The sequence below is a fragment of the Rhopilema esculentum genome, unplaced genomic scaffold, assembly GCF_057945365.1.
Source record: "Rhopilema esculentum isolate cy_ngs unplaced genomic scaffold, ASM5794536v1 HiC_scaffold_23, whole genome shotgun sequence".
Lineage (NCBI taxonomy): Eukaryota > Metazoa > Cnidaria > Scyphozoa > Rhizostomeae > Rhizostomatidae > Rhopilema > Rhopilema esculentum.
Window position 1 is genome coordinate 670,936 of NW_028300834.1, and position 58,589 is coordinate 729,524.

A 58,589-nucleotide genomic window follows, 5' to 3' on the forward strand; every position below is an offset into this window, starting at 1 on the left:
AGCATCTTTTAGACTAAAATTTAGCAAAATACTATTGTGCTAAAAAACTGATTATTGGGAAAAATAGGAAGGGGCATGTCATGCTAAAACTCTAGTGATAGACGTTGGGGAAGAAAAGAAACGTCAACCTTTCGTTTCAGACTGCACATAGTTGTGAATGACAGAGCAATGATGTTTTGATTGGGAGAATTTTATTTCTTGAACAGAAATGTGCAGTTTCTTGTATCGAGAAGGCCACCCAAAATTAAAACATTGCAATGATACAGAAAGTGATTTACTAAATTAATGCAAATAAAAGAAAAATGATAAAAATATACATGAAAAAGTTAGTAATTAGATCAAACAAAATCGGCATCTTAACAGTTTACTCTCTTTTTATTTCATGCACTGTTAAAAATTAATAGAAAAAATGATAAAAAAATTCTTATCTTGACCAAAGTGAGGGCCTTCAGCCCCCTATTCCCCCCAGTGACGCCGTGCCTGTCATGAAAATAATTTACAACTTAAATTAATTTATATGGACTCAACCTTGCCCTCATAAACATATGCATCAATCATTGCATCCATTGGCTATGACTTTCGGTAAGACATGCTTTCGCTTTGCAAATAACGGAGCTTTTCCTTACATACCTGTTTCGTTCTCTGAAATGCAATATCAGGAAGGTAGGTTCATAACAAATATGATGTTTTCATTTCAAAAATTCCTAAACGGCCCTTTACAAACTTTAGAGGTGACATTTCTGCGTGGCAACAAAGCTCTTCTTGGCGCCCTGCGAAATCTTCGATTGCCCTGCGAAATCGACTATTTTTTAATATTGGGGGGTGTCACACCCCCCACACCCCTCCGGTATTTTCGCCCCTGAGCTTGTTTGGTATGAAACGGTTGTAAACCCCAAGGGGGCCACAATTCTTACTTGATTTTGTGCAACCAGTTCTTACTTGATTTTTTTATCAAGCTCATATCATAAATGAATATTTGCAAATCGATATCTACCGGAAAGTACAATACCTTGTGTCTTCAAGATTCTTGTCAAACAAATGTTCATGAATTCTTTCATTGCAACACAAGTTGTGCATAATTGTTTTAAACAAGCGAAACAATCACTAGTTAAAGTTTGGGTAATTTGATTTCATTTTTTTGGTTATGTCGGTCGTCAGAATATAAATATTTTGGTTTCACTTGTAACCGGTTGCCGACGGTGACACATTTACGGCGATTTCCAAACGCTTTGAGGGCGCATTCTATTGTCTGCAGCAGAACAACCGCAACCAGCCAGAGCTCCATTCTTCAACATGCAACGTGGAGGAGACGGATTTCAATTTTTCTCTTAGTAATAATGAAATATAGTTATAATTAGCTAGCATTAGGCCCCCAAGGGGTCTGTAGATAGAAATACATTAAAAGCTGCTATTACAAAGGTAAGAAATCTAAAATAAATGAACAAGATTTGTTGAATTGTAGGCCAATTTTGTTGCCTTTGCTACTAGCGGCACATTCAAGACTGCAACTGAGGAATGCATTCCGGAATTAACGCTGTACGCAAAAAGAAATATCGCTCGGCCCTGTTATGATAGTATGGGCCAAATTCAGCCTGAAATCACCTTGTTTTCAAGCTTGAAGTTACAAACACAGCTTGAGGACTTTTATTGCTCTAATAAATAAGGTTGACAACAACACACGAAAATGGCTGTAATGTTCATCTTCACGACTTTGGTGAAGATTAAGAATTTGTGTGGGAGATACTCACTTAGCATAGTTTTGCATGAAAGCAGAATGCTTTTTTAATTTTATGTAAGTCATTTCTCTGCCAAAGAACATTTGTATTCTTGAGCAAGAGATAGATTATCTGTTTTGTTCGCTCTATGAATCGAGATGGTTTGAAAACATCAGATGGGTGCAACTTTAGTTAGTCTTTGCATGAAAGCAGAATGCTTCTGTTGGGAAAAAAGTCTTAATCTTATTGCGACAGCTCCATTTGCACCATGTGTTCTTGTTGGCCACAGCAGGGGAAAAGACTGTGATCAGACTTTTTGGTTGTTTTTTGTCCTCCTAACGAGTTTACATGACCTACCATTTTGAGAGAATAATCAAGAATTTGTACTTTAATAAGGTGATGAATGATGAAGAAGAATTTTCTGGTTAATGTACTGACTGGGGAGAAAATATCCCACGTTTGCCTTTTTCAAGTTACTTTGCAATGATCTCTGAAAATATCCTGCAGAAAGGAGTATCAAACATTGATCAATATTGCCTGATAAAAGCAAGTGCAAAATATCAGATTTGCATGGGAGTGTAAAGCTCCAAAGAATTTGTCAATTGGAATCATGTAATTTTTTATCATAGTTATACAACATTTTTAGCCAAAGAGGCTATTTGCATGAGAGCAGAATGCTCTATTAACAGGAACTAGAAGTAAAGTTATAAAAATTTAATGCTTGTTTTCAAAAATGTCGATCTAAATCATTGCAGTTCTGTTGTGGAAATGTTGGAAATAATTAAAATTTGGAATGTTTTTTTGGGATAAAGCTGTGAAAAACTTGATTCAAGCAATCTCTAGACAGACCTTAAATCAAAGTTGCATATTTTATCATATTTTATTTGATTGGATTTAATTTCCCTGGATAATTTTTCCTTTTTTCTTCATTTCTTTGAAGATAAAGAACCTTGTTAAAGTCAAATCATTATAAATTATCATTTAAGACACTATATTTTAATTAAAAAACATGAAATTTTTTCGATGATTTGGGAATACATACAAATGTATGAATACTTACAGATGCCTGCAATTGTTTATAGCGCTTAGTGGCTCATATCTAATTCAAATAAAGTTTCCAAGTAACACCAATGTAACATTTCATAAATGTGTCCAATGGAATTGGTTTCCTGTTAGCAGAATAAATGGTTGAGTCAAATTTAATGGTTTTTGACAGCTAGCCTCATTTGTCTCACAAGAGAGTCTACTCAGGATATGTTAATTCTTGAGCTAGGCCCATGATAGATCACCCATCTTTGCAGTTTAGAAGGCATTTAGCCAATGTACACTAAGCAATTTTCAATGGTGGAGAAAAAAGAAAGGGCACAACATTTAAAAACATGACATCAAGAAATTTGAAAATAATTTGCTCTCATGTTTGAAGATTGATAATTTCATTTATTTAGCATTGATTTTGAACACTGCTAATCTTAATCAGTTCTTGAACTAAAAACATTGCCTTCTGGATGGCTTCTTGATGATCCTGGATTTTTCTATAGATCCTGGTCTTTCCAGGATTCACCTAATGTTATTTAACTATCGAACTATCGTGTGAAACAAGTAAGAAAGACGAATCACAATATCTCTTTCTGGATTTTTTGATGATATTGAATGAATAATAAAAGAACATATTAGCCACCAGAAGGAGGCTATGTCTTAATCATAAATTATGCATTGGTTTAAGGGGGGATGACACTTGGTTATACCATGATGATGCTATCCTTCACCAGCCCATTAGAATTCCCTGGTAAATTCAAATAATAATCAATTTTTTAAAAGAGTTCCAAACATCTGATTTTCAACTAAATGCAAATTAAAGATTCTTTATCATGGTAGCAATACCACCAAAAAAGGTACTTTATTTACATGATTAACCTCATTTGACACAAGTTTGTCAGTCACAAGTTGAATCTATCTTACTTTGTTTTCTTTTTAAAAATTTGTGACATGTAACAATTTTATTCTGGTAAGGTACAATGTCAATCATGGTCTCAAAAACTGCATACGCCTGGGCAAGTATCACATACAAAAACTTAAAATCTTAAAAAACAATGAGACCATCTTTGTTGTCAAAATATTGCTAATTTAAATACTTCCTCCACTAAAAATTTTGCTCATACAGATTTTCCAACAAGTTTTCGTGCTTGAATAAACTTTATTTGCTAAAGATGTGAGTTTGATAAAAACTAGCGCCAGTGTCAAGTCATAAGAGTCCATGGCTCTTGTATGCCAATCTCTTTGTTTCAGACAATACATTTATAACGGTTTGCAAGTTCTTGTGGGCTTACAAATAGTATGTGGGCAGAAAAAATGTTCTTAGATTGTATTGCATTGCTTTTCTTGTTGTTTTTACTGTACAAAGTATTGAATTTTTACTAGATTTTTATGTACCATTACTTCATCTTTAGGGAAGATGGTATGCCCATCCACCTATTTTTTAGCCTGTTTATCCAAAATACCAGATTTTTCAGGGAAATCTTTAAACATTTAGGTTTTGCTACATATTGTTTTTAGTATAGGCAACCAAGTTGTTTGGCTTTGAGGCTGAAGGCAGCCCAGGAAGCAAGCAACCTGCTTAGCTGGTCATGAGGCTAAAATTTTTTTTTGGTATAAAGGACCAATGAATTATTTCTAAAAATGGGGTAAAAATTTATATCTATAAGAATATCATATCTCACTAGTATTTGAAAAATTAATAGAGTTAGAATGTTTTTATTTAGATAGGAGATAGGAATAGACCGTTTTAAATCATGTTGAACCCATGAACAACCTTTGAAAAAATAATAATCTCTAAAGGATAAAGGAGTTTTTGGATTGTCCCCACAGCTGGACTAAAGCAACTTGATGGGAACTAGGCTGTTAACGTAACTTGCTTGGCAGCCTGCTAGCAATTTTAGTCTAAAAGTGGCAAAGCTGAAGCAAAAATATTATTACAACACATGAAACCTCAACATACTGGCATCTCATGCAATTACGTGAGTTCAATGCTTCATGCAATTACGGACAACAGTTGCCAATCAGAACAGGTGCCTCACCCCATCAAGCATAAATTTCAGAGGTGCAATTTAAAGGTGTCCTATTCTATGCACTAAACATTGCAGTTCTGCCTATACAGTATAAAAATTGAATGTCAAATTGATTCAAGACATCTCAATAAGTCTTGAAAATATGCAAACATTTATTGGCAAGTTTACAAAAATGTTGATACCTTACATCAATGTCAATGAATTCAGAGCTTGGTCAAGGTGTTGCTAATTGACTCAATTGGTTTTTAAACAAACTTCCTGTAGATATTTAGCTATTTGACTTGAAAAAATTATCTACTGTAATGATTTACCTAAAACCTTATTTCAAGTGTGACATTAACTCTTCCCTTAATAAAATTCTCATGTGAAGGCCTAAATAATGTTAACTGGGTAGGTGGAAAGAAGTAGCCTATGATGTCACTGATTCTCATTGAAATTGTTTTTCTCATACAAGAAGGGGAAAGGAGATAGCAATGGAATCAGCTTCTTTAAATGAAATTAAAGACCAAGGTGTAGACGACACGATTGCTCATGTAGAGGAAAAGATTCAAACTGTGGAACTTGACCATGGTGTTGAAAAAACATCTGAATCAGTTATTGAAAATACAGTAGTTGAACAAGAAAATGTAGATCAGAAAGACAGAATTTCAATTGATGTTGAGAGTAAAATTGAGCTAAGTACCGAGGACAGAAAGCCAGAGCATAAGTTAGTAGAAAAGGCAAAAGAGGAAGATACTGAAGATGCAGTTTCTTCAAAGAAACTAAGCAAAGCTATGGTAATTGGAGATGCAGAAGAAGGAGAGTTAGATTATGAAGAAGAAGTACCAGAGGAAGAGGTAGCTGAAGAAGTTCAAAAAATGCGCCATGATAAAGATCAGTCTTGCCTTGAGGATGGAGAAGTTGTAGAAGAAAAGGAAGGTATTGCTGAAAAGGAAGATGAAGGCTCTGAAGAAGGGGAGATTGTCTCAGATGATGATGACGGTAACAAGGTAATCTTGTGTGGCCATTTTCCAGTTGTTTTGAAACACATTTTTCTGATTAAGCATGTCTTTGAAGTATGCTCTTTCATTTAATGTTTTCCATCTTCAATACTGCTAAGAATAACTTCTTTTATATCTCCACCACTCTGAAACTTTTTTGGTGACATTAGAAATCTAAGAAGTGAACAAAAGAAAGCCTAAATGCCAAATGAACAAAAGAAAGCCTAAAACTGAGTTTGAGGAAATTGTGTGACATAACAAAGGAAACATATTTTAGCTCTTTTTAATACTGTGCCTTCTTTTTTGTTCCATTCATTTCTTTTTGTATATAAAAATAGGTTATCATATTATCATATTTTTGCTAGGTTATAAGCACAAAACAGGACAAAGAAGAAGGGGAAGTGAATGATGTAAGGATCTAGTCTCTTGTTTGTGTTGTTGAAAACTGGTGGTATTGTAAAAAAGCATCTTTCTATCTAAAGATCTAATAGGATGGAATATTTTTAATGTAATGAAAATTTATTGCTATGTGATTTTAACCCCCTGTAATTGAATCCTTTACCAGTTCAGACAAAAGTCAATTTTCTTCAAATCTGTCTCTCACATTAACTGCAATTTGACTTTCAACTACTGATGCCATGATGATTCTGAAGCTAAGCAGTGTATTTTAGATGACATAACCATCTTTGTGTCTTTTCCCAAACACTCTTTTTGGTTTTGTTTCAATGTTTTGTCTCCTTTTGCTGTTTTTCCTTTCCCATTTTGCAACTTAATTTGCTGTATAATGCTATTAATATGTTGTTTGAATCAAGCCACAACAAGCCACACTATTATGTTATATCTTTGTGTTTGTTAAAAGGTCTATTGTGCCTGTTGTGGCAGAAGTAAACATTAGGTCATCAGAATATCAATCATGTAGGGCACATGTAGTTAAACAATTTACTTATGCATGTAAATGAAAATCAAATTTCTGATAGTGTAGATAAAAGTTTGTCTGTGACAACTGGCAGGGCAAAAGAAAATATTTTAGGCCATGCCCATACTATTGTCACAAAAGATCTCTTTTTTCAATAGGGACACCCTGTTTGTCAATTTTTCTTTTGTTTTAGGGGTTTCAGAATCATAGACTCACATCACAAATGATACTTTGCCAAAATAATATCCTTCACCCAACTTTTTCTGATCGAATTTAGACAAGCTACATATATGAATGTGTCCTGTATGTTGCGTCACCATCTGGAGCAAAAAACAATCCTGCTTTGTGTAAATATAAACATAAATATGTGTAAATTAGTGTATAGGTTTATTTCCTGTTTGTTTATTAATTTTCGTTATTGTTTATAATACAAAGATTTCTTTTAGGATGACTTGGAAGAGGGTCAGCTTGATGAAGAGCTTGACAAAGGTAATTTTGCCAACTGTTTGATTTTTTCATATTACAGTGTCATTCAAGCATTTATTAGAAAAAGAGTCACAAGAAAGGCACTGTTAATTTATTTGACACAAAGAAAAAGTTTTTCACAGGAAAGGTTTTTGACGAATAAATTTTCAGTAGCTTATGGAGGTGATATTTATGTTGAAGCTATATGACATTTGGTTTAGTCAATTGTTAATTACTTAGTGCCTGCCATCTTTTCTTGGACATAAGGCTATGAAAATCTTATGCAATGGCTCCAGTCTCAGGCTGCCATCACATCAATCAAACTATTTCTCTCACTTATGTTGTACCTTTTTTGTTTAAGGGCCCAGACCAAGAGTCCTTTGCAAGTACTATGAAGCAGGTAAACAATTTGAATTTCTCGCTGTTGATATGTATTGTTCAGATTATATCCTGTTGTTAGACAAATATCCACTTGTGCTAAATTTAGCATGCCCTCTTTATGTTCATTGCTTCAAACAGCAAGAGTATATATTGACACATATTATTGGCACAGATTTGCAAATATCAGCCCTGATATGTTTATTTATGTGTGTCTGACAATTTACGCTGTAGTTTTAAAACTACACTTTTTTCAGAGGAAGGAAACTAGGAACTGATAAACTTTGTTTGATGCAACCAAAGAAATTCTAAGAATGCTTTGCCTTTGTGACAATATTCCTAAATAGAGGACATATGCCTGTAGCTTCTGCAATGACTGTGTAAGCCACAGTATGTATTGGAATGATGCAATCTTCCTTTGGCACATTTTCTTATCTTGCGTGGATGATGCAAAGTCTTGCAAACCTAGCAAATAGTGCAATTATTGTATGCAAAAATTACTGGGTTGTATAGTCTTCACACAAAAAACCAGTGTAAAACAATACACGCTACTTGAGAACTAACACTGCATAGTATAAGGCACGTTTTCAGGTATGTTACTTAAGTTTCGTGATCATACTTCAGCTCCACTTCTGATTGCTAGGTATTTTATTTAGCAACACTAACCTCCCCAAAAATGTTTCTGCATCATTTTCGTTAATGTGATATTTATTGGACAGATTTGTGTTATGTGACAGTAAGAGCCGTTGTTGACTGTAATCAAATTGCAAGAATATTTTAGGCAATAGTTCCAATATAAAAATATGGTTCAGCTCCTCCTGAACCAGACATTGACGATACTTAATTGACTTTTATTTATAAGAGAGCATTTTCCTTCATAATATATATATTTTTCTACTTTTCAGCGATGCATTTGTTTCATAGGGTAACTGAGTATAATTTAGAGTTGATGACAGAAAGCGGGCTGATAGTAGTTTATTATTTGGTTGGCCATTGATAAACTTTTCGTCTCTTCAAGGTACTTGCAGATGGGGAATAACATGTCGATTTTTGCATCCTGGAATCAACGACAAAGGTTTGCTGTTTTCTCTATTTTTACCTTAAAAAGTTTGTGAAATTGTGAGGGGAGGAATGGATTTAACGTTGAAAAGTTTACGTTTACTCGACAAGAAATCGAGTGAAAAATCGAGTTGTTTGGCCACCTTGTCGAGCAATTCGAATGGCGTCGAGTGATGTCGAGTGAAGTTTGATCTCTAAGTCAAGTGAAAAAGATGTTGTAGAATGAAAATCGAATCGTTTGACCACCTTGTTGAGTGAATCAAGTGAACGCGTGTGCAGTTATCATCTCTTATGCGGGGTAGGGAAGCATACTACCCTGGGGCCCGAGGTCCAGGGGACCTTTTTAAGTGATGAATTCCATTTTAAGAATGGAATTAATCATAAGAAACAAAATTTTGCGTGAAAATAAAAATTTGCTTAAGCGAAATAAGTACTTAATGGCGGTTCCTGCATGAAACGAACGAACAGGATCTTATGTCGCTCGCGTTCGTCAAGAGATTTTAAAAGGATATTTGCACAAAGGATAAACACGGCAGCCGATTTGTGTTTCTTTGCCTTCATTTTGTTTGCGTGAGTGAAAAATCGAGCGAAAGATCGAATCGTTTGGCCACCCATGCTCGACTTCGCTCGATTTTGAGATCAAATGTCGAGAGAAAGATCGAGCGAAAAATTGAATCGTTTGGCCAAGGCTTAACGTGGAGTGGGTTCAACGTAGAAAAGGTGTAAAGCTGGTTTAACGTTTGAAACATATAGCGTTAACAATTTTTTCCGACTTTTTTGTTTTGTATTTCTGATTATCCTTTCTCTGAAATCATAAAACCTAACATAAGAAATTCAGTTGAAATGTGCCAGTCATAACGAAGGATGCACGTGCATCAAGTTTCCACTATAAATGGCACATACAGATGTACTTTGTTTCATTCGAAGAATGAAAAAAAAGATCAGTTAGAGGAAAATACAGGATATATTAGACATATTATAATATTCCACTCATTAGTATAAATCTACATTAGTTTCAGAAGATATAAAACAGAATAATCTTCGTTCTGATCCTTCTGTTCCCTTTTGTTTTCTCCTGTTTCCTAACGCTTCCTTCTGTTCAAGATGAATTGTTCCCCAAAAATCATCTTAGTCATATTTCAGTCTAAATCAGAACTAGCAAAAAATAGGTATGCCACGACTGAAAATTTGAGCATTTTAATTTTCAGGTAATTATGTAATGCATCGTCCTGTTGGAATGTACCCAACTGCTTTCGGAAAGCCACCTCCTCCCAGCGAGCTTGGACCTCTGAACAACATGGTACCACGCGGACCTCCGATACCTATTATGCAGCCAACTGGATTCGGCGATAATGCAGTAAGTTTAAATTTCAAAGTAGAAAAATCAAATCGTTATAATTTGGACAGAAAGAGTTCGTTTTCAACCCTGGGACTCTGCTTGTAAATCGTCTTTTTTGACCACATTTGACCACTTTTAACACAATTCTCTTGACCATCTTTTTAACTCCTTTGATCACAAAGCCTATGTTATTATTTAAAGACTTTTCCCATGGGCTCCGACCCAGGTTGAAAACGGGGGGGACAAGGGAAAATTTAACACCCATAACAAAATATTTTGAATAAAATCTCTAGTGTTTTGCATAAAAGCGAGGGCCATGGCCCAGCAACCCCCCCCCCCTTCATTGGGGGCCCTGTTACCAGCCAATTCTTTTTACCTCGTAAAATTGCTGCTCTAGATATTTTTATAACCGTTTTCAGACTTTTTACATATTTTGCTTTGCAATTTGTTATGACCCTTCCAATTTGTAACCTTTTGCAGAGAGGCTATGATGTTTATGAAAAAAATGACGATATTTTTTTCTTGAAGCATATTCCTGTTGAATTGGAGATCTTGCTACCATCACAGCCAAGAAAAGAAACTGCTTGGGAACGAGGATTGAAGAAAGCAAAGGAGGCAAGTCCATTTCTTCTAGGTGCTCTGGTCGGGGACTTTTTTCTCAGCCACTACAAGATACTATCTGCCATTTCTACTACGGAAATCTGCATAGCCTGTTATGCGAATATCATCTAAATATTTTGCTTTTTCTGTCTTGTTTTTGTAAACATTTTCGTTTACTTTGGTTATATTTACTAGTTTATCATTATGTTTGAATTTTGTTCCATTTCCCTGTTTCCAATTTTGCTGTATCTTTATTAATACTTACAATATTTTCTTTTTCCAAAAGGTAAGCCATAATTTATTAGCAAGTGAGAACCTGCCTTTCCTACCATTTTATAAAAACATCGTATATGAAACGATCAACGTTAAGGGAAAGAGAATGAAAAACTGGCTTCCCTACACACATATTACCAACACATATCGGCAACCAATCATGACAGAATTCCCATATTTTATCATTACATACAGTTTTGTCCTCGGAAACAGCTCAATGCGAATTCAAATTGAATATAATTTCAAACTACATGTAGAACATTGGGATTTTATGTCCGTTGATTTTTCTAAATTAATTGGACACAGAGCATGAGGCATCAAGACGGCCCAGTGAAAAGAACATATGTGATTTACTTAGCTTCTAAATACCCATATCTCAAGAACTACAGCTTCTAAGTGGTCTTAAACTTTTTTCAGATGCTATATAGAAACAGTAATTGATAGATGAAAAGTAAAACATGTGTTTAAGCGGAGCTATCTTACCTATTTACATACCCATGCAAATTTACCCATACGACTGAACACAGGCATGGTTTTCATTGCATTGTCATTGTAGAAGAGAGTTTTTGACAAAATTGATCGTTTCATTAGATAAAGCTAACTTCGATTAAAAGAAAGGAAGAGGACGAAAACTTTGAAGAGAAGCGTATAAATCTAAGCATAAAGGAGAATGATACAGAAAGCGAAAGGCCGGTTGCTGCCAGACGGGAACCATGGAGACATGCCACGGAGAGAGATGGTCAGGCAGGTGCGAGGCCAAGACCAGTGGATCTGAGGCCGGATATAAATGAAAGACGTTTTAGTAGAAACAGAAAGACGCCGCCTAGGCGTTATGTAAGTAGAGACGTTATGTTTCAGTATAAACAGCTATGAAGGGTGTTGAGATATTTGCGTAGAAACATTTTCTTATTTTGTTTCTGAGACAAAATCAATTGTTGACATTAATGATTTGAGATTGTAAACTGAATTCGCAATCCAAGATTTGAGGTTAGGGGCATTCGCGAATGAGATCAAGGGGGCTCTGTTCCCCAATTTTGTCAATAAGTTGTATTGTTACTTACTGATTACTAGAATTTGTGTATTTTATATCAACCCACTTTGAGGTCCCACATTCGTGGCCTCTTTTGTTACGGGTTTCTCATTGTTCTATTTAGGACGGGGATAGAGAAAGGGGAAGTAGATCATATGAAAAAGACAGAGACAAATTTCGCGATATGGATCGTGAACGGTATTTAAGGATGCGAAGAGAGAGAACGCCTCCCTCCCATGAACGGTAAGCATTTGAGATTAAAATAATTTTTACTCGTTATTTCCTACTGTCATGGCCACGATATTATTTAACTTCGTTTTCCAATAGGTGTTTGGAATCTATCTACATCAACACCAAAATCCCTGAACGTGTAGATCCTTAGAATCTTCAATAAAGATAGGGGCAACCGGTTTCTCATTGTTCAAAGACAAGAACACATGCACCACTCCTCCCTTTGCCATTTTTTCTTTCCACATCTGGATATTGATTTTAGCTTACTTTTTCGTTAATTACCCGATGTTATACTCTGAAGACGAAATTTACTTCAGTATGATATGTTTGCACTTTTTCAGATTGTTTTTAGAATTATTTATGATTATGAATTGGTTGTGATTAAATTACTCGGTTAATGGGTGATAAGCTCAGCTTTCCTTATAGTCAACATAAACTTTATTCCTTTGATTAATATCAGATTTTCTTTTTGGAATAGGAGAGGCAGAGAAAGAGAACGTGACAAGCCAGATTTAAGACGGGAAAAGCGAAGCGATGTCAGAGAGAAGATTCCAAAGGGCTCCCAGGAGGAACTGCCGAAGGAACAGGCAAAAGTCAAAACAGAGCAAATCAAAGAGGAACCTAAAAAGGGACCTATTGAAGAAACGGGACAGAATGTTGAAGTGGCTGTATCCCCAAAGATGGACGCTGAACAATGGGTGGATCCGTGGATGAGAAGGCAACCGGCACAGAATCGATCGCCGGAAATCCGATCTCCTGTTACAAAGGGTGATGATTTGAGTTCAATCGGAAGCTCGGAATCAGGAGAGGGTAAATCTACCAACTATCCATGTAGAAATTTTGCTATTGGAACTGGTTTTGTTTTTTCTTTATCATGGTAGAAGACGAATGGAGTTTGACATATGAAAACCTTTTTAACCCAGCTGATAAGCGCTTTAAGCTGGATATTTTAGAATTAGAAACGAGCCATGATTTCTTAAAGGCATTGAGTCATGGTAAATAGGCTTTCTCTATAGGGTGTCATTTGGTTTCGGCGTGATCGCTGCTGTTTCATGTGATATTGGCATCCGTTGTTGACAACTTGCTATTGATGGACATTTTTTTGTCAATCAGTACGAGGTGAGTTCATGTGACCAGTTCAAGGTCAACCAATAGCATCGCAGTCATGGAAATCATGACTCAGCGGATTTTGGCACTTAGGGTATACCCAGTCTATTTATCGTGACTCAATGCCTTTAAGAAATAGAACTTTATAAGATATTTTTAAAATGTCGCACTAATATAATATGCGAATCGTTAACTAAGGTGCTATGCTAATAGTTTCTCCTCAGCTTTCAGCAGGTTTCTCCTCAAGGTTTTGGCTTTTCTTTCCAGCTTATTCTGTGAAAGTGATTTTAAATGTTTTTAAGGTATTGTTTTATTATCGCAAATATTTTATATGTTGTATTTGGTCGTGAATGTGAAGGTCAAAAAATACAGAGAGACATTTAGACAATTGCCATCTGCATCACGTTTTTAAAACGGTGACTTTTTTGTAGATTCAGACAGTGAAGAATCTGATGAATCTGGCTCCGATTCAGATTCAGATTCAGGAGAATCGTCCAATGCTGGAGAAGGAAATGATGCAGTGAAAGAGGTAACCGTTGATTTTCACTGTGTAAGATAAAGTTGTAACCAGTTGTAGATCATCTTTTTAGATGGAACTGAACCTAGAGTTGTGTTTTGAACAGAACGTTTAATTACTCCGTAAAGCAGCCTGCTGATGCTCTTGTCTTCCAATACATGAATATTGTAGGCTATGGATGTCCAGTTGCAGTTTCGCAAGAAATAAGATACCCTGTGAGACAAATTCGCAAGAAATGGCTCACAAGATTGCATATAGATCAGAAATTATCACAATGGAAGATATTTTTTAAATGAGAATTCCAGCTTCTGCATCTGAGAGGTCGCGGTTGCTATGGTTTCGTAGTAGAGACAGAAACTTACATTGGCAGGAATGAGAGGTTTTATCTTAAAAGTGAAAAAGACAGGTTTATCTCGCAACACGATTTAAACAAGTGCCACTTTCGTTGTAAGTACCTGTGATAAAGTTGAGGGTATCTTTTGGAGAGACCAACGAAATTTTCTAATGGGAGAAGCATTGCCGTTCTTATGTTAAAAGAGCATGTGAAATAATAATTCAGTTCAATGAGCATGCTCTTTAACATGTTTCTATCTCCTTGACTAACTTGCTTTAAACCTTTTTTCTTTCCCTTGATCAGCAGGTGGCTGAATCCAAGCCCACTGCAGGGCAAGAGCCAAAAGAAGATGCAGCTGTAACAGGACCAAAAGATCCTCGCATAGCTGCAGCTGCTCCAACTAGTAGCATTACAGCAAAGTCAGACTCTGTTTCGTCTAATGACAGGAGTAGGTCATCAAGCAAACCCTCTCGGTCTGGCAGGGAATATCGAGATCCGATCAGAAAAAGGCATGGAGACTCACATAGGCTACATAGAAGAGGACCCGAAGATGATCGAAGAGATAGAGATCGCAGAGACAGGTGCAAATTATATCGTTATAATACAGCGACGCAAAAATAATATAGGTACATCTCTTAATAACGGCGAGTAACTCTGGTCGAACCTATCTCCGCTCCATGTTTGTTTCGCCAACAGTGATGAATTGCTGAGATTTTGTCTATATAACATGATATATTCAATAAGACATGATTAGAGTTTTAAAATCGAATATTTGAAATATCCATCTGTTTATTAGTACCGCATCTGTGGTTGTTATAGTTTGCTTTTTTTCATTGCGACGGATCAATAAAATTGCTTCTTATTCTGTTTCCAGGTATCCCCCATCTGCTGTACCTCCACATGCTTGGCAAGCTCAGTCATCGATGGAAGGAAGCTGGCCACGAATTGGCTTCAGTCAGCACCCTGGAAATGGATACCGGGGGGATGACAGGCCCCGTAGACCTGATGAAGGCCCGAGGTTTGTTTGCCAATTCATCTCAGTAACGTACTTTGAATCAATCGTTTGATAATAAAAGTACTAAACAATATTAATGATTGAATGAAAGCTAAAACATTGCATTACGTTTGGTTTGGAGCGCCTATGTCTTTCAAGACCATAAAATGCAACAGGTATTTGATTTAAAAGTAGATTTCTTCATGACCCATAAAGGAGAGTTCTTCATGATCCCATTCTAGCGTTGATATTCTTTTCAAAATCGTATGCGATTTTTTTACTGAACATAATTTTACAGGTTAAAATCAGACAAATATCGCGGCGATAGACCACAACCTTCCAGATCACCACGTGACTCGTCCCATTCTCGAAGGCGGGACCCACGTGAAGGCCCGAAAGAGGAAACTGACAGACGGAGAGCGGACGGATACCGAACACAGAGTCCGAAGCAAAGGGTTAGAAACCTTTTTACTGTTTTTTTTTAAGATACTCTTTCCACTAGTCTTTACCCTGCCCCTATTCACAGTTCCTATTTTTTGAAATTCATGAACTAATGCAAAAAAAACATTTTCGATTGCAGTGTAGAATTATTGTTCAAAATTAAAATTTGAAAGGAATTTTTCAATATTTTCTAATGAGTTTCTAAAGAGTCATTATATTAACTAATGAGTTTCAAAAGATAGAGAAAAGCCTTGGCAAAACGACTAAACATTTCACTCAACTTTTGTTTAGCCAAAAGTTTAGTGAAAAGTTTAGTCGTTTTGCCACCCTGTATAGTGTTGTTTAGTAGTGCTGAGTGTTGTTGAGTAATGTTTGATCCTGGTCAAAAATGTTTAGCGTTGTTTAGTATTGTTTAGCAAATGTTTAGTCGTTTTGCCACCAATTAAACTTTTGTTGTGATCGCGCAGGCGCTCTAGCTGTGGAAATCCAAAGGTTTTCGTCGGTTTTCGTTGGTTTTCCTGTCTCTACGTGACCCAAAAAGCCTTTATGAGATATCTGAATATCTCGTTGTACGCCACTGTGTCTTCTTCAACAGTCAATTTTGTTGTCATTGTGCTAAAAAGTCTTTTCTTTCCCCGTCGCTTCATCCATTTCTTATTTTTATCCACTGCTTGTGCATGCAACAAAACAAACCAAAAGCATATTTCTATGCAAGATCCCCTACAACCCAACAGCGTCATAGACAGCTCGCAGTTCGAAAAAGTTGAGTGAAGTTTAGTGAAAGGTTTAGTCACGTTTTGTCACCCTCGCTAAACTTCGCTCAACTTCACTAAACAAAAGTTGAGTGAAATGTTTAGTCGTTTTGCCAGGGCTTAAGAATTAGAAAGGAACTGTGAATAGGGGCGGGGTGAAGACCAGTGGAGTAAAGAACGATCGAATAGAAAGTCTGACAGTCTGTATTTGAAGAACTATCTTCTCGAGAATCTTTCTACTGAATGAATATAAGTCCTTTATCCTTGTATGTATTTCGTTACCAGGATCCTCGGCTGGCAGACACAAACAGACAGCGAAAACGTGACGAGGAGCGCCGCACGAAAGAGGAGAATCCTGCTGACAAGAAAACACCTCTTGAAAGGCGAGATTTTCATTCAGTTGATCTGCACAGAACTGTTAAATCTAAAGTTGTAAAATAGTATCGATTGCAGATTTATTGGTTGTTAATGATGCTATTGTTGTGTTTATGTATTGTTTGAACTTTGATAAATCTAAATGTTTTGATGTGTTCTTCATTACTTCAGTGTAAAGCAACCAGTTCCACGAGCAGATGCTACCGCTGACACCAAAGATGAAAAGACAACTAAAAACAACAGTGAGGCAAGCGAGGACGAATTCCGCTCGCCTAAGTACGGTGCAGGCTCAGGATCCGAAAGCGAATCGGGATCGGAAAGCGGAAGTGAATCTGAAAGTGGGAGCGAGGCTGCTTCGGACAGTGACAGCGGAAGCGCTAGTGGAACTCCGAGCGAAAAGTCCGGAAGTGAATCAGGAGAAGAAGGAAGTGGAAGTGGAGATAATTCCGATTCTTCTGACTCGGATGCATCTACGTCACGAAAAAAGGAGATCGAGAGGAAAAAGAAAGACTTTGAGATGGTCTTGAATCAGGTAGGTTGCGAGTGGGAACCTATTGGTTAGTTAGAATCCAACTAAACTCGGTTGCATGGGATGTGCAACTTTCAAGCGTAAAATGGAAACCCATAGCTGTCACAAATCCCAAACAGGCTACTGGCTCAGTATATGTTTTCTCTCAAATTATTGTGATATGGGTTTTGAAAGCAGCGGCGTAGCTTGACTTTCTAGACTAGGGGGTGGAGGGTGATCATTAGTAAAATTTACCGACGAAAACATAAAAATGAAGAGAAATTTTGGTTCAATTTCAGCTTCTGATATACGACTTTACCGACAAACCAGGGATTTTTTGCACTAACAGAAGGTTAGCCGACAAACTCATGAAAAATTGAGGGTGTCACACCCCCTACACCCCCTACACCCCCTCCACTAACTACGCCCCTGTTTGAAAGTTTAACTTTGCACTGAAATTCGCTATGAATTATATTTAATCAAAGAATTGATCCATCTAGCGGCCTTCTACAACTATCAAGTTATACGCAGTATTTTCAGTGGCTGTTTTAGTGTTTTGCGATATCGCTAAAGCATATCTTTCAGACATATTAGCAGGTGTAGTAAACTTTACTTTTAACTATTTACCTCCGATCCTGTTTAGACGAAAAGTTTATCAAGTTCACAAAAAAGCAGCAAGTCTAGAACAAGTTCAACAAGCAAAGAAACGACGGATCAGCGTCCGCAGGCCGGACAGAAAAGACCTGCGTCCGAACAAGAAAGCTCAACTTCTTCTCCAAAAGCTGCACTAAGTAAGACATCGGCAAGGAAAGATGAATTGTTGAAAGAACTTAAAGCAATAGAAGATGCTATCGCACGCAAACGAGCCAAAATCGAATGATAAACGATTTAATATGATTCATAAAACATTTATTAATGTCATTTCAAAGGATTGCATCCGGCGAAAAGCATTTGACACCCGTAATTATTGCGCAGGGTTTAAAATTCTTGCTCACAGGCTAAACCTGTGTTCTAATTCCTTTTTATCTCAAGAATAAGGTCGTGATAAAAACACAGGCAGTCAGCCAAATACAAATGATTTTAGTCACTATTTTTTGCCAGGTGCTAGATTTTTCGGGTCGAGGTAACATGGCCAAATTCTGGGTTTGTAGTAATGTAGAAATGACAGAAAAATATATTTAACATACATTTAGAAGCTATGAAAAATTATTTGTCAATATTTTCAGTGCCTTTTAGGGTGGTTTAAGCTCTTCGATGTTTTTTCAGTTTGAGAAAATATCGTTATAATATTTGCAGAATTTTTTGCTTTAAATTTTCGTTTATGCACAAATGCACAAAGACACGAGTAATAAGTATCCCTTCTGAATACATAAATGAAGTTTCATCAGTTTATCATACAACCAAAGCTGAATAAAACTCATATAAGGAAAATTTTGGGTTGTCTTGAAAGCAGGCCTTACCTTTTCGTCACTGAGTAAAGTTTCATTTGTCATAAGTTATCCGCATTTTGTAAATCGAAACTGTTAAAAATTATTGATCACTTGTATCAAATGATAAATGTCAGATCGTAAAATAAACATTGCAGCTATTTTTTGTTGTATAGTGCAGGTGAGATTCCTCTTACAGGAAACATGTACATGTATAACAAAATTTAAAAACTTGAAAAGTAAATAATTTGTGAATGTTTCTTTCCTGTGTCCAAGCTAATTCAGTATATTGCAAAGTGATAATGTTTTACTCGCAAAGGTAGATTTTTATGTAAACACCACAGGTATTAGCAAAATTGTTGGAAATGCGAGATCTTCACACGTTTTGTTAGTTTTGGAGCCTGGAAGAAATTTTATAAAGAAAAAGGAATTAACTGTTTGAATAGAAGTAATCTTCGTTCCCGCCAAGGACTTTCATAAGAAGCTGGAACGACAAATGGGCAAGGGGTAGGCTTCAGTAAAAGGACATTTGAAAAAATACCCAGCTTCCCCTAATTATTTTGCAATTGTTCGATGTTGAGTAGGCATTTTCTAAATGGGCTATACGCTGGGATATATGCTGTTATAAGAGATGTTTTCAAAAGTTTTGAGAAACTTTTCCATGAATAAGCCACTACAGTCAGGACTTTATATGAATAACTTTTATGATCACAAAAGGCCGATGGCAAAGGCGCTTTCTAGGAGAAGGTCACTTTGGCCCCCTCCTATGCGGTTGCCCCCCTCACTCGCTTACGTTTTTAAAAGTGATGTGTTTGCGGGATGGCCACCTGCTATTGTGGCATTTATATTAGCCAAGGACGGTGTTTTGCATTTTCCTATTGGTCAGATTGTTGCCCAATACAGAAGCTTATAAATTATTAAAAAGTTTCGCGGCAAAACTTTCTGCGAGCACTACAAAGATGGCTGATGCAAAAGAAGGCCTCAGAAAAAGACAACAAGAAAAATATAAACCACCATGGGCTAAGGGTGGCCCAGAGTACGACCCAGACCTACCATATGGGCCAAACGTGTATCTCGCACGAAAGAAGAAACCAGATGCTTGGTGGGTGAAATATGTTGAGGTGAGTTTTATTTATTTAGGCCAGGCCAAATCTGTCGTCAAGTGCCGACAGTGGAATAATGCAGACCAAATAACCTGTCGAATTTGTTCTCGAATTGTTCAATGTTTACTCGAAGGACTTATTTTGTTCGGCCGATACTTTTTCATCTCTTTCTTTGCTAGTATCTAGTCCAGTATCTAGACAAATTATTGGTTCATATTTATGCCAGAAACCTCTATTGCATCATCACGCAAACCTAATCACCCTTTGTCAAAATAACCTATCAACCAATATCGATTTTTTCAAAAATAAGCAAATGAAATACAAACTTCCAAATATCTTTATTCAACGCATAGAAAAATTTGAAACAGAAAAGCCTTTCCAAACAAATATTGGATTATTTATAAGAATCCAAATTTAGGTATCGTTTCACTCCATCTATGATTATGAATTTCTGCGGAGGCGTGCTTTTTCTTGATCCAAGAAAGAAAGTTGCCAATGAATATTTTATTAATAACACTTTATTTTCTTTTTCTAGGCTGCCATTGTAATTGGTGTCCTCCTGTTTTTTGTTTACATGTACTTCTATGTTGAGCACCTTCATTTCCATGTTACTAAAGCATATGCAAATCTTGGCAGTTCACATGCCCAGCACCACTTAGGACACAAATACCTTCATGGTAAGAGGAGTTTATCAATATCTGAAGTTATCAAGAATCCAAAGTACTAAATGCTTATTAAAATGACTTTAAGTAACATAACAAGCCTGCTGCTAGCACAGTTTATGATGTTGCATAGCTACTTTCAAAACTCCCAATCGAGCTAGAGACTCCCCTGTTTATGGCTTAAAGAAAAAGTAATTAAAACATCAGGACAAGAGAAGCTGTGAATAGGACAATGAATCTCCAGCAATAATTTTTACTGCATTCAAACAATTATTAACTTGGCATGGCATATACAGAATGTGATTTCTTTATAAGAGGATGTGTGAACAATTTGCAATTTGACATATATGTTTTCCTTGAAAAAGCAATATAATTTCATTTTACAGAGGGCTATCAAATAGCTAATACTTTCCTTGACATGATTTCATATACTACAGGCTTCTGAAAGATTGCAAATCACAGTGCAAGTATTTAAAGTATCATGGCAGAGACCATGCAATTATGTTATATTCAGTCTATTTATTCTATTATAAGGAAAAGGAACAGACAGGGATGAAGACCTTGCCATGTATTGGTTTAGGTAAGATATTACTTTTTATGTTAAAGATTTAAAGTCTTTGCAGGATTTGGTACTTTTTAGAAATTCAAAACCTGTCAGGATGATCCTATTACACTCACAAACATATAACACTAATAACAGTTATTGTGATATTTTTCATCCATTAATATTGATGTTGAGGTTTTTTAAAATCTTGGTTTTCTAGTAAGAATAGTGTTGTTAGCATTAGGAAACATAGGGGTTATTTTCTCAATTTTTATTTTAACGTTATCTGTTGGTGTTAGCTGTCATAGATTTAAATATTGCCTCCATTAGAAGATTTAAATAATTCATAACTAATAAAATTCATAAATCATGAGAATTTTTGTTGACCGGTCTGTGCTTGATGTCATTTAAGCAGAGCTGTACATGCTTTGTAGTGTATAAAACAGGGCAGTGTTGTTAAGAACTCATTATTATCTATTATGATCACCACTATATACTTATTGCTAATCACACTGTTTACCATTGTTTTGTTACATTATTCCTATTGTGTAGTTCCGGTCTTGTGACCCTCTTGCTTGCACAGTGATTTATCTACTTTTAGAATTACTCTCAATTACTCCTTCATGTTATGTTAGGATACAAGTTTTGTTTTCTTTACACTGTTATCTTTATAAGTGTTGTAACTCAGAGTTTAATACTTAATGCGATCATCAGGCATCATTCCAATTCACAACTCATACAATTCAAAATGTACTTTGTTTATTTAGAGAATCAGCCAAAAATGGCCATGGACATGGGGCATACAATTTAGTGGCAGGTCACCTCCAGGGATATAATACAGATGTACAGGAACAGTAAGTGGAATATTGGCAAATTTTCTAAGAATAATATTGTCATTTTACTGAACAGCCAGCCATGGTACAGAATAATGTCAACATTTTCTCAGAACATTTTCTTTAATCCATCAGTTTGCTCTAAGATATCTAAGTGTGGTTTGCATGCTCTTTTTTATTCTTATGTATACAGTTTTTTCATTTTTCTAAAACATGTATTATGTATTGTTGATATAACTCTAATTATTTTGTGTTATCATATCCTCAGTGAAATAGAACCACTACTAAAGCAAGCTCAAGAACAAGGGGTGGATGAAGCAGACAATGCATTGAAGGATTTGTTTCCTCATAAATATTGACAAGAAAACCCTGGTCAAGATGTGGTAAGAATCATGAAAAGTAATAAAAGAATTTTAATTCCTTAGTTGATACCTTTTTGTAATATTTGTCCTAGTAGTGATAATTATTCGAGGTTTTACAACATAAATATACATTACAACATACAAATAACAATAAAGTTAATAGAATTACTGCTACAACAACTTGTCAATATTGCTCAGAGGAGTATGATTTGCCAATGGAGAAAAACAGACTCCCTGATCTAAAGTTAGCTTGTAATGTTGTGCCACAAGGAGGAATTCTGAATCCATCTTGCTTAATTTTAGTACCAATGCTATTTGAGACAGTATTTTAACTACATTGTCTATTTGTGGTGAATTAGAAAATTGAAAGTATTTCTGATTACATATCATTCCACTTGAGCTATCTAGGAATTTCTTGTAATGAATGATAAATTAGTTTTTAAAAAAATATGCACCATGGCCTGATATTTGCATAAAGTGTGAAACTACAGGGTTGTAACTTAGAACCATTCACTTTTCAGTTCTATACACCAAGAGCATTATGTATTTGATTTTGTCTTTTAACTTCAACAACTTAAAGCCTATTCTATTTCGGTGCAATCAACATTCATTTATGCTGTTTATATTGTGTTTTGAAAAATACTTCTCTTGTTTACTCAGATTCTGATAGGCTGTATTTTGCAGGTAAAAGTGAATATTGCCAATTTACTGGAAAGATCATGACAAATTTTAGTTTAAGAAGAAACCAAATAATGTCGGAACAAGAATGATGCACCATTTGACCTTGATGAATTGCCATCACCAGCTGTAGATATTAAGTTTTAAGCTGCACACCAGAAAAAATTGTACTATACTGACATAGTTATAAAATAATATTCCTGTGTGAATTTAAGATAGAGAGATGTAAAGAAGTTTGATATTTGTTTGAAAGCACTTAATAAAGCACCTGATAATTCTATGTGTTTTTCTTTGCTGACACACCTTTTAGGCATGTTGACGTTATATTAATGATAAACGATATTTTTAAAATATGTTTATTGTTTTTCTCATAAATCTGAGTTTACATGACGACCATTTGAATGTCTTGTAACTTACAGTTAATAACCAATAAAAATCATATATTTGAAAAATGCCCAGACAGTCATAATGCGTCCGCAAATGCTTGAAAGGTAATCATAAAATACTTTAGTGGGAGCCACCTGTCAATTAACAATTGGCCAGTAAATACACGTGATACCTCAAGTATCAATCCTCAATGTGACATCAGACGATGTACCGTATATAAAACGATAGACTCAGTTCACGTTGAAGTCAAGATCAGTTCGGATTTAGAAACAAAATGTCTACAAGCTCTGCTCTTTTACAATTTACGGACAGCCTCCTTGAAAGCATGGACAAAGGTCATGTATCTGGTGTTGTGTACTTAGATTTGAAAAAAGCCTTCGACACAGTCGATCATTCTTTGTTGCTTTTGAAATGACAGAATATGGTGTTTCTACAGCTTGTCTGAAATGGTTTCGCTCTTATCTTAGTCAGAGATCACAGCAAACGTCGGCTGGGAACGCTCTCTCACTGAAACGAAACGTAACGATTGGAGTACCTCAAGGATCAGTTTTAGGTCCCTTACTTTTTTTTGTTTTTATCAACGACTTGCCGTTATCATTAAAATACTCGAACACAATCTTGTTTGCAGATGACTCAGTAATCTATTGCTCGGGGAAAAACTGTAATGAAATCCAAAATAAGATGAATGAGGATTTGGCTCTAGTGAAAGAATGGCTAAACGACCATCGACTGACGTTAAACATCACTAAATCAAAGTTTGTTGTGGCTGGAGGAAAGCAGCAGTTAAAGCGTTTCAAAGATCTGACATTGAAAATCAAAGAGGACGAACTAAGTCGAGAAACAAGTTATAAATATCTTGGTATAATAATAAATGAAAATATGACATGGGGGGATCACATTGCTTCATTGCAGCAAAATGTAGAGAAAATAATAGGTTTGTTAAAAGAATTAGTCATCTAATCCCCAGAGCACAACGTTTAGCTTTGGTAAGTATTATCATAATACCATTGTTTGATTATGGAGATACTGTTTGAGGGGATAGAAATAACCAATGTTCGATGAAGACTCTGCAAGTTCTTCATAACAAATGCGCCAAACTGGTATTGAACATGAAACCAAATGACTCAAGCACGAAGGCCTTAAATTTACTGCACTGGAAATCTCTAGATATCAGACGAAAGTTCCATCGATGTGCCACCATTTGCAAGTCGAAAAAAACGATATAAGTTACACTTTCAGCAATAAAACAGGACACGATTTGCATAACATCCAGACAAGGAACAAAGAGCAATACCATCTATCTAAAGTAAGGATAATTTGGGGGAAGCAAGTGTCATCCTATCTGTTTGTTGATGACTGGAATAAACTGGACACAAACATTAAGTTGGCAGGAACTTTTAATATTTTTAAACAAAGGTTTTGGACAATGTGAACTGATTTTATCCACTATGATGAACTTTTTTAATTTTGTAATGTTTTAGTAAATCGATATAATTAGTTAAATAGAGGACCCTCATAAAAAGCACCCTCGAGTGACTGAGGCCATCCTTTGTAAATATTTGTCTTATTATTATTATTATTATTATTATTATTTTGATTGCGTATGTATTTAATATTTGTGTTTGCAACTTTCAAAGTAATTTATTTCATTCTGTTACCCAATATATTTGCCAACTATATTTCTAAATTTGAAGGTGTTTGTATATATGAACAAATGCTCAAATTTCAAGATCAAATATGAAAAAGAAATTTTCAAGGCCTCACCAAGATCATGAAGGTTAGAAGCCCAAGCCTATGGAATGCTAAACTACATCATCTCTCGAAAAATTAGCAGCCCTCTATAACATCCCCGGTCTTGTTTCTACAAAAGTTTAGAAACTTTTGTACAATGTTTTGTCTTGATGAAAAGTTAAGAAACTTTTGGTATTGTGCTCCGTATTCATGTACTGTTAAGCATTCTTTAATTTCTTTTCGGAAATAGAGAATATTCTACCTTACCAATTATGGGTATATTTTCGCAGATGAAATGGTAAACATTCTTTTTACAGTTCAGTCTGTTATTTCAGAAATATAGTTGACTGTGCTAATCATTACATGCTGGCTCAAAAAATGCTAAATGAAGCTTTATATAGAGACTGGAGATGGTAAATTAGATAAAATTTAGTCTTCGTGTTTAGTAACCTGTTTAGAAGCTTTCTGTACCAAAATGCGGTAAAAAGAAAAGAACTTGGGTACACGTACGATCCAAAGCTTCTTATAAAAGGTAAATATATAGCTTAACTGCATACGTAGACAAGGCATATAGACGTGTCAAACAAGTGCGCTTTGAAATATCCTGTCCTTAATCCGAATACAAATGAATCCCAAAAGCCATTCAAGGGCGGATAATGCCTCTGCAAAAAATTTCATTATTATAGTTGATGTATTCATTTTATTGTATTTTAGTTTCAGGGACATCGTGGCTGAGGGGCAGGGGGCCCGTGCCCCCTATAATCGACCATTCGGCAATTTGTCGAAAATTTCGTATCTGTTCGGCAAAATGATATTTGCAGTTCATAGAAAAGCAAGAAAGTCTAAAGGAAATCAGTATAAGAAGGAAGATGTAAACAGAAAACGTTTTCTGAAGACAGTAAAACTCTTGGTTATTTATTTCACACCCTCTCTATCCAAATTTGTACCTTTGTACAGTGATGACAAGCTTGTCAACTGGTATTACTAAATGCCAGTGCACTTTTTTGAAGGCCAAGAGAGGTTAAATAAATGTTGAACTTGACTTATTTGACACTCAGTTCTGATGAAGTTATCGGAAAGTTTGCTGACACACCATTGCTAAAGAGACTTGTCACGCACTGAAAATCGTCCAGTTCGTTTCTTCATACACTTGAAAATATTAATTGTCAATCCTATTGCGAGTTTTACTGTTCAGCACAGATATTAATTTCTGATGATTATGATTACCCAATATTCGAATACAGATGCTGGCTGTTCTCTGACCGACTTAATGAAATCAGTAAAAGTAAAGGTGCGAAAGACACATATTGTTTGTAATGCCTCTTTGCATAAAAACAGCGCATATGCTTGATGACGTCATAATTTTAATTTATACCCGTTGTCTGAAAATTTGCAAGCTGTTCCCCTCCTCCTTAAGAGTCACGACCCACGACGCCCCTCTTTAGTTTATCGTTTTCTACCATCAGTGTTAACCTTGAGCGAAGAGAGATTAACTCAAAAATTTTAAAGTAAAGAATGAGAAACGATGTTATCCTCCTGTGGTATCCTGTGGTAGTGACGTCGAATCGAAACAACTTTTCCGTTTGTCAACTGATGTGGAGGAGCACTTACAAACATTACCGCGAAAAACAGAAAGCAAAGGCGAACAATTTGAAGTGGTTTAAAGAAGGTGCAATGCAGCGATTAGATTTATGTAGAAAGACTTCAGGTAGAATATGGCATCGAAAGCTTATACCAGAGCCAGATACCGGGTGAGCTATTTAGGCAGTACCTTTTTTGTTTGTTTTCTAAAGGAACAAGTAATTTAGGCCAATGGGTGCAAATGAAAGACGATGCGATCCTTGTTTGGCCACAGCTTCTTATCGTCTAGAAATAAGTGATACAAGCTTTCTTAACCATACTAAAGAGGGGGTTTGAATGAGTGAAGTCTGCTAGTATTAAATCTTGTTTAAGTATAATATTCTACTCAGTACTTAGTATAGTTGTTAAAGTAAATATATTTATATGTCTTGTTATATATCTAGTGCCCTTCTTTTGTTGTATGTACCACAGTCCTAAGTAACGTAATTGATGTGATTGAACTAGCTAGATTTGAAATTGAATTTGCTGCATTAGCACTTGCTACAGATATAAGGGATAAGATAGGATAATTTAGTTTTGGGAGTCATGATTTTTTTTCAATAGAAAGTTGGTACTGAACCACACAGATCAACAATGTGAGTTAGACTTACAGAGACAAAGGACTTATTGGGTGAAAATGGTAGCTGCCTTCAGATGAGAAAGTTCCTAGAAGCCAGACACTATTCAGCCCTTTAAGCAAAATAAATACTTTGATAATCAATTTATCATCAAATCTTCCTAAGATTTATTGGATCTCAACTTTTTGTTCAATAAATCATCATTTTTTATTTTCAGATGCTTAATAAACATAACCAATTCCTTGCCAAATGTTGTGTTTAAGCATGGCAGAGCTATTAGAATCCTTCATGCTGCATTTGACAAAACAGGAGAAAGATTTGTAGCTGCTGATCATCTTGGAAACCTTTATTATTTTGATTTACACAAGAATAGGTAATTAATGTCTTATATATACTTAACTTGTCTTTTTTATAATAATACTGTCATAATATAGTGAAATAGAATAACACTGTCATTCTTGGTTTATCTATTGCATATGTAGGAGGGAGGTGGGGTTATCTATTTTGTTGCCAATCAACTGTGGCGTTGCAATGTTTCAACATACATTCAGAGTATGTGTTGTGTTATATTTTGTTAAGGTATGGTATGTATAGCTGTTTAAAAAGAGATGACTTTCAATGAAAACTTTGGTTGTTGAAAAATTTTTCTTAGTTCGGGGGAATTAACATAAAACAACCTTTTTTGTTATGCAACCTCATTGTCCATTTTGCATGACATGTTGTTTTGTTTGCTTTGTCAGAAATCCCTTGATATAAATGGGAATAATAAGTAATCTGCTTGAAACAAGATTAAAGAAACTGAAATTTCCATCATTTTGTTATTCTAACAAAAATTATTTGACTTTTCAGTCCTTTAATCATTTTGAAGTACAAAATCCAAAAGATTCCTGTATATGTTTATAAATGATAAAAATTTATTTAAAGTTAATGATTTTTATGTGAAGACTATAAACTGACTCCAAAAGCTTAAAGTGTTTCTTAATGAATGTTTTATTGAATAAATGTTGAATCACAGACCTTTGATGGATACTTAGTCATTGTGTGGTTGTTGCACCTAAGTTGTTTTGAATTACACCCATCCTCAAATTCATTCTTGATATGCCTGATACTTGGGATAATATTTTCCAGGTTTGGGTTGATACAGAAAGTTGGCAAACCATGTACTGCTATTGCATTCAATTTGCATCAATGCAATGAAGTCCTGGTGGCATTATCGGATTACTCGCTAAGATGCTACAATGCTGGTAAGTTTTATCATTCTACAATCCTCTCTGTAAAATCCTTTATCTGCATATAATTGATTATTCAGTTATATATATTGGTGTCCTAATCATGCTTTGGCAGTGCTTAGATGGTATAATATGAATCTACCATCTACTTCCAAATCTGTATTAAGATTCCTAAATGTAATTTGCACTTGTTTATTGTAACCCTAACTTAAACTGGTGTGTTTTTAGATGTAGCTTTTTGACATAAAATATGAGCATTTAATGATTTAGTGTTTGTGTCCACCATCATCATCGGTCATCTTAGCGTTACCTAAATGTTTTCTATGAAAAATGTGCATTACATACCTAGTATCTTTTTTAATCTTTTTCTTGTCCTAGTTTTGTATGCATTTACAAGTTTTGCTTGCAATCCGTATTGCAAAACTGCTTTTTAGCCAATGCAGGGTAGCACATGGTAGGGCTTAAATTAAAAATGTATTATAAATTAAAAGCTCTTCATGAGGACCAACAATCTTCTAGAATCGAAAGAGCTAGTCAGCACAATGCATGGGCACTCATCTGCCATTCACCAGATGTCTGTGCATGGTTCTGGCCGCCATGCTATTACAACTTCACAGGACACTTCTATACTTTGGGACCTTGATACCTTTACCAGAAAAAGGACGCTGAATGGTGCTCAGGCAGTTGGAGTTCAGGAGGTAGGTTGCAAAGATGAAATATGTGCTTGGGTAATCCCAATAAATTTTTAGTTTTGTATATGCAAGTTATGGAGGAATTGCTGTCCTCTGTATTACAAGTTGCTTCAAATCTTAAAATGTGTAAAAATAATGAGTAGAACTTAGATTTAAACAGTCTTGACGGGACCAAAGCTCAAATTGTAGCAAATAATCTTAGAGCAGTTATGATGCATTTAAGAAAGAGTTATATTGAATTGGTAGAAGAAAAGTATAGACTGTAAATAGAGATAATGAACTATAGATGGGACATATATAATAGGGTATAACAGGCTAACACCATATGCTACTCTTCGCTGTTTTGACCAAATGATTTTCCAAGTCACAGTCGTAGACAATTTTCTAAATAACCTTCAAAGAAAATTTCGCAAATACGTTTTAGTTACAGTCAGTACTGTTACCTATATCTGATATCAAATCGATTTTGGGGATTTTTTTGAGTGCTTTTTCTTCGCAAAAACTTGCCATTTCAAAATGTTCTGCTTATCTATTTTTGTGAAGAAATGGCAGTGAACTTATCTGACATGGGAAAGTCATTGTTTGCAGATCATCTGAAATGTTTCGTTTTGATACCAATGTATTTTTTGCTGTTTTCTCGGATTGTGCATAAAATAAAAGACAATTTAAACCAGTTGATAGTTCATACTTGCGGGGATTTGCGTCACCTGTAGCAGGTTGCTTAAAGTATGGTTTATTAAGCAAAGGAAAGCAGAATTCATAAATAGTAATATTATAGATATGAAGTTACTGTTAGAATTGGGCGAATCAATGGACCAGTTTCATATCCTTTGTTTAAAAACTACAGAACATGAGCTTAGTATGACATATTGAAGAACACCGATTATTTAGATGAGTGCGTTTGTTAGACTAGAGGTCTTATATGAAATTGAAATCAATAATCTAAATTGGAAGTTCAAACGCAGACGGTTTTCATGAAGCTGGTGACTAAGGCTGGAAAACACTGCTATTCGAACTTGTTTGGTAATCGACATATATGGGTAAGGACAAATTCGGATATCAGAGACATTTGAACAACAGCTGCATACTCAAGTTGCCGTCGTCGATATTTGCTTGAATCGGCAAAAATAATCAATCTTTCTACAGACGTCTTTTACAGGAGTGCCGAAGAAGGAAATTGGATTTGTTTCTAGCTCGTATTGAAACTATATAGAACATTTAGAAGCAGAAGCGTTAATCATCTGTAAAGTCAAGGTTTAATTGCTGGTTGCTGAGTGAAGTTCTGGTCGCCATGGGATATGTGTAGTGATATCTTTATACGAGTCCTTTCAAGTTGGCAACTTCTACACTAACAGTTGTGTTGTTATAACTTTGAGATGATCCTACCATATTGGTTTTAGTTGAAAACATCTAATCAGACTTGAGAGTTTGGTTCTTATTTCCTGAGATGCTGTTAGCAAAACAACCTGGCACTCCTGTTTGGCAACCTGCAATCTCTTGCGTCTTTCAACCTGCGAGTTCTAACGACAAAAACAGTTATAGATCTGGGTTCGTTTCCACGTGTTTTATTGAAATGTTTTATTGCCACGGTTAATGCGGACGATTACAATCACAATCATTGATCGTTTACTTGTAAAAAAGCAATCATCTTTTTCCTGTCTGTTTTGGCTATCGGATCTTGGCCCAATATATTTAAAGAATCGTCCCATTCGTGCAAATAGCTTTAAATTGAAATGTGCAAATGGGCAAAACTGTTGGGAGTAGTTGCTGCAAATATTTCTGCAAATAAGGACCTGCTGTCGTTGCCATGAAATCTGCTGCTGGTAATTTTGTAAATAAAGGACTGTGCTCTGAATAAAGTTCTTATTTGAAAAAACCTCCATTGCGGATTGGTTGTGAAAAAGCAGAGAATGAGCCGTTGCATATGCAAGTGATAGATCTGCATTTCATGTTTCACATGCTTGTGTTTTGAGAACTGTTCGATGTCGAGCGTTACTTGCTATTATCTTTAAATCTGACCGCAGATAAAGAAGATTGAAGAACGAAGAGAATCAAGAAAAAAAAATCATCTTCTGAATTAATTTTAGACGATGAATAACACCTGAACGCCACTTCCAAATTTGGAAAATATTATCTTTTTGTTACGCGATTTGCTCTTTGGTAAAAACAACGTGATTAGATCATTGAACGAAGATTTTTCGCAAGTAAAAACGAAAGGTAGCCTCGTAGCAAGTCTCAGAGTATGAAGAACGCTGAAAGCTGCCCGATGTCACATCCCCATAAACTACTGTCATATACAACTGCTATCATCTGCGTGATCTTATTTGCGTCAACGTCTCTACTTAACTCCTTAATAGTCTACATTATACACCGGGATCGATCCAAGAAGTTCCGTATTTTATTCTACAGGCTACTGCTAAACATCGCGATCTCTGATGTCATGGTTGGCCTTCTTGCAGATACGCTTCATATCGGCATACACATATCAGAAGCAGAAAGTGCACAGCTTAAAAGGGAGGAGATTGCATTGGGGCATATGATCATGTTTATTCTAGGGGGCGTGTCATTGCTTACAATGGTTTACTTGTGCATTGATCGAATCTACGCCATCTTGCGCCCTTATTCATACAGAAAGGGGATTCCCAAAGCTGCATCGCGAGTGCTCGTTGCTTCTACATGGGTAGTCTCAATAATGACCTCATCGCTTTATCTTCTGTTTGGTTACATGAAGTACATGGTTATTTTTTCTTCATTTAACATAGCTTTGCCTTTCTGCATGCTACTGATAACAACAGCTGTTTATTACGTCAAACTCGTAAAAGAAAGCCCAGTCGATGAGTGTACAGGAGGGAGCTCTGAGACGTCAGCTCTGAAAAGAAGTCACATTAAGAAAGGGCGCAAGGCAACCGCCTCATTTCTCAAAATGCTGATTGTCTTCATTGTTAGTTACTTGCCAGCCTCGTTCATAACTATATATTTCAACATTTGCAATCCATGTAACTGTTTGCTGATCTCTATTTTACGCGACGTCTCCGTTCTGTTCATCCTTTCGGGATCACTTTTCAGGGCAATCAACTTTTTGGTTAGCCTCAAACCGCTCAGAAAAGAGGCGTCAAGCATCCTATTTAAAAACATTGCTGACACCTTGGTAACAGACAGTGTGAGTCCGTGATTGATGTTCGCCCATGATCCGCCAGTTTAAAGATAAGGACGAAAGATAACTTATAATCACGCTAGAATTCCATATAGTAATCGCATCTAAGCAGCAGATCTGTTAGATGGCTGGCAAAACTTATAGATTGCTGCTTAGCTATATGCAAAATTAGAATATCTAATATTTCATAGTTTCAATCGTTATACTGATAACCGAATGTACCTAACGACGTTCTGGTCTCTTTAACATTCACGAACTATAGGACTCGGGGAAAATATCGATAACTGCAACCCAGGACAATGCATAGTTTGTAAAAGACTCTGTAAGACATCAGCTGAATAGGACCAGATACCGAAAGGGGTTTTGCGATTGGGGCGAACTTGCAACAAAGACAGATATTCAGTTTAGGTCTCCCCCAAGCTGACATCATACTTACGAATCGCTACCAAGATAAAAGAAAATGTTTGATAGTTATAAGTTTAAATTTAGTTAGAGTTAAGTGATACGATAAAGTTCATCCTCCTATGTCTAAGAAAGATGGAAGTTTATTAGTTAGTTTTTTATTTTACTACCTCAAAAAACTCAGCCCGTATCAATCGTACATCTTTTCTCAGCTTCTACTAGGCAATGATGAGGGGACTGTGTCCCTAGGCAAAGGAGAGGTGAAGGCCGCACTTTATTTTGTCCTTATACAACGATGGTACTGTTCAACAAAAGCCTACGCCATTTCCCATAAAACATGATCATTTTTCTTGATAGCAATAACTCATTCTGTACGCAATCTTGAGCTGAATCCAGCATTAGCGTCTTGCCTTAATGATTTGAGTTTTCAATTGTTCATTATCAATATTCATCATTCCTGATCACTTGAAACTAGACAATCATTTCCTTTTGGAGATGATCTTGCGACTTATTGCATTATTCCTTTCCCTGATTACTTGTCTGGCTAAAAAGACACAACGGTTATTCAAATATAACACTTTATCGATTTTTGCGTTATGACAAAGTCGGCGTAATACATCTCTCGCGAGTGAAACATTTTCAAGCCTTTAATCAAATCTTCGTTCAAATATTGGCTAAAACTGCCCTTGAATTTTCACTACAACACTAGCAGATGGTCTCGCCTAGGCTGCCTAGTTGCAACGATCTATTCTTGTTCTGTGCTTTTCTTTGTTTAGCTGCACATTTCTATTCAGATGAGATTATGCAACCTACAATCACTACCAAAAGTCTTGGACCACTAACGTCAGTTTTCAAAGGCAAATTCAGCCACCCCCTCTCCCCCTAAGAACAATGTTGATTTACTATAGAAAAAAGGAAGGGGTTGTGGAGTACGCTTTTTCATGTGCCTTGTATGATATTTTATTATACTTTAAACATTGTTTTGGGGGGGGGGGGGAAGGGGGACGGAAGTAGTTGTATCGGGATAACAAATGACAAATAGAAAAGCACAGCGCAAAGTGTTGGGTGCTCCAAGTAATTTTGGCAGTGATTGTATGTTGTTTTAGCATGTCGCAGTTCTATCTTCAATGATTATTTATATAGAATGGTGCCTAACACGCTGGACGTTTCTAGTTATCTTAAAAAAAGTTGAACCTTTTTTTTGAGTTTGAACTGTTCTTTTAGAAAACTCCTCTTCACTGCTGTTTATACAAAAATGGAGAATCAAATGAGTATTCAGCCGTCGCTATGGGATTTATATACGTATAACTGCATCATGTAAAAAAGAGCTAAATGTAAACAAGTTCCGCTTCGACAAGTTACTATTAAAGCGTGGAAAGTATATTTACACTGTGACTTACTCTCCCTGTATCGAATATGGGAAAGTTATAATGACTACTCAAAAATATATTCAAAGAATACGGTTAAGGGTGTGAGTATTTAGGAGGCTGGGGGCGATATTTAGGATAACGAGGAGCAGGTTACATGTGATGAAGTGGGCCTATGTGTCCAGATGTGCATGTGATAAAAAGAATCTTATGAAAATACAGTGGAACTTCATTTAACTGAGACCAGCTACCGATGGCACCGTCCGTTGTAAGAATGTGTCCGTTGTAGGACCTTTTTTTGTCTTAAGGTTACCTTTGCCATGGTTTGACCGTAAAGACAAAACATAAAATGAAATCGTTGTTTGAAGATGTCGGATTATTGAAGTTTCACTCTACAATGATATCACTGGACTATGCAATTATTAGAATCTTTAGTCTTTTTGAATCCAATGGGATAGCATTCAACTAATGGTTTGCAGTGCTTGGGTACTAGCGTAAAAAAACCAAGGCAGAATCCAGAATAGTTCTGTTGCTTTCTTGTGACAAATGAAAGTTCTCCCTCGTAATCTGGCAGAGTAATAACGAGACAATACTTTCCTTAAAGGTTGGTCTTGAGAATTTTTCACGTGAAAAATTGCTGACAAGAGCGTGTTTGTGTTTGATATCTAAACTATAACAAAAACCAGTAAAGACCTTGAACTGGCTTTAACAAGTAGCCATTTCTTATTTTATTTTTTAAAGATGTTTGCAGAAATGCAGTTCTTTTGTACGTGCTTCGTGGATCTGGAATTCCGCTACAGTACCCCATGATTACTACCGAATGCAAGAACAATTTTTGTATCTCACATTTAAGAAACAATAAAACACCGGAAGTATTGTTTCACATGGCCCGTGCCACAAAGGGGGGAGGGCGGGCAGTGAGGCCATGGCCTTTCCCACTTTTTTGCTGAAGAAAGGATTAGAATCGGCTCAAATTATCTATTTAGATAAACCTTTAGATTGAAAAAATACATTGAACCAAGGTCTACACGTAAAAATGCGTCAGCAAAATGCTTGCCACAATTGGAGCTGGAGGGGGAAAGAGGAAACTTTCTTTTCATTGTTGGCCCCTCCAGTTTGGGATCAGTGGCACAGATCCGGTTTCATCCAATATGCTTATGAGGATGCACTCCTATGTTTGATGGATATTATCATTTAGCGAGCTTTGCCTCTTTCACTTGCTGCTTTAGAATGACGGACTATTTCCTTTTGACTAGATAAAATTGAGCAGTGAATGTTAATATTGTTGGGCAGAGTTTTGTTTTGTAACTAGGAAGAAAGATACTTGCTAAGTTATTCTTACACACCACTCATGGCGAGCATTTCCTCTCTAAATTTCTTAATATTGCTGACAAAATAAAGAACTCAGCTACTGTAAGCCTTTTTTGCGTTTGAGCTGTCCTTTCGATAATCAATTTTTCATGCCCTATCATTTGTTACAGGTATTTTTCCTACCGACAAGCAACATACTGATAAGTTGTTTTAGAGATGATAGCATCTTTGCCTGGAATTGCGACAGTATGAAGTGCTTGTATCAACTGAATTGTCCATCTGGTGAGAAACCTATGTATAAATGCTTGGCTGCAAGTAAAGACAGTCGAATGCTTGCTGCTGCTGGCAGGTAAGATCGACAGGGGGTGCTGCTGTTAAGGGATGCTCAAAGAGTGTAGCTGCTGAGGGCTATGGCTGCTGGGGGAATGTGGGGAGGGAGTCTTTGTCAAAAAACATCAAATACTCAAAAAAGATTGCAGGGACGGTTTAATTGCATTTTGAGATTCTAGTGTTGTCCATCAATACTAGATTTATTAATTGATAATTCTGTTCAAAAATTATTATATTTATGTCTTTCTTATGAATTTGGGAACAGCATGAATTTGCAAGAAAAGATGGTTGCCTATCAAGTCCATTCTACAGATGAGAAGTCTCATTTTAATCTCCGCCTTTTATCTCTTCTTACCCTTGTTTAAATTCAAGAGGGAAAACTATTAAGGCAAGAAGCAAATTGTCGAAGATTTTTATGTCGTGCCAGAAGCAAAAAATTGTTTTCTCTTTATTGTCTGTGCTTATTTTTAAACAGCTAGAAACATGCTTTGCTTCTAGCTGTTTCATTCCTGTGATGTAGAAAGAAATTGTTGATATCTTTAGTTTAGCTTTTTCATAACATATTTGAAGATAAGCACATATCTCCTCTTTCCTCTTGTAGATCGCATTTTATTCATCTGTGGAATCTCGATTCGCAGCATCTGATAAGAATTATACAGCTGCCTTCGAAAACCAAGGAAGTCAGAAATATGGCTTTTGTCAACGATTCTTTGTCAGCTGATAATCCCGAGGTGCGTTTGCTATTTTATTGTACATTTAATATGTTACAGGACATTTAATATATTAAAAGAGATTTTATATGTCATATAACAGTCGATCTGGGATACTGTTTCGACTGTTCGTTATTGGATGCTTGCTATGTTATCAGACATTTGCTAGTTACATCGACAGCTTTATTACCCGTTAGTTTTCATTAGTATTCGTACAAAAATAACAGACAATAGTAGAGCAACTAATAATCTTTAAAAGTATCGTTAGAGACCAGAAATATATTTAAGACTGCCAAGGGTTGATATTTCGCCTTGGTCTTCAAATCCTTTCATTGGGGATTTTTGTCATGATATCTTGCAACTTTATCATTATTGGCCAGCTTGAGCAATTTTGCTTAAAAAATTCCTTAATTTGCAAAATTCTTACTTAGAATGGAAAGATAGTACGATATAATCATACTAAGTTTTTAATAACCTACTTCAAGGTAGCCATTTTAAGGAATCCTGTATTTCCAACGAGAAATTCTTATCTTCAGATCACGACTCTTTATGCTTTAACCCCTTTGCTTGTGGTCGGGGATTTTAATGCCCCCAGGAGCATTTTAATACAGTTCGCTTTTGCACTACTGCAATTTACATTTTTTCAGACTTTAGCTGTTTTGGCTCAAGACGGAATCTTAAGATTCATAAACGTGAACGAATGCAAATTGATGTATGAGATTGGCAGTAATAACCAGGTATGATCCATTGCTGTAGTTGATTTGTTTCTGCTCTTGATTAGTTTTTGAGACCTAGGTAACTCTATGTCCCATCAACATGCCTTGGGGTTAGTACAGATACTTTCATTAACAAAATTCTGATTCCTGTCTCATTTCTTGCTTTTTCATAGGCACATTTGTTTTACTTTATTTGTTAGAGTATGTTTAATGTTGATAAATAAATATTTTAAAATGTTAATAGATAAAAATGTTAGAATAGATATGTATGCTAAAATAATAAGTTAATAGATATGTTAAATAATAATAATGATGATAATCGTTGCTAGTATGCTTTTTGAAAGTCTGCTGTGAGAAATCATAATTTTCATCGGTGGCCAATCATAATCATGCCGTGTGTCTACTGGCAGATGGTATCCTCACCTCCTTCAACCCTCTCCTTTTTTACCCCACTTGCATCCGTTTACTCCCGACCTATCTTTTATTTCGTCTCACCATCACTTGCTTGCTATTGTCCTGTCTGGTAATAGCAGAAAACTATTTAACTCATACATTGTTGATTTCGTTTACAAAATAGCCTGTGAGGCTTCTTCCCTACAACCAAACACTCTCTGCTCTCGTTTTAACTTGAAAGTTTGTTTATTTGAAGATAACACAAAAGGTTAATCAAGTTTTTAGAGAGTAAGCAACAAACTTCAAAGAAATTTAAGGCCTATTGTTTGTTCCAGATTTTTCCATTATTCAATAATCATTTACATAATCATATTTTAGTAAAGATTTATCTTATGGAAATGTATATTAAATCAGTGACAAATTGGCCTATGATAAATCTCGTTGCGTCATATTGAATGTTTTTATCTTAGGTGATCAATCCTTCCATTCCCTTTCTGTTCAGTTTAAAGTCGCCTTTGAATCACACACGATGCTCTTATATCTTCTAGCGAATCTTACGCTTTGTTCTGAGTCCAACCGGAAGATATTGCTTGTGTGTACTGGATGATGGCAGTTTGAGTCTTTACAGCTTGGAAAGCTTATCAGGGACTGCCAAGAAGGTAGCTTAACAATTTACACTTGATGTCAATTGAATTGACAATTGAATTCTGAGACTTATTATCACATTCTTCGCTGATCAATACTTTAAACATTTAGCTTAGATCATAATTGCCGTAAATCCCTGCCAGAAAGAACCTACTTTTCAAGAGTCAGACTTTTCCTCGGTCTTCTTTTAAAGGTGCATTTAGGAGTTGCAGGCTCAAAGACTCTTTTACGGGGTTCTTGTATAAAAGGTGTATTATAATAATGAATATTGGTTCTATAAAGCCTGGCAATATAGGTGTTTGATTTGTTGCTTATTTTAAAATACTGAAAAATTGCTTCTTGGAAGCTTTTTAGCAGACATAAAGTTTTCTTGGGCTTTATGCCGCTGTTCAGGGGCCACTGGTCTAATCGTTCGATCCTGTTTTTTTTTGCTGCAGAGATTTCCCCTTGAGATTCCCGCATTCATTAAGCGTAAGCAGTGTTTTTTATTGAAAAAGAAAAATACGTTTCTTAGAACCCCAATGGAATTGTTCTCATCCTTTCCTATTTGCCAGGTTCCTGGTCCTGTTGTTCAAGATGTTGTAGAAAGACCAGAGAGACGACGAAGGGTGGCTTTCGAAAATGAAGACAAAGAGAAGCCTGAAGGGGCGTGGAAGACTGGCGTTATTTCTGGTGATGCTTTGATGTGGCAACAGGAGAGTTCTGAAGCAATATACGTATGTTCACTTGTTACCATGAATCGTTTATCTATGCCCATTTTCGTGCTTTCATCTTGATGTATAGATCATCCTGAAGCTTGTCGAAACAGCATCGAAACACAGGCAAGACAATGCAGCAACAACAATGAATATTTACAAGTACAAATAAGTCTAATTATATTCTTAAATATCAAGTAAGTGGCTCAACGACCTAAGAAAAACAATCTCCCTAACTTGAACGAAATCTTAGTTCATTGGCGATATTTTTTATCCTTCTTACGTTTAAAATCTTATCACCACCCCTAAAATTATTCTGCACCATTCTTCCTATATTTGGCTCGTTATCTGAGAGGGAACTGAAGAAACTAAAAAATCTTGCTGATTCGTTGCATAAAACTGTTTTTGCTTACGGCTGATTGGTAGCACAACAGGATAAGTTCGTCTTGTATTAAATCCCATTCTGCTTGTGCAGCTTGTTTTTGTTGATCAATTTTCATTTCGTGTAGTCTTATTTCTATGTTAAGAATATATTTGTTTATAATCACAGCGAGATTTACCAGATGGTTTGGATATGAAGCGTCTCTTGAAAATCCTAAAGGGGTATGGCGAATACCCTGAGAAATACAGGTTTGTTTACTTCACAAACATAATATGTTGAATATTGAAAAACTGACAAAGCATCCATTTTATTTCATCTCTTTGAACATTTTTTCGACCACGAATTTCTAAATGTTTGCGATTTCGCATAATTTGTACCAACACTGTTTATCGTGACACAATAAGATATTTCACAATAATATAATTCAAAAGCTTTCCTAATATGATTTCAAATTTTTTATATGAAACAAATTTTTGAAGACTGAGATCATCCAGAAACCTAGGCCTGTCGTTCCTTTCTTGCACTTGTGTTTTCCTCCTGACCACGCGTGATTTTCTTCAGGTTGTTCATATGGAGATCGTTGTTGAGGTTGCCAGAAAACCATGTTGCATTCAGTGTATTGGTCGATAAAGGGACCCACAATGCATTTGCAAGGCTTCACGAGAACTTCCCTGTGAAGAGCCGAAGGCTGCTTCGTTCATTAGAAAGGTACCTGTATTGGATCGTATTGCATTGTAATTGCTAAAGCACCCATTTCTAATAAACATTATATCTAACAGTCGATTTATTATACGGTCTTGGGCAGCTAAACCTTAACTGTAATTATCTTAGACATATCTTATCTGTAATTGATCTAACACATGTCTTATTTTTTCATCCCTTTTTATGTACATAAGAATAAGCTTCACATCTTTTTTTGTACTTTTCTTTTTCTTATTTATACTGAAAGAGTAACTTCAACCTTTAAAGGTATAAGTAGATTCTTTCATTTGTTTTTGTTGATTTTTTTAATATTAATATTTGAAATCTATTTTATGTTCGCTCCCCCTTTGGTCAGTATCGATAGGGTGAAAAAATACATTGTCCTAAACCTTGTTCCATTTTTTCATGAAATCGTCACGCAATACATTGTCCTAAACCTTGTTCCATTTTTTCATGAAATCGTCACGCAAAACATTGTCCTAAACCTTGTTCCATTTTTTCATGAAATCGTCACGCAATACATTGTCCTAAACCTTGTTCCATTTTTTCATGAAATCGTCACGCAATACATTGTCCTAAACCTTGTTCCATTTTTTCATGCAATCGTCACGCAATACATTGTCCTAAACCTTGTTCCATTTTTTCATGAAATCGTCACGCAATACATTGTCCTAAACCTTGTTCCATTTTTTCATGAAATCGTCACGCAATACATTGTCCTAAACCTTGTTCCATTTTTTCATGAAATCGTCACGCAATACATTGTCCTAAACCTTGTTCCATTTTTTCATGAAATCGTCACGCAATACATTGTCCTAAACCTTGTTCCATTTTTTCATGAAATCGTCACGCAAATCATGGACAGACAATGCCGATATTTTTACCTTCTCCTCTCCCAGTTCAACTATGCAATTGAAATGCACTAACCCAAACTTTGAATTAAAGAAAGGAGTGTATATCAATTTTGCCATCCAATGTGTTATTCATCAAATTATTTTCAACATTGTTTTCTATTGAATAGAATTGAATAGCACGGCAAAAAACAGAGACATCTTTATGTTTCGACATAAATCATTTTAACCAGCTTTGATCCAAATTCGACAAAATCAGTAAGACATAATCTGTTATTAAGACGTTTCGACTCCAGCTAGAGTCATCTTCAGTAAGTGGTAGAATATGATAAAAATATACTATAAGTACGGAAAGAGTGAACAATAAGGATCGAAAATATATGAAAGGATTTTATTATCTATAGCTGCAACAATGCATCCACTTAAACTTGAATATTTCTTCCTTTGTTTTTGTCAGAGTCCTGTCAGCCCTTGCCTATTGGTCTCCAATCTTCGGTGAAACGGATTTCCTACCAATGCTGGCATTTCCTTTTGTCAAATTGTGTCCAAATAACCAATTGATCTGTTTCGAGTTTATCGCTACTGTCATTAGTAAGTAAACAGTCCATGCTTCTTAATGAATAAGTTTTTAAATCTTGCAGAATAAAGAACAGCCATTCGAGCTTTTCCTCAGCTTTTTTATATTATTGTTATTGTTATCAGCAGGTTTGAATGGTTGAATTTTCCAGTACTTTTTTGTCAATCTTTAAAAGCAATTCTAGAATTTCAATTGATTGTTAAAGAATTTCATACGTAATTGAAGTACTGGTCAGTGTTTAAGTATTATTCAATCTGTGTGCCTTTCCTTGATCCAATTTGGCATAATTACAGCAAGACTTGCTTACATGTAGTCTCCGATATAAACCTATGATATAAAAAGTTAAAATCTTACATTGGGTTTCAGACATGCGTACCTGTTTCACTATCCATGGATCAATGAGAAATGAAAAGTCCAGAAAATAGATTAAAACTTGAAAACTTGATCTCATCACACAAGACCTGTTTTTATTTTCTTGGTAATAATTTGCAAGGTCTGTATTGCCTGTAATTTCATAATCATTCAGGTTAAATGCTTGCTCAACTTACTTTTATAGCTACATGGTGTCAGAAGTGGTTTGAGTTCTTCCCGAATCCACCGCTGACTATTCTCGGCATGATAGAGACAGTCCTGGCTCATAGTGATCGTCACCTGATGGAGCATTTGGTGAAACACAATGTCACAACACAGGTAGATCATTAGCTTCACCGATATTCTCTTTTTGTAGCTGTCTATAAATGAATCCACGATTTGATGTATAGAACAGGACGGTTCTAAGCGGCAGCTCCAGTTTTTGGCTTGATGCAATCATCATGCATCTGTTCTGTCTCAAGAATCTAAAAGTTTATATCTTTTGTCAGTCTAAATTCTATACATTTTATACAACCGGATTCTATACAATATCTAGATACGTTCAACTGGTCTGAATCAGCTGTATTTATAGCATATTTAACGGAAGTTGTTGGCTTCTAGATTGTGTTTATTCGTTGGCTTATTTCTTATTTATATCAAATTGTCGATCAAGTGTTAAATATTGAAATAATGTGCGAAGATATAAGAAGAAAATTTCAGGTATTGGGGATATCTTGTGAAAATCACGAAACTGAAAAGCATTGTTTACATTGGATGCAAATCACAAGCAAATTCGTTAATTTGGAGCCAGAAGCTACCTTCTTGAAAGACATCCATAATGATTAATTGCCCAGACGAAAACTTAATAGGACAATAACGTATATATGCTATAAACGCAATATTGCAATTCAATTATTAACAGGAGTATGCTTGGCCTTTGATGCAAACGCTGTTTTCTGAAGTTGTCACTAAAGATGATTGGTTGAAATTATGGGATAACATCTTCTCGAATCACCCGTCATTCCTGCTTTTTGTGATCGTTGCATATTTAATAGCAAATCGTCAAACACTTTTGTCGGCTACCGACCTGGACGATTTCAAGGTAAGGGAATTTCGTTTTTAAAAAAGGCTGTCGTAGAGTCTGGCACTCATTGATATTTACTTTAGGCTAAACTTACTCGCAAGCTCTAGAGGCAACCATTTCAAGTTTATATCTGTTGTGAGAATCAAAACAGAATGTTTTGGACCTCGAAGCAAATTAATCTTTTCCTTTTATTTTAAAAACTGCAGAACATTGAGAATAAACATATTTTATTACTACACTCATAGACTGTTCATATCTCTAGCTTTCTTGCATTTCTCAATTTGAACTGCTTTTTGATTTTAGTGCATTTTTACATCCAAACAGAAGTTTATGGCGAGAAAGCTACGTTGTAAACGGAATACCAAATATGTCATTTAAAAGAGTAATGTCTGAGTCAAGAAATTTGTATAGCTAGATTTTTGAACTTGCAATTAAAAATACACTAAACAATCGAGCCTGTTGGTCTTTCTACAAACTTTCAAACTTCCTGGTGGCAAAATTTATGCAAACCCCCCCCCCCCCCCCAAATCTTCACTCTGTAGACCTAAACTTCAGTAAGACAAATCGTAAGGCAATTTACTGCACTCTTGTCTCATATCAATTCATTTTATTTGGCAGTTTTTCTTCCATCATCGAAATCCAGTGGACATCTCTTCAGTGATTAAGGACTCGTATCGTCTGTTCGAAGCAACGCCCGATGACATTCATCCAAGGCGAATGCTTGATGATTTCGTTCCCCTTACCAAGGGCCAGTATCCTATTTTCGATAAATATCCCAAATTTGTTGTGGATTACCTGGTGAGTTTTGATTTTCGATTTCTTTTAAGTTAAACGTGAATATAAATCGATTAGCTTCAATGCAGTAAAAAGTACTGGACATCATCGGGAATCATATAGAATCATAAGGAGTGATCATAGGGGATCATAGGGTATCAAGTATGTAAGTAGGGAAGTAAACACAAGAGGGAAATTTTGATAACAGATAACCTGGATAACACTATTAATTTTGTAGATCGTTGGTCAGAAAACGATTTCCTATCAATACTGATTCTCATTTCTTAGAAAAGAAAAGCAAGAACCTGTTAATGCAACACACTTAGTTTTCAATAAAGATTTTTTTCTTTATTTGTGCTTAATTTTGAATTGTTCATACCTATTATTTTAGATACAAGAAAGAGAAAGAATTCGCAAGGATGAGATGGAATATCTTCGTCAGAAGTAAGCAGCCCTCTATAGTTTCTTTTTAATAGACTAGGGTTAAATTTAAAGCTTAAATTTTATGTTACAGAATATTATAGAATGAAGAAAATGTTATAAAATATATAGATCTTATATAGAATAATGGCCTTGGTATATTGTCTTTCTGTCTTTGTTTTAGAATTTGAAAGCTTTTTCGGCAGATTTCTAGCTATTTTTGCTATTTAAGCTGGTTCTGTAATATCAGGAATCCTGTGCCGAAGTATCTTGCCTTTCCAATTACTATATTGTTTATGTGTGTGCAACACGTTGATCAACCATACAATCATGTACGGATTATTTGTAAAGATTTGCTCTTTGTTCCTTTATTTGCCTAAAAAGAACATATAGGTTATTTTCGTTGTTACGAGATTTTTTGCATTTAGTTTATTTTTGTGCATGTCCTCATCATTTTCATGTTTTGTTTAAATTTCTCATCGCAATACTTGCTAATTTTCTGAAGACAAATGACGTTGGATTTGCAAAAGGAGGCTGAAAAAACGCGCCAGGAAGAGGAGGCGTTTTACAGACAGCAAGAACTGATGATTGGTGCAGAGCAACAAAGACGGTCTATGATTCTTAACGAAGAGAAAAAGCTTGCTGACCAAAGGACAAGGTATTTGAAATCTTGTTTGTCCATTCGTACTGCAGTTTGTCAAACTCGCTAGATTTTCGAAGCATATTTAAGCATGCGTGCATTTTAAACTATCTGCTCTTTGGTCCAGCTCAAATCAATTTGACAATGCAACAAAAAATAAATAAAATCTGCAAGAAAGCTTCAAATCGCTTGAAACTGCTGCAACAAATTCGACCAACTACTATTCCACATGTAGCAGAGAAGATATACAGCGTAGTAATAAGGCCAATCCTTCTATACTGCTATCCGGTATACATAAGCTTGGGTGATACCACAAAATCCAAGTTGCAATCAATACAAGACAGGGCCCAAAAAGTTATAGCCAGAGATAGCAACATATCCTTGAAATAAGACAGCCTCGAACAAACGCGAAAGAAAACATCTAAATCAATGTTTTAAATCAGTCAATGGAATATGCACGGAGTCGCTGAAAAATGTGTTCAAAAAATTTGATCATGGCAAAAACACACGAGGCAATGGATGTCTTCTTATACTACCAAAAGTGAGATGTGAGGTGAGAAGAAAACTTTCCAAGGAGCGTCAATTTTTAACAGCCTACCATGTGATGTCAGAAATGAAAAGTACTTTGTCAATTTTAAGCTTTATCCTTTATCCAATTTTAAATAATTCTTTTTCTTTAAAAACTTGTTGATAGCAGTATCATTTTTACTGAAAAGGTTATCCTGTATAAATATATTGTATTATTATTATATTATCTTGCCTATCGGGAACATTAAAAAAAAATCGGTCGTTTCAGTAAAAAAATGGATTGCGTTACGCAAATATTTTTTTGGAGTTTATATAAAGCGATGCTTGTCAAAAGGGTATTTTGATGTTTTCACTGGCCATTTTATATTATAAAATACTGTATTTGGTTGGGTTCTTTAGCAGCTTAGAACTAACTCTCCAAACATTTTTAATGGTATAAAAATTAAAATGGCTATGAAACAGTTGTTTTATCAAGTACTTAATCCTTTCGTATGATATTCGGCAGAGTGTCAAACGGCAGATTGATGGTCAAAATAATATACCCAGTGTGGGTCGAGTTAGGCCAATCATAAACGCGACCACATAACTGTAATGGTTGCCCAACCAGTGCCGATTGCTTATAGAAAAAAGAATTTCCGAACACTATTCTGATGTTTCATATTCTTACAAGTGTCAGACAAAAAGTTTAAGTTTTATGTTTTTTGTTTGTTTTTTCAAAACCACTTTGTTCTTTACAGTCGTATATTTAGCTTATTTTGAGTTAGTTAAGTAATTAATAAGCTGATTTTCAATGCTGCTGCTGTCAGTTACATGCAGGATCAGTATGTTTATTAAAACCTCTTTCTTAATATGAAATGCAATAGCAAAATCTATACCAAAGTCTATCATATAGCTACTCTTCTCGAAGCTTAGTTTTATTGGTATATCACAATCCTTCCATTGATATATTTACATTTTTTGTTTTTATTCTTTTGCGAAGACTTCAGGCTATGAAACGAGAGATCGCCTTGCGGGAACTGAAACTCTTGGATGCGGTTAGAAGGAAGTTCATGACACATCAACAGAAAGTGCAGGATGTGGAAATTCAGCGATTAGATGACGAGCTCGAAAGAAAGGTTAGCTATATACCAAATGTAATACTATGATCAGCTGCAGCATGGCATGGCAACATATTCACTTGTCTACACTTAAAAACCTGATCATAACATCTCCTTTTCATTCTTAAACCTAGACCTTGGACCCTCTTGTCTCAACATCATTCTGTTGTATCACTTGTAAAAAGTGTTTAGTCGTTATAACGATTCTTCTCACCTGGGTTAGAAAATTTGGCTCCTGGTGAATACCTCATTTGATACAAATCACATTTTTGCATTTTTGAAGAAAGGCAAAAATTTTTTGATCAGAAGGAATTATTTCTTATATATGCTCAAAATCTTTCTTATATAACAGATAAGAATAAAACTGCTTTCAGCTCAATAATCCAGATATTTACAACATGTCTGTCCCATATTTACGTTATGTAAAATGAGAAATTGTTTCGCCTGCTAGATGTTGATGAGAGATGATGAGACAAAAAGGGCGTTAGATGATATGGAGATCAAGTCACTGGAATTAGAGGCACAAAAACGCTTGTTTCAACAGGTAGGGTGTACCAGCATATAAGCGCTAACTGGTATTCAAATTTGTACTTTTAGATATATCATTTGGTGACACTTTTTTTCGGCCACACCGAAATGCACTGTTGACTTCACACAGACTATTCTCTTGTTGAAGCTATCAAAACACTGACTACGACCGACTCGTATACACTGAGAATGTTTGAATAAAGAAATCAATAAAGTTTTCTCAAATCTGCTTTGAAGGCACATTTTTTCCAGTATCAGTGGACCAAGTAGTTATGAATATCGATCACAGTGCAAATTTTATCCCAATTTTCGGGTTAGGTGTGGGTGTGAAAGTTTCCAGTGCTTTGTTACTTTCAAGGTAACATCTTCTTGATATATCTCGTGAATGTTGCCTTTGTTCATGTAGGAGCTCTTGCGAGATGATGCTGAACACTCCATGCGTTACAAAGCAGATCTTGCAATAAATTACAAAAGAAATGAAATGGAAGATAAACAACTAAGGGACGCAGTGGAATCATCACACGCTATCAAGGGTCAGGCAATGAAGGTGAGTTTTTGTTTAAACCATCTGAGTGAAAAGCTGATAAAAAAATTAATAGCCATCAGGCATACTGTCAGTTTTGTAGAGGATGTTCATGATAGGCGCTACCAAGTTTTGCGGCAGTACAATGTGGTTGTTGTCACTGCTGTCGATATGGAGCTATGTTCAGCGTGGTGAGGATGTCTGCTAAATCGGAACTGATTTTCTGTCAATGACCAGATTGGTACTGGGTCATTATGTTTAGTGAGAAGGTTATGGTAAGCATCCCAGCATGCTTTGCAGCATCCAAATTACTTACAGTAACCCTCTGTCTTATATTTCACTAGTCACCAAACAGGTTGTAAATCATTTTAATGTGAATTTCCCCTACCACTCTGGTAATAGCTATCCACGGTACTGATTACTGACTCCTTGTCTCAAAAATGGAAGTGACATGAGCTACCGAATCTATTTATAGGATATGCAGTCGGAATTAGCGAACGCCCAACAGAAATCAGGAAATTTATCGCTGCTTGATGCTATGGAACAGAGGAAGAAAGTTTCGGAGATCGACAGAGAAATAAAGGCCCTTGAGGTAAGTGTAATGGAATAAATTGTGAAATTTTATCATTTGTTTTGGTTTAAGCAATTTCCTAAATTTGTTGAAATTTCAAATCCACTGAAGAGACATTAAAAAAATTGAAGTTGCTTCCTTATAACTCATAAGCACGTTGAATATTTTGTAATCCTCTACTGATTAAATTACATTTCCTGAATTTTTTTATCTTCGGAATCTTCATCCAGGGCTGTGTTTCTAATTTTTTTCATCTGATTTCAACTTAGGAGTCTTGCATTAATCATCACCACACGAACGACCACCCCTTTCCCCTTTACCGGTTCACACTGACAAGACATGTTACACCATATCTCGTCTTTTAGTGACATTCATAACTTTTCAAGTGACATCTAGTCAGCATTTTAAATAGATTGATTCGTTTCAATACAGCTGGCTCGTGCAAACGTAGAGAATGACATTCGGGAAGAGGAAATGCACAATCTCATGAACATAATGGTCAACAAAGAGGTACTTTTTGGCATTTGACCCTTTTCCCCTGATTAATAATTAGGCATTTTCGATTATTTCAAGAATCCTTTCTTTGTGCTTCTGGCCTTGGAGGTTTTTTTCTCCTAATTTTTAGTCATGAAAACCCTTTCCCGGTTTTTGGTGCTTTCACCCATTTTTCAGAGATTTCAGTGTTTTTTCTAAAGCACACTATGAGAGATAACGAGTCCCTTCTGCTGCATAATATCTTTGGATATTCACTCACAGTCCACCCCCAAAGTTAACGATCTTTTAAAATCAGCATATAAACGTGTAGCAAATTTGTAACATCAATGCTTTTAGGTACTATCAGGTCAAAAATTGTCAGCTGTTTTCAGATTGATAGTTATTTGTGCATAAATTTAAGTATTTCTTGCTTTTCTTAGCGAGATCGATTATCTAAAGTCACCTCAGTTTCTGGTAGAGAGAAAAGCAAATTTTTTGAAGAAAAGGGAATGGCTGTACCAGTGAATGAACACAAAGGTAAATAAAAGTTATTGCGAATTTTCCAAGTAGTTTAACTACCATCTTTTGCATATTAATAAAAGCGTCTTTAGATACAATGGAAGCAGCTAGATTGGGAAACAAAGACATTCGTACCACAAAATGCATTCAGATATCATTTCAATGAGATCCTAATTGTGTTTTTGTGCCAAAATAGTTATTCGATATTTTTATGTATGCTTTTATTTCTTTTTTGGTATCATTAAAATATTTGTTATGACTAAGTATTTTGAAAGAAAAACATGAATGTAAGTTTCAACAAAAATACTACCTGTTTGATTGTAGATGCTATACTCAGAAGAAGAGATGATTTTGAAGAAAAACAGTACGAGCTGCTTGGCCAGATAAATAGTTTGCGAAGAAAACTTGCACAAAAAGATCAACGACCGCCATCTATCGACAGCTATTCATACAGATAACTTGCACGAATGATATGCATAAATATTAAGAGGTAAATAAACTGTTCTGGAATATGAAACCACGACTTCCAACCGATTTCATAATCCACAAATTTAACTTAGAAGTTTCTTTTGATACAGGAGTATTATGAGAATATATATTTAGTATCTTTTGTTTAGAATATATTAATACCTGACACTCACACAACATGAATTGCAGTTTTAACTACTATATTTGTTCACTTTAATTGATCCAGGGGCTTCTCTAGTGTAATAAAACTGCCTTCTAAAAGTACTATTGTTTTCTATTTTGTAAAATTTTTTAGTATTATCTTTTCTTGGAAACTGAACCAGTTTTCATGCTAAAATTCCATAAATTCATTAACCTTTTTGGTTTGCAGCTGGGTGTGCTAATGTTCTTAAAGACAAAAGCACGAGCAAACACACAAACATTGAAGAATGTGTAGAAAAGAAGAACTCCAAAATTTTATGGACTTTTTTCATCATATGGAGTTTTGCAGATGAGTAGAATTGAATGGTTTCTTTCCATCTGGATGCTTGAATATCTGTTAATATTGTAAATATTTTTCACACGCTGTGGTTTTTCTTAGAAATTTTACTTTCCTCAATAGAATTTCTCTATCTCTGTTTTAAGCTTGTACATATATTGAAACCGTCAGCTAGCTGTCTTCTACCTGGAGGTTTCTTGTGCAGGGCTTTGACTGAAGATAAGAGGCTTAGGCTTATGGGCAATGTTTTTCCCTGTAAATCGTAAATGTCCATTTTTGTGGTTTCCTTTGTTGTGTCCGTTATGGGAAGATGTTCATCGTGTTAGTTTGGGGTCGGAGGTATACGTTTATGAATTTTACGTCAGTTATTCTCTAGATCGATTTACATGTTAATAATATCAAACAATTTAGAGTTCGCGATTGTTTCGATAACCCAGCCTTCACGCAATGATTCAGCCTTTATGCAGTCTGCTGCGATGATCTGTAATGAAATGTAATTTACGTTTAAGGTAGGAAAGTACTATTATGCCTTAAAAATAATTCTTTAAAATACATTGCAATCTCATTCATTTATATATCACTAGTCACCGCAATGAAGGCAAGTAAAGGAGTCACAAAGCTATGTTGCCTTTTTCATGGATGTCTAGAAACACAATTTTACTATTTCAAGCACTGAATTTTTTTAATTCCCCGCCTTTCCAAGTTCATAGTTAGTTAAATACTTTAACAGGAAATTACTTCTGTGTTTAGACCCGTTGTTTTTACCATCCTGGTTTGATTTGCTCAGCTACAAGCAGGAATTCATTTTAAACAAAACATAGTGTCATTCGAAGAGACTAAGGAATGACAGCGACTTTTCCACTCCATGATTTCACAAAAATAACATTCATGCTAGTTTTCTAAGGTCTCCCAAAAGTTGATCTTTTGTTGTGATTCTGACAAATGTTTTGCATACAGTATACTTGTATACAGGCTCTTTAAGTATATGGAGCAAAACACAAAATTCATTATTGACACATCAATAGGGTGCACAATAGACAAAGTTCCCTATATACAAGTGTCGTTCCACATAATAATCCTTCAAAAGTAAAATGAGCCTTACCTCGGTGTTACTTTGGACATAAGTGCTGTTCTTGGTTGGTAAGTGAGCTTTTAAAGAAGCAGAATGATTGATCAGATTCGAAATTTTAATGCCAAAGAAGGTGCAGCGTAACATAATCTTTGGTTATCTATACTTATTGACGTATTATTAAAAACATTGCTCAGCTTTGTCACGAAAGGTAATTATGCTGAGAAGCAACTCAGCACTCTACTGTGCAGTTTCCAGCTAAAGAACTGCACTTATTAACGTAGTGTCAGGTATTATTTACTGTGTCCTTTACTGAACGCGGATTGGTCAAAGTTAAAATCAGTAAGGCAAATCTTTCATATTTTCTATTATTAGTTTGCAGATAGATAAAACCCACACATACATGTGATCCTTAATATGAGGTTTTATCCTTGACTTGTTAGGGGTCTGTTTGCTATGATTTGAATGAAAAGACCTGACATGGTCTCATTTGAGCCAGTACTAACCCTTATTTGTCTTTGAGCCGGATCGAGCGTGGAGTTTATCTGCATCGGAGTACCCGAGTCTGCAAAAGAAAGCAAGTGACATTTAATCAAGTCAAAAGTATGAAGTGCGCTTGATGGAACTTGATTGTGGCTCAGCATTGTGCACGCAGTTTTGTGTACGCAGTTTTGTGAATCACCAAAGCAATTTTGTGGCGATGTCGTAAAGTCTGGTGCAAAAAGGAACCTAGTTTTGCTGATGAATTTATATATTTAAGAACCGAGACCAAATCATTGTGATTTGAAAGAAGGAAGGAGCCCGTGCTCATGCAATTGTACCGCAGGCAGTCTGTAATAGTTTTAACTGATACATTTTGACACAATTTCATATTTAGCACAGTTTCAAGTGGTTCTTTTAGAGGTATGGATCAGTGGTTCTTAAGATAAATTTTCATGATGTCATCACTCGACCACACTGATCAAGACAAAAAAAGAAAAGTAATTCACTTATTTTGCTTTGCTTTGATGCAACTTTAAATGTATCAGATAACTTTGTTAAATATTTACTTAGCCGTTTTTAGTGTTTATTTAAAGAGTGTTAAAGCTAATGATTGAATAAAGAAGCTCACCTGGTCTTGATGTGTATGGTGTTTTATTGGAGGGAGTTGCCATTGGAGTTGAGTTATTGTTTTGCCGTTGTTGTGACGAACTCATCAAGCTATTCAAATCTCGTGGGGAGTTGTATCTGTTTGGGGTAACTGACCTTGAAAGTGACATTGTTGGAGTACTTGATCTAAAAGAGAATAGGCAATTCATTTTGACGCTCCATAACTGTAATGAATTACTTCGTTTGGTCAAAAAATGCATTATGCAAGTGCTATCATGGATAGATACAAAAGACCCTTTTCAATTGTAGCATGCTCAGTAACCTTATGCATTTTCAGTGATGACAAATGGAGCCTATTTCACACCCTCCCCTAACCTTTTCCCACATTTATCAAAATTCGCAATATCTTGCCATCATCCATAGCATGCACCGCAAAGCAGGGGGAGTTGGGGGGCTATAAACCCTCGCCCTACTTTCTTGCTGGAAACGTAAAGATTTAAGATATGTGCCGTCGGAAAAGCTCGTTCTATTCAGTTTCAGCCCCCTTCTCTCCCTTTTCTCAACGTTCTGCGATATCTGGGCACAGACTTGGGTTTAAAGCTTAGTGTGCAATATGTCGATATGTCCCAAAAGATGTTCAAGTAGCAGCTGCATGTAAATTTAATTTACTTGTGTGCAAGGGTCTTAATGGAGAATTTCTATAAAATTTCCGTTTTGGCTCATCCACTTACCTAGACCTCATTTGGGACCCAGCTGGAGAACTTTGCGTCATTGGTCTATGCATGCCTTGCTCGTTGTGTTGCCTGTTGACATGGGAAAGATTAAGGATATTTTTAAAACTTCTTTAAACAACCTGTTTTCCAAACAAGCGATATTATTTTTCAGCTGAAAACGAACTTTTAAATGTTTTCATAGAATCTAAAACGAAGATATGTTGAATATTTGAATTCATTTGTGAAGATGAGAGGCAGTGTTAAATCGAACCTTGGTTGTGATCTTGGATATCCTCCAGTATTTGTCAGTTTGTACATCTTGCATGGCGATGGGGTGCCTTTATGAAAAAGGTTGTTTTCAAGTTGAAGGGAAGATTTATGACGATACGATATTTGTTACGGGGGTAGCATCTGGACGATGATAGAAAGCTGGTATCGCCGTCTTCTTAATTTTGCTAATTCTTCTCCCTTTTGCTTTTTTTTGGATTTATCAAAAATTTTCATTAAATATAGGACATGAAGAAATTTGCCATTAATGAGCGCTATTCTCATAATACCAGATTTCTTGACTTGTTTTTGGCTTGATGCTAAGTTAAAACGCTTAGAAACTATATTACGTTTAATTTTCACAGCTTCTGTCGGATGTTATAGAAAGAAAGCTTCAGCAGTATAAGTAGCAGTTAGTTTAAAAGTTTGGTAAAGGTAGCATATTTCTCATTTTAAAAAGAAAAGCTCATTTACTGATAACACCCCCAACGGGTGGTGTCCGAATCGATATTCTGTCTGAAGGTGTCCTTGCTTTCTAGAATTACAAAGAGACACGCTGTTATTCTCGTAATTAAATCCCGTATTAGTTTGAATTTAACAGTGCAGAAATTTCCAGCCAGTTGCAAAAGACAAGATGCTTTTTAGATATAGATATATCTAATATTTTTTTATTTTCAGATCTTGATATATTTCGATTTAGATATATCTAAAAGATTTTGTATCTAAATTTTGATGAATATTAGAGTGTTTCAAAAAAATTCGAACCCCATGCAAAATGTTCTCCTTAGAGCTATTTTACTTCGCGTTTTTACTTTTATTTATGGCAAATCTAACAAAATTTCCAAGGCGTAATAAAATGTTAAGAAAACATTACTTACACTTTGTGACAAAATTGCTCCAGTATTGTTCCTGTGAAAATAACAGTTAACATTCTTCATTTGTAATTACTGCTGGTGCAACGATGACCGAATCAAAAGAAAGCAAATATGCAAATATAAACATTAATGTTTTGCAGTATTCGCTACCTGTTTTCGAGTTTCATCGGCTTAAAATGGATTATAGAAGGTTGGATTTCAATTGGGGCGACCTTTTCTGAATTTTGTTAAAAGATCATTCTTTAAATTTTCATTTTTAGACAATGCAGTTAAAGAGAGAAATATTCTCAACATTAGAGCATCAAGTCAGCTTTTCACAAAATTAAGGAATGATGTCAATGAACGCGAACTTCACTAAGGCACTAAGGCAGGGGCTCTACCACAATGGAAACAGATGAAAATGATGTCAATGCAACCATCTAATTGCTACAAGGTGGGGGGGGGGGCGGGGGATAGGGTTGTATTACTGTGCTAAATGCCTTCATCCCAATTCTATGATGATAGAATGTTTTTATTTATAATTAGAGTATTTTTTTGAAGGAAGAGCATTGCATCAATGCAAACATACCCTACTGGTTGACTATGTTGCATTGCTGAAGGTGTTGTGCCAGCAAAACGTTGATCTTGGCTCATAGGTATGCCTGAAATGGTATTATCATTTTAAAATGTCATTTCATGAGAATTTTTCCACTTGGAATTGATAGAGATACTTGCATTTTTCACTATCAATTTGATAGGATCTTTTGAAAGTGCTTTAGGCTGGCGTTTTTAGAGGCTCAAAACACCCCCTTTGCCAAGAACCCTTTGAAATTATGCTTCAAAATCATCGACTTCCAGCAGGTAAGAAGTTTAGAAATGTGTCAATATTATCATACCTGTTGGTTTTCGAAGAGGACTTTTCATTACTTGTGAATGTGGTGTCGAGCTGCGGCTGAAGGAACAATGTACAGATACTTTATGAGAGATATTCCATGCAAGATAAATATTGATTCTTATGTATTAAAGTTTTCTTGCTACAAGAAATAAACTTGAGAGATAATGAATAATTGGAAGTATTGAAGCTAAGAAGGAAGAGCTTTCAGTTAAGGAACTAACAAGATGCTAGCGACATTTAAAGGACTTAAAGGGAACGTCGAACATTTGCAGTGACAATTATGATAAACAATTATACCTTTGCATAATGACGTCGGTCTGTTGTGATCTCTAGAATAAGATATTTTCAAACATTGCTCAATCAAAGACAGTTGATGAAGGCAAGACGATTTAGTTGCAACTAAGAATGAATTTCAATTTTTTTTCCTGAATAATTCCTTTAATTTCGACTAACTTTAAAAAAGAATCCTATGTTTCCAACTATGATTTCCCAGTTTTATGTTACTTGGCTGGAATTATCAAAAAGACGAATAAAGAGCAGGTGATGACAGAAATCACGTTAAATCATCATCTTGATAATCTTACTTCAAAGTTTATTTTTTAACCTAAGAAGTGACTATGCTTTTCAATATTTCTTACTATCGCCCCTAGTGCCTGCTTTAACCGATTATTCTCCTCTCTCAGCTTTTGGTATTCCCTTTGCAGTTCCCTGCAAAAAAGAGATGCTGTTTCAACATCAGGATGACAGCTCTTGCGTAAGTTTGAACAAGGTTATTGACCAGAGCGATTGAAATACGAAGGACTGACGGTCAGAAACTGTATAAGGTAAGACAAGTATTAAGTAGCCTTGCTTAAAAATTTAACACACTATCAAAGTAAAAAAGCTGAAATTTCACAGAGAAACTACACATTGTAGTGGATTTGTATTTATTGCTACCTAGCTTATAAAGGTAGGTTTAGCACAGTGCCTATCAAGCGATGCTTTACCCTTCCTCTCGGTGTGACTACACCACGTGATTCCTATGCCTAGAATTGCAGAGAGCAAATTATTCTCCTCTCTATGTCTTGTTATTTTTATATGATCATATTTGCTTTTTACGTTGTTTCATAAGTTGATTTCTTTACAATTTCTTGACAAAGTAAGACAACTTTTATTACTAATATGGAAATTTTACCGAAATCCTTGTGTCGTGATGTCACTTTCACGGCTCTGTTTATCTGAGGCGCCCTAAAAATAATAGAATTTGTCATCCGTAAATAATATTGAAGATAAAAAGCTGGCAAAATCAATTATGCATCTTCAGATCTTATTTGGATACATTTGTGATCCTTTACTAGGTTTGAATTTTTTACCATACTTTCGGTAGCTTGTGCAGAAAATAAATCTAAAAAATAAAAGGAAAAACTGCTGTGTATTTACCAGGCTCATTCTGTGCTTTATGAGTCTTTGTCTGTGGCCATCTTGAAAATCCAAAACCTTGAGCAAAAATTTTAATTTCTGAATAAGATTTTCTCACCTTTATCGAAATTTTATCCTTATTCTAAAAGCCAGAATATTTTTTGTACCAAATGATACTTTTGATATTTATAACAACGAGAATCTTCATGAGCTGATAATTCAAGTACAATGAATAGATCTCCGTGTTGCACCGTCCAATGATAACTTGAGATAACAAGGTCTTATCAGTGGCCATTAGTATTTCAAGTTATGTTTTCTTTTTTGTGTTAAAACTAGTTTTTCATAGACATGCAATAAAGTACAAAGGGACGAATATTGATGATAATAATTAATGACGATTGTTCTAAATGACAATTGCATTGATACATGATATTTGCGAGGTTTCTCAATATGTAAAGCGTTTTTTTCAAATTATCTTTGGCTGCCAGTTAATTAGGGCCAAGGTAATTCTGTTACCTGCATAAACTGTTTGAGCATATCTTTTGGAGAAGCAAAGAATTTCTCGACCTCTGGTTTCATCTGTAAAAAATGTTTAGCTTCAATCATTCTGACATTGACTGAGGCGTACAGTATTTAGCAGGAAAGAAAAACTATCAACCTTGAATAGAAACGTTTTTTTGGGTTCATTGGCTATTAGGAGTTACAAAATATCACTTAGTCACTATTTTCAATAAATATTTTGATTTATAGAGCTAGAAAACTAGCCAGTTTGCTATTATCTGGCTAAGCGTTTATGTAATTAAATAATTTTTCTACATGGGTAAAAGATCAAAACATGCATGTTTGTGGGAGGGCAAAATGATTTGGCGTAGCTACCGGAAAGATAACTTGTTTGGAAATTATTTTTTAAAAACTAAGTGAATGCTGACCTTGTTATGATAGTTACAAAATAGGGGCTTTGATCTTAACTGCGTGTTCCACAATTTTAGTAGATGATCGTTTCAGCTTATAAATATATATCAATATGACATAAGAATTTGCTATGTTTAGCTATCAACTTTTCTTTTTTTATCTAACCTTTACCAAAGATCTTAGGGAGTGTACTTGAAGAAAGTTTTTAACGAGGGTACCAAGCTTATATTTTGGGTCATTTGGGTTTGGGTTGGTAAAAACCTTTTCGCGTTGAAGATTTTCTTTTCTTTTGTACCAGACTTTTGAAACAATTTTTTGTGTCAAATAGAATAGTGTTAAACGTTTTTATTTGGACCCAACTTTTTCACGATTGCGTCAAAAACATATTAAAACTAACAGAAATGTACAGTAAAACTTTTCACAATTAGATTTTCTGTGATACGTTTGGTAAGCTATTTAATATTTTTTCTGAATAACGTTTGGCCAGCAATGGTTTCCACTCTGACTGTTTGTCGGGACGGGCTGGAGAATGCGTGAGGACATCCGTAAAAAACTCCACGCAATCATCTTGCACGAGAGAAAAGCAACAAGGAAAGGCCTTGTTATTTCTACTGATTTATTTTACACTTTTAGGCCAAGCCCCGTGTCATATTCATACAAGAGTAGGCTTCCTGGGTCAAAAGTTATTTCTCGTCATCTAGATATGTTGATGTTATTTTAGTAAGAGGCATGTCTTGAATAGGTATTAATTTAGAAGATAGATTCTAGCTTCACATATATACTACTGGGCTTCACATATATATACTTCAATAGATTCCAACACTACCTTGTTTGTCAGTAATATCGAAGAGCATTTTTGCTTGCAGACTTGACAGTAACCAGGAGCTAATAAAATCAAAATACTCTATATAAATCAAGATGCTTTATATTTTTGGTGTCTATAATGAATTATAATATTCTTCATATGATGCAGAATATATTTTTTATCTTTCTAGATCTAGAGACCAATTATGTTAAAATCGAGATTTGAATTCTGCATACTAGTAAGAAAACTGTAAGTGTTTGATATCGAACATCTAATTGAATGCTTCCTTTGAATGATGTTACAAAACCTGATTTGTTTGTTATCCATAATCAATCAATCAAACCACTTAAATAAAACTATAAGCATTTAATGCTGTTATGTTTGTAATATCGGTGATAAAAAATTCAATTATGCCTATGATGAGAATTTCTTAACTTAACAAGAAGGACACTTGTTTTCGTTGACAGGGAGGATGCTGTTTTCTCTAGATATTGTATATGTAATTTAGGATTAAATCTTCTGGCAACTGAAGTAATGTGATAGTATCAAAAAGGAAAATGAATAAAATTGCAGATAATTTCTCACCTTTCGTAATACAGATTTCACAAAATATGTGACCACAATTTGTCAGCTGAAATTGCGCCTTTATTTCAAACGGTTGTTTATAGCATGTATTGCAATGAACCCAATCTGCCATCTTCAGCAAAAAGACGATATTTGACTTAGAGATGGGATTTTTCTAATTTTCTTCCAAACATAAACAAGACAAATTTTGTGATTCAAGCTAGTAGAGTTGTTTGGTCTCTCTATAAATACAATTTCTATCTTGACAACAAAGGAGAACGCCTACGAAAGCTTAACTGTATCGAAATGCAATTCCAATTAAAATTGATACAAACCACCATATGCAAAAATATGTATCCGTCTCCTTGCAAATAAGTTTATCAAACAATCTTCTCTATTATTACTCGG

At 35.4% G+C, this 58,589-nt stretch overlaps 5 protein-coding genes across 7 annotated transcripts; 4 read left to right on the plus strand and 1 right to left on the minus strand.

Annotated features, from left to right (window-relative positions):
• The first annotated feature begins 1,236 nt into the window (after positions 1 to 1,236).
• On the plus strand, positions 1,237 to 18,753 carry LOC135690750 (uncharacterized). Of its 2 annotated transcripts, none has more exons than XM_065208401.2 (18): positions 1,237 to 1,419; positions 5,235 to 5,769; positions 6,126 to 6,170; positions 7,123 to 7,165; positions 7,503 to 7,541; positions 8,538 to 8,594; positions 9,787 to 9,935; positions 10,446 to 10,532; positions 11,382 to 11,624; positions 11,945 to 12,063; positions 12,530 to 12,861; positions 13,590 to 13,687; positions 14,313 to 14,590; positions 14,884 to 15,027; positions 15,302 to 15,458; positions 16,482 to 16,579; positions 16,743 to 17,103; positions 17,723 to 18,753. In XM_065208401.2, exons 2-18 carry the CDS (start codon positions 5,254 to 5,256, stop codon positions 17,957 to 17,959), a joined length of 3,003 nt encoding a protein of 1,000 aa, XP_065064473.2. In that variant the 5' UTR covers positions 1,237 to 1,419; positions 5,235 to 5,253; the 3' UTR covers positions 17,960 to 18,753. The 2 variants fall into 2 exon arrangements, with proteins under 2 accessions (XP_065064473.2, XP_065064474.2); XM_065208402.2 differs by having other exon boundaries at positions 1,238 to 1,419; positions 14,316 to 14,590.
• Positions 18,754 to 19,338: 585 nt separating this feature from the next.
• Positions 19,339 to 23,039, plus strand: LOC148957512 (uncharacterized). 2 transcript variants are annotated; one of them, XM_089115222.1, is made up of 6 exons: positions 19,339 to 19,627; positions 20,145 to 20,286; positions 20,806 to 20,851; positions 21,583 to 21,669; positions 21,917 to 22,031; positions 22,671 to 23,039. In XM_089115222.1, the coding sequence occupies exons 1-5, from the start codon at positions 19,466 to 19,468 to the stop codon at positions 22,005 to 22,007; spliced, it is 528 nt and encodes a 175-aa protein (XP_088971348.1). In that variant the 5' UTR covers positions 19,339 to 19,465; the 3' UTR covers positions 22,008 to 22,031; positions 22,671 to 23,039. The 2 variants fall into 2 exon arrangements, with proteins under 2 accessions (XP_088971348.1, XP_088971346.1); XM_089115220.1 differs by having other exon boundaries at positions 19,342 to 19,627; positions 22,695 to 23,039.
• A 3,230-nt stretch (positions 23,040 to 26,269) lies between these two features.
• LOC135690835 (TBC1 domain family member 31) lies at positions 26,270 to 49,769 on the plus strand. Its single transcript, XM_065208511.2, has 25 exons — positions 26,270 to 26,557; positions 27,222 to 27,377; positions 28,133 to 28,248; positions 28,753 to 28,931; positions 35,330 to 35,508; positions 36,091 to 36,220; positions 36,847 to 36,936; positions 37,857 to 37,967; positions 38,508 to 38,669; positions 39,199 to 39,278; positions 39,592 to 39,738; positions 41,041 to 41,174; positions 41,717 to 41,850; positions 42,434 to 42,613; positions 43,214 to 43,393; positions 43,761 to 43,813; positions 44,295 to 44,447; positions 45,937 to 46,072; positions 46,506 to 46,598; positions 46,989 to 47,129; positions 47,581 to 47,697; positions 48,109 to 48,186; positions 48,591 to 48,687; positions 48,994 to 49,159; positions 49,508 to 49,769. Exons 1-24 carry the CDS (start codon positions 26,322 to 26,324, stop codon positions 49,125 to 49,127), a joined length of 3,216 nt encoding a protein of 1,071 aa, XP_065064583.2. The 5' UTR covers positions 26,270 to 26,321; the 3' UTR covers positions 49,128 to 49,159; positions 49,508 to 49,769.
• LOC148957513 (uncharacterized) lies at positions 28,979 to 34,747 on the plus strand. The gene has a single exon (XM_089115228.1). The coding sequence runs from the start codon at positions 31,168 to 31,170 to the stop codon at positions 32,095 to 32,097; it is 930 nt and encodes a 309-aa protein (XP_088971354.1). The 5' UTR covers positions 28,979 to 31,167; the 3' UTR covers positions 32,098 to 34,747.
• A 305-nt stretch (positions 49,770 to 50,074) lies between the features above and the next one.
• LOC135690836 (uncharacterized) lies at positions 50,075 to 54,523 on the minus strand. The gene is made up of 9 exons (XM_065208512.2): positions 54,197 to 54,523; positions 53,632 to 53,662; positions 53,228 to 53,288; positions 52,758 to 52,824; positions 52,505 to 52,576; positions 51,796 to 51,959; positions 51,191 to 51,249; positions 50,718 to 50,764; positions 50,075 to 50,096 (listed from the first exon to the last, which is right to left on the minus strand). Exons 1-9 carry the CDS (start codon positions 54,259 to 54,261, stop codon positions 50,075 to 50,077), a joined length of 588 nt encoding a protein of 195 aa, XP_065064584.1. The 5' UTR covers positions 54,262 to 54,523.
• Between the last annotated feature and the right edge of the window lie 4,066 nt (positions 54,524 to 58,589).

Excerpts from the sequence above, each read along its gene's own strand:
- LOC135690750 (XM_065208401.2), top strand. The coding sequence starts at position 5,254 with ATGGAATCAGCTTCTTTAAATGAAATTAAAGACCAAGGTGTAGACGAC. Across the intron at positions 9,936-10,445 it reads CTGGATTCGGCGATAATGCA|CATATTCCTGTTGAATTGGA; the intron begins GTAAGTTTAAAT and ends TTTTTCTTGAAG. Across the intron at positions 10,533-11,381 it reads GATTGAAGAAAGCAAAGGAG|ATAAAGCTAACTTCGATTAA; the intron begins GCAAGTCCATTT and ends TCGTTTCATTAG.
- LOC148957512 (XM_089115222.1), top strand. The coding sequence starts at position 19,466 with ATGGCTGATGCAAAAGAAGGCCTCAGAAAAAGACAACAAGAAAAATAT. Across the intron at positions 20,287-20,805 it reads AGGACACAAATACCTTCATG|GAAAAGGAACAGACAGGGAT; the intron begins GTAAGAGGAGTT and ends TTCTATTATAAG. Across the intron at positions 20,852-21,582 it reads CTTGCCATGTATTGGTTTAG|AGAATCAGCCAAAAATGGCC; the intron begins GTAAGATATTAC and ends TTGTTTATTTAG.
- LOC135690835 (XM_065208511.2), top strand. The coding sequence starts at position 26,322 with ATGAGAAACGATGTTATCCTCCTGTGGTATCCTGTGGTAGTGACGTCG. Across the intron at positions 28,932-35,329 it reads AGGCAGTTGGAGTTCAGGAG|GTATTTTTCCTACCGACAAG; the intron begins GTAGGTTGCAAA and ends CATTTGTTACAG. Across the intron at positions 36,937-37,856 it reads AGATTGGCAGTAATAACCAG|CGAATCTTACGCTTTGTTCT; the intron begins GTATGATCCATT and ends TATATCTTCTAG.
- LOC148957513 (XM_089115228.1), top strand. The coding sequence starts at position 31,168 with ATGAAGAACGCTGAAAGCTGCCCGATGTCACATCCCCATAAACTACTG.
- LOC135690836 (XM_065208512.2), bottom strand. The coding sequence starts at position 54,261 with ATGAGCCAAGATCAACGTTTTGCTGGCACAACACCTTCAGCAATGCAA. Across the intron at positions 50,765-51,190 it reads CGGCTCAAAGACAAATAAGG|CTCACTTACCAACCAAGAAC; the intron begins GTTAGTACTGGC and ends CTTCTTTAAAAG. Across the intron at positions 50,097-50,717 it reads ATGTCCAAAGTAACACCGAG|ATCATCGCAGCAGACTGCAT; the intron begins GTAAGGCTCATT and ends ATTTCATTACAG.